Raw genomic sequence first — 72,089 nt, forward strand, 5'->3', positions numbered from 1 at the left:
CACGGTGATGCACAGGAACACAGCTACCACATTATTGGAGAGCAACCTGTAATGATATCTGATCATCTATCTTCATACCATACCCTGCTCTCTCCCTATCCCTTTAGTTTCCAGAAATCCATTTTTATATTCAGTGCCTTGGTTTCCACAGTCTGATCTGGGAGATAATTCCCCAGGTTCACCAGTCTCTGAGTGCAGACATTTATTCTCATCTCAATCCAGAGTGGTCTGTCTGTACCTAATAATGTGGCCCCTTGTTTTGATGTCCCAGCCAGGGGAATTGTTACTCCTGCTTCCAATCTGTCTTGTCCTGACAGAGTTTTATATATTTCACTGATATCTGCACTCATTTTCCTAAAGCCCATGGAATTCAGGCTCAGCTGCCCCAGATTATGCTCCCACAACAGCGATCAGTCTGGTCATCTTCGCTACTCTCCCTCAATGTCAGGTTTGTCCTTTATTAGGTAAGGAGACCAAAACTGTACGTAATACTGCACAGTGTTCGAGATGAGATCTCACCAACGCCCTGTACAGCTGCTGTAAAACACCCTTACTCCTGCAATCAAATCCCCCTGAAATGAAGGTGAATACACGATTTATCTGCCTATCTGCTTTCTGCTCCTGCAATATCGCTTTCAGTGACTGGTGTACAGGGAGATCCATACCCTTTTTCAGTGTTACGTCTCCCCACTTGTTGGGTCTGTGTACTCTGGTCACCGTGCCAATGCCATTACCAGTATTGACTTCATGATTCAGATCTCATTGCCCTACATTGTCCACGGAGGGCTGCACAGAAGAAACAAAAATTCAGCTTAAGTTCCTTTATAGATCAACATTTTTGAACCAATCCCTTTTCAAATGATCGGCTCCAGTTCTGTTTTTCCCATCAAAGGTCACAATATCACATATCCCCCGCCTCCCCTCCCCATTGCTCCTCATGTGCCATGTATTTTCCCAGACACTTCACTTGTCTCAATCACCTTGGAGCATATTGTATGCAGACGCTGTGTAAAATACAACATATTAATGTCACTACTCCTCCAAAGCTGCTTCAGAGCAAGGACATTGATTCGTCCTCCTGACCACACAACACCATATCCGAAAAAACTTGATCTCTAGTTTGGTTCAATACATATTCTTCACCACACCTGATATACATTTAGGGAATTTATTTTTCACAGCATGAGCAGTCACTTAGTTAACGCAGTTGAGATGCAACTTGAGACCATCAATAAGACTGCAGTATCCATGATATTTGCATGTCTAATTTTCAGAGCATATGACGCTCAGAATTTCTGCAACAATTTTAGTTTCGAAATATAATACACCAATGTTTGCTTCTCCTTGTTATTTGTAAGCTCCCCTTAAACTGAATCTGAGGGACATGGTCTGTGGCGTTATTGGTGATAGACTTGGACAAGACATTCCGGAAGGATCACCTTGACGCTGTGATACAGACCAAGCGTCAATAACCTTCTCCGCTCTGTCAGAATAAGGGTCACCATATTCCATCTGCTCCTTCACACTCCCTGTATACCTGTTATAGCACTGACCCCCGAACAAGGCTCACACTCTATTTCCAAATAAGGCTCAGGCATTCTAAACTCACTATTGAATTCAGTAACTTTCGTCCTCACTTTCTCTGTCACCTGCACAATACCCCCCACACTAATAATACTAAATTGATTTACAACTGTCGATTGACTCATTCTGGACCCCTCACCATTCCCCCCCGCCCCACATCCACCAGCACTAACAGCAGGGTTACACATTTCCACTCTCCCTCCCTCTCTCCCTTTCTCCTGTTCCAGGAGAAACGGTCTGGAATGGGACAGATAGGGCCAAGCTGGGTGGTGCTGTGCCTGATATCTATTCCCTCACACCCCCTTCTCCCGCCAAGTGGGGAGGAACCTGGCATGAGCCGGACAGAAACAAGATGGCTCATGTGGAGCTTCTGAAACATCCACTTCCCATCAACTGATTATTGAGCAACATTCAGTTCTCACTTTAAACCCACTGCCAGTCTCAAAGTCAGTCCATTCACTCCCAAACAAAAACAGATACCTCATTGCACAGAGATGCAGACACTGAAATACACAGATATATTGGTAAACACCCCAACATACTAACATGCACAACACATATAAGGAGATGGGCATACACACACATTGCAACACACAGAGACATATACAATTGCACACAAATAGATAGAAACACAGAGGCTGATACATAGGTACACAGATATAGACACACAAATACACAGAAAACAATCACACGGACACACACATACGGACACACACACACACACACACACACACACACACATATATATATATATATATATATATATATATACAGATACACACAGCGACACAAGCACTAGTGTCATTAAGACACAAATCGACACGTTTTTGGTTTAGGGTACAGGGAGTGTGATTGAGTTTGGGGTACATACAAGAAATTATTGAATGGCATATCAGACTTGATGTGCCGAATGGCCTCATTCTGTCCTTTTTCATGCTTATGTGGTATTATGCTGCCAAGTACTCACTTTCTGAGATTCCAGCAGAAGCTGGATTTGATACATATTTGACTGGAAAGAGTCAATGGGAATGAGGGACAGGTTTGGAGGGCAGAATGGTTTATGGTTATTCATAATTATTATATCCTTAAGTATGAGAAGAGGTGGTGATTTGATGTGAGGATCCCATATTTTTAACGTAATGGGTCCGACAATGAAATAAATATGTTCCTTTCCATTTAGTGCTGTGCGGTCTGTGGTATGCTCATCCTCAGGGAATAGGGAAGACTCTGTTATTGACGATATTCTCGGCTGAGCTCGACTGATCTTTGCTGGACAGGAGAGTCAATGTTTATCGGAAACAGACAGGAAAGGGATGATCAGAGACAATTGGACCAGTCATGAACATTCTGAATGTGTTGTTATCTCAATCCACCCTCGATGCTGTTACAGGGTAGGGAACCACCCCAATCCGTCAGACAGGATCGTTACAATGAGACAGGAGGAGACCATTCTGCCCCTGTAAGAAATTACACAGGAATATAGAATTAAGCAATTCAGATCGTTGAGTACATTACACAGACCAGGCCATTCAACCTGCCTGAGCGGCTACACAGGAACAGGGAATATGTCGCGAGCAGGAAATAGAGAGTAGAGAGAAATGTTTACTTTCAGGTTTACTTAGATTAGATTAGATTACTTACAGTGTGGAAACCAGCCCTTCTGCCCAACAAGTCCACACTGCCCCGCCGAAGCGCAACCCACCCATACCCCTACATCTACCTCTTATTTACACTACGGGCAATTTAGGATGGTCAATTCACCTGACCTGCACATCTTTGGACTGTGGGAGGAAACCGGAGTACCCGGAGGAAACCCACGCAGACACGGGGAGAACGTGCAAACTCCACACAGTCAGTCGCCTGAGGCGGGAATTGAACCCGGGTCTCTGGCGCTGTGAGGCAGCAGTGCTAACCAAAGCTCTAACCAAACCACTGCATACAGTGCAAAGCTCTAACTGATGGAGTGCCTCAGAGATCACTGTGGGGTCATCAATGACCAATAATCTGTATCAATGATCTGGAGGAAGGGGAGGGAATGGCTTGGAGCTCAATTAGCTCGGACACCAAGATGGTCATTCATTGTGTCGTCAAATTGAGATACTGAGTCTGCGATATGATTATAGACAGGGATGGTTAGTGTGCAAACCTTCAGTAGAAATAACATAAGGTACATTGTCTATTTTGGCATGAAGGATAAAATAATGGTAATCAATTTAAATGGATAGAGATTGCAGAACTGTGTGATACAGGCGGTTTTCATGTTCCTGGGACATGAATCATGTGAAGTCAGTCTGCAGATGCAGCAAGTGATTTGGAAGGTAAGTGGAATGATGCTGTTTTTGACAAAAGGTTAAGCTTTAATTGCAGGAATGTTTTAATGCATCTGTAGAGGGCATTGCTGAGACCACATCTGATGTACTGTGTACAGTTTTGATCCCCTAACAATAAAATAAAATGATATAATTATTTTTGAAATTTTCAAAGACGTTTCCCTTTTCTCATTCCTGAGATGCCGGCCTTTGGTTATGGGGGATAATCAGTTCCGATCTTAGCCTAGAAATAGTATTGAACCACCATGACTTTCAGAAAAATGCATCAGCTGGATCTCTTGTCAGGGAGACTAAAGCTAGAGAATATAGTTGAAGAAAAAGATGCATTGATATTAACACACGTAAAATGAAATTACACAGACACGTGGAAGCATTTCATCAAATTATAAAATGGGGACATTTTTTGAGATTGAATGGAATTGTGTCCAACAAGAGCAATGATGCCGCTGCATATAATCCATAATCAGGTTTCCCAGAGAATGTTCCAGGAGAGCACACATGGTCCAGTTTGGTGTTCAGTTGATATTATTGTATGTTTCAACACAGAGAGGGAGAAAGTTGTTCCCTGCCTGAGAAACAACAGCCAATTGATCCCTTTCTCTTACTTTGTTCCACCAGATAGCAAAGTGTCAGTCTATAAAATCCCTGAGTTATCTTTGCCACTTGTGATGGATTCCTGGTGAGGATTCATTTGAAACTCTCATATGCCCGAAACAAAGGGAATTCAGCTAAATCCAACTCTCCCAGAAAGAAATCCCACAACCAGTAGCTTATTTGAACAGAATAACTTCAAAGGCAGAATAACATTTGGAGCACTCTGTCATTTTACTATTTGAGATGAGTTCAACGTTCTGTGTCTTACATTTTTTTTCTAGAAAATGACCTACTCTGAGACCGATATCATTGGCCACATCATTAAACTGGTTACATTTCAGATTGGTGTAACCAGTGGAGGAGTGAGACGGAAAAAGAAACAGTGACCCTCCAACATTGGCTGGAACACAAATGAGAAATTTTCAAAGGGCTGTCCAAGTGGAAATTCCCTCCCCAGAAGTTTGTGGTGCCTAGATGTTTACATTTATTCAAAGTTGTATTTGTTGACATTTGACAGAAAAGTGAATGTAGAAAATGGTATACAGACAGAGAAGTGCTGGGGAGATCACAATCACATGACCCATAATCTTTGTGCATGGTGGAGCGGTGACAAAGTGTCTAATGGCACACTCCTGCTGCTCAGTCCTATGTTCCTATGTTCCATCCAACCACTCACAGCTCCTGCAAGGAGCAGTTGGAGGCCACTTGCTCCAAATACCTGATCCACAGTAACACAGCATCTCATTCAGTCCCTCAAGACTGTCACACACACACGGTTTAGTGTGGGTTGGAAAATGCTATTTGGAAATACAGGCTGGGTTCGAAAGACGCCTCTGATCTCTTTGCAGAGTGTCTCCTCACTGCAACTTGTGCTTTATTTGTTGGTCATAATACAGGCCCAGATTCACTGTGAATACAACCCTCATATCTCACGCAGAGATGACTCACAAAATACTTTGCTCTGTCTGATTGCAACGTTCAATAACAGAACGTTTAGGAAACTTACAACCATTAACTTTGTAATTACAGAATATGAGGACATAAGGAACCGGATCAGCTAATTCGGGACGATCAAGCCATTGTCTACCATCATGGCTGATCTACTATTGGCATTAACTCCTTTTTAATACCCAATTCTTCACATCCCTTAGCTGTCTGACAGGTCAAAAATCCATCTACCTCATCCTTAAATACTTTCAGTGATGTCGATCCCATAACTTGTTAGCCCAGATAATTCCTGACATTAATTACCCGCTGTGAGAGGAAAACATTCCCTACACATACATCGTCACCTCATTGATATGAACGAGAGCTGAACACAGGGGCTCAGCAAACAGTGAATGGCTTTGATATCAAGTGAGTATTTGACTGAGGATGGCATCAGGACCACCTACTTATTTCAGCTGAATGGAAATCAGGTATAACCTCCCACTTGTCTCGGTCTTTCAGAGCACAAAGAAAGATGCTTGTGGTCGGTGGCCAACAGTCCTAACAGTTCCGGGACATGTCTGCAGGAGATCCTCAGGTTAGCCTCCTCAGCACAAACATCTTCAACTGCTATATCTATATCTTTCCCCATCATAAGATCTGAAGTAAGGATGATGACTGAAGATCACACAATATTCAGAGAATTTGTGCCCCCTCAGCTCCTGAACCATCCTGTGTCCATGTGCAGTAAAGACCTGGACAGCATTCCGTTTGTACTGGTAAAGTGTCGGTAACATTCATGTAACAGCGCTGCCAGACACTGCACATTTCCACAGTTAATAGAGGTGCTCAATCAGCATCCCAGGCTGGTTGCACACTGATATGTGGAAGCCATTGAGCCCGTGGAAACTACTGAACAAGAAGAGGGACAGCCCATTCAATCCACCTGCCTCTTCCACAGGAATAAGAGGTGTCTGGTCAGTACATCGAGCTGTTAAACAGGAACAGGCAGAGCCCAATCAGACCCTTAAACCTGTTCCATGAGACCAGGAGGAGGCTATTCAGCCCCACGAGATAGTTATACAGAAAAAGGAGGGCGTCGTTGATACTCTAACATGACAAACCAATGAAACCGGGACTGCATTGATAGGGGGCTCCATGGTGTTAATCATGGTTCCATTGTTTGTAGAACGTGTGCTACCTTAACATGGTTGGCTGGCAGTGATAAGGGAAACCAAATATTTTGTGTAAAGTCTCAAGGAGGCATCTTCTACTTCCGAGAAGACACTCCGATGTGCTCTATGTAGGTCAGAATCTGCTGGAAAGAGTTAACTCTTTTATAATGAAGGTACTGTTGCTGCTGTCGGGATTATGCATGGCATGACGTTCATTGCAGGATCAAGCACCAATTGAACTGTATTTACGTTGGGAGAGTTTTTTTTTCAAAAGCCTGAACTTCTCTCTCTCTGTTTCTGAATCGAAATAGGGAGTGGGGCTGGTTGGGTGAAACGTTCTCAGAGGCTCTTAAACTATCGAGAATCATGTAACTCGAGTGAAAAAATAAGCCATGGAATTTATCACCGTAACAGTGTCTGTTTAGAACATCATAAGTGATTGTGCATCCCCCTTAATGTTCAATGCTATCACCTTATTCTCTCACTGAGCTTCACTCACTGTTAATGTTGCCATCATCCCAGGGATTAGTCTGGTCAGACTTGAGAGAAAGCCTATCCACAGTACCCCTAATACTGCCTCAAAACACTCAGGGATGATCACAATAACCCTTTTCTCTCACTTAGACAACGCCGTTTCCTTCCTGTGTTATGAAACGTCATTATTTATCTATGAATTACGACTGACATGGAATTTATAAGTTTCTTCTATCTGTACGTCAGCATCAATAAAGTCAGCACCAGAGTTGCCTATGGAGATGTGCATCACACTCGGGGAGCATTTCAATGAGATCGAATACACCTAAAAGATGTAATGATCACCGACCTGAATAGAAACGAGCTGTACAAATACGGGAAACAGGTAGAGGATGGGAGCTACCTTTACTTTTGTTCTTCTCTCACAGGATGTATGCAGCCCTGATCAGGGCAGCATGTTACACTAATCTTAAACTAATCTTAAACAGTTGTTACACAGGACAGTAAAGAGTAAAACACATTGCTGAGGGTTTGTAGTGTTACTATTCAGGATAAATTCTCCTGCTTAATTAAAACCAGCAACACAGAAAAGATTTATCCATTGCAGTAATGTGTGATATTTCTAGAGTCTAAGAACTATTTAAAGTAAAAATTAACAACTTTATTCCTTAAAGTTTTACAGAGAATAATAATCGAACGAATATTTACAACTTCTTCCTCTAACCTATCTTTGACCTCCCCCCTCCACAATACGAGTCAGATAAGATTCCTAATTAAGATTTACAAAATAAAACTTCTTATCTCAAAACCAGGAAGCTTTCGGTTCTTCTCCATAGTCCTGCCTTCTTTTCTTCTGGGGGATTCTGCTTCACTAGTTACTAATCAATGAATATACTTTTAAGGGAACTATTTTTCAGGCAGTCTTTGCATGCTGGTAGCTTAGCAGCTCTGCTCTCAACTGTTCAATTTTCCACGGTCTTGTACCTACAAACTGTTGGATTGTGTCATTGGCTTTTAAGATTATCAATCTATTACATTCAAACTTGATTGGAAGTGGGTCATTTGGGGTATAATTTAAACTGTTTGGCTGAATTTGTTTTTGTCTCAAGACAATGAGCTAATCGAGTTGTTCGATCAAATGTTAAATTATATCTATTTTTCAGAAGACTTGATGCTGTCAGGTAGTTTAAAGGTGCAGTACACCCACATGTTCATCACTGAAGTCACACGGAATCCTGATTAGGGAAGGTTAACACATTGACTTACCTAAAGGACTTCAGGCAAGCAGATGGACTTTTATAACAAATGATAATGGTTGCTTTTAAATTCCACCACTTTCCTTCAACAGACTATTATTCTGTGGCTCTAGATTATGAGTCAATGACTTGACTACCATAAACTGTCTTCCTGTACGTGCAGGGAACACGTCAAACATCCTCAAGAGCAATTATTTAGTGATGGACATGTGATTAGAAGGCACTTGAAACTGTTGCATCCAGATTGAACAAAGGCAAAAATCATAGTTCATTCAGAAGTTCCACTGAGCCTGCAGACGAGACTGAGATATCATGATAGTGGTTTTGGACAGGATTGGTGAGTGGGGAGGACATGGAGATGTAAAGCCGTGAAGTACAAAATGGATTATGGAGTTTGAGAACATTCTGTGTCCTTCTCGCTTATCAGTGAGTAATTTATAAATAGTAGTTAGATAGTTATAATTTATAAGGAAAGGATTTTTTGTTTCGAACTGAAGACATTGACTTGCACTTTCCAAAATTTGTGTATCATGAGCAGAAATTGAGTTCAACCCAGTTTAATGGATAAATATAATGACTGACCAGGAACACCAACTATCGCAAGGATGGGATAGTAACCACCTTGAATAATCCAAAGGATATACAGGATCCGTGATGCTAATGATATCCAAGGCCAAGAAAGCCAGTAAAGACCCGAGTACAAACTTCTTTCCATTGTTGGAATATTCCAGTCTAATGTTCTCAGATTCTGATACATTGCTGTACCATTCCAGTCAAATGTTCTCAGATTCTGATCCATTGTTGGAATATTCCAATCCATGGTCCTCAGATTATGAATCATTATTGTAACTTTCCTGTCTAATGTTCTCAGATTCAGATCTCTCCGCCCGCTCTCTCTCTCAAGCTGCTGATCCCTATTAGTGCTGTCAGTGATGCTCCTACTCACACTATGTGATCGCACATTGAACAGAGCCCATTTATATTTCAACCATGGAAACTCTCCACTGCCATAATTAGGATCCACTGAGATTGATATTAATCACAGTCACTGAACAAATTGCTCCAGTTAACCCCTTTGAATTCAATAATGATATGATTTTATTAAAATTCAAAAGAACTTTTAAAGTTTACACATTTGGTAGGGGATATGTATGGGGGGTGAACAGGAAGAAATATTTGAGATGGTAGATTGATTGTATGTAATCATTCAATCTGCCTTAGATATGACGGTAATGTCAAAAGATTGTCAGAATTTAAACAAGTTTCTCGGATTATAAATCGAAATATACAGTATGTAACTACTGATCAGTGATTATAATGTCAGTAAATTATATAGAGAACTTTTCTAGTCCATAATCAGACAGAAAATTGCTTATGACAACATGAGTGATAACAGACAAATGGCATGGATATGTTAACAGAGAATATGATGTGACACACAATTCAGATGGTTATTCAAGGATCAGAGAGTGCAGGTAAGGGTCCTGCTGTTAATGTTATCGATGTCAATCAACTGTATTGAAGTACATTTCACTGGAGTGAAATGCAGTGTGATTATGATATCTGGGTATGGCTGCTGAGAGTGGAGGGAGGGAACATGATTTTTCCCAGCCATCACTATTGGAATTTTATTCTTCATAAATCATATGAAGATCAAATTCAAGGGTACATGTCCAATGAGGAATGAGGAGAGCCAATATTAACTACACAACCAGAAGATATTGGAGCAGAAATTTGGCCATTAGGGCATTTGAGCCTGCTCCGCCATTCCATGATGGCTGTTAAGCTTCTCAACCCCATTCTCACACTTTCTACCTGTAAACCTTGATCCCCTTTACAGTCAAGAACCTATCTGTCTCACTCCTAAATATACCCACTGACCTGGACTCGATAGCCTTCTGTAGCAGTGAATTCCATAGATTCACCGCTGTCTGGCTGAAGAGGTTTCTCCTTATCTTTGTTCGAAAAGATCTTCTCTTTCCACTGTCCCCTCGGGTACTAGTCTCTCCTACACTGGATACATCTTCCCAAAATCCCCTCTCTCCCAGGTCATTTAGTATTCTGTAAGTTTCAATTAGACCCCCTAACATCCTTCTGAATTCTACCAAATACAGACCCAGAGCCCACAAATATTTTTTATATGCTAAGTTTTTATTTCCTGGCACCATTCTCGTGAATCTCTTTGGAAAACGCTCCAGGACCAATGCATCCTTCCTGAGATATGGGACGCAAAACTGCGCACAATAATCGAAATGTGGCATGACCAAAGCCTTGTAGAGCCTTAGAAGTACATCCCTCCTTTTATATTTAAGCCTTCTTGAAATAATTACCATAATTGTATTTACCTGCCTGACTACTGACAAACTGCAAGTGTACCTTTCAAGACTCCTGGACTAATGTCCCTAGTCTTTTTGCCCTTCAGACTTCTGAATTTGCTCGCTATTTCGAAAATAGTCCATGCCTCTATTCATCCTGGTAGAATGCTTTCCCACACTTTACCACATTGTACTCCATCTACCACTTCTTTGCTCACTCTCCAAACCTGTGAAAGTCCTTCAGCAGGTGAAAGTGAGGACGGCAGATGCTGGAGATCAGAGTCAAAAAGTGAGGTCATAGAAAAGCACAGCCTGTCAGGCAGCATCCGAGAAGCAGGTGATTCGAAGTTTCAGACATAAAGCCTTCATCAGGAATGTGGGGTGGGTGGAAGGGGTAGAGAGATAAATGGGGGGAGGGAGCTGGCGCTGGGAGGAAGGTAGCTTGGAAGGCGACAGACAGATGAAGGTGGGTGATGATAGTGATAGGTCAGAGTGGAAGGTGGATTTGATACATGGGAATGTAGATGGACAGGTCGGACAGTTCAAGAGGGCGGTGCTGAGTTGGAGGGTTAGATCTGGGATAAGGTGGATGGAGGGGAGATAAGGAAACTGGTGAAATTGTCCTTGATACCGTGTGTTTGGAGGGTCCCAAGGCAGAAGATGATGCGTTCTTCCTCCAGAAGTCAGGTGGCTAGAATTTGGCAGTGGAGGAGGCCAAAAGCTTGCAGGGCTTTGGCGGAGTGGGAGGGAGAGTTAAAGTATTCGGCCACAGGGAAGTGGGGTTGTTGGGTTTCCGTGTGTTCCCTGAACCATTCTGTAAGTTGACATCCTGCCTCGCCAATGTATAGGAGACAGGAGCAATGGACTGACTAGATTAGGTGTTTGGATGCACAGGATGTTCTCTGCCTGATGTGGTAGGATCCTTTGGGGCCTTGGTTGGAGGTGAGGAGGGAGGTGTTGGCACAGGTTTCATATCTCTTGCAGTGTAAAGGGATGGTGTTGGGAGTGGAAGGTGGCTTGGTGGGGGCGTGTGGACCTAACCAGGGAGTCGTGAGGAATGGTCTCAGCAGTATGATGATAGGGGTGGGGAGCGAAGTATATCTCTGGTATTGGGGTCTGACTGTTGGTGGCAGAAATGGTGGAGGATGATGCGTTGTATCCTGAGGTTAGTGGGATGGAAGGCGAGCACCAGAGAGGTTCTAACTTGTTGTCGTGAGAAGGGTGGAGTGCAAGGGCGGAGGTGTGGGAACTTGAGGAGATGTACGAGAGCACCCTCCTGCGGCCGAACCAACTCTTCAATGCTACCTGTCCATCTGTCTATCTTTGCACTGTTTGAAAGCTTAGCCAGAATGCCTTCAGTTCCTTCATATAGATAATGAATGCAAAAAGTAAAAAGTTGTGGTCCCAACACTGAGTTTTGTGGAACACAACTTGTCACTGGTTGCCATCCAGAGAAGAGCACTTTTATCCCCACTCTATGCGTTCTCTCAGGCAGCCAAACTTCTATCCATGACAGCACCTTGCCTCTAATACCATGGGCACATACCTTTCTCAATAGCCTCATGAATGGCACTTTGTCAAATGATTCTTGAGTGCAGATGGATAACATTTATTGGTTCTCCTTGATCTAATCTGTTCTTTACTCCCTCATTGTTTTCTAGCCGGTTTGGCAGGACTGATCTCCCCTTGATGAAACAATGCTGACTCTGTCCTATTTTACCAAACACCTCCAAGTATCAGAAATCCCATCCTTCACAATGGATTCCAGGATGTTTCCCACAACCAAGGTTAGGCAAATCAGTCTGCAGTTTTCCATCTTCTACCTAACTCCCTTATTAAACCGGGTGTCATGTTAGCAATTATACAGCCACTTTGCCGTTTCCAGATTTTAGTCATTCCTGAAAGATTACCACTTACGCTTGCACTAAGTCTTCAGCTATCTCCCTTACAAGGCTGCAGTGTAGTCCATCTGGTCCAGGTGAGCTTTCCACATTCAGGCCATTCCCTTTTCTATCATGCTCTTCTTGGTGATGACCACCATATTCAGGACTGCCCTCTCACTCTCGTCAATTCTTGAGAAATTACTCGTGTCTTCCACAGTGAAGACTGATACAAAGTTCCTCAGCCATTTCTTTGTTTCCCACTACCATCTCTCCAGCATCATTTTCCAGTGGTCCATGTTCACTTTTACCTCTCTTTTGCACTTTATATATCTTAAGAATCTCTTAAAGTTTCCTTTATATTAATGGTTAGAAGGGCTTTTGCCCGAAACGTCGATTTCGCTGCTCGTTGGATGCGGCCTGAACTGCTGTGCTCTTCCAGCACCACTAATCCAGTATCATCCTACCTGTACCATGCCTTTATTGCTCAGCATGTATCTCTGCAGTATCTCCTGAGTTAATCTTGGAATTTTCTGCCGTTCCGCTGTCTTTCCTGCTAGACCCCTGTCCCGGTCAATTCTACCCAGTTACTCCCTTGTGCTTCTCCAGTTACCTTTATTCAGCTGAAATATTGTTAACACAGATTCTACTTTCTCTCTCTCAAATTGCAGAATAAATTCAACCATGTTCTAATCACCGCTTCTGAAGTTTTCCTTCACCTTAAGCTCCCTTATCTAGCCTGCGTCATTAAACCTAGTGTCATCTGTTCCAGAGTGGGCTCCACCACATGATGCTCCAAAAAGCCATCCCGTAGATATTCCTCAAATTCCTTTTCTTGCGATCCACTCCCAACCTGGTTTCCCATTCCACTTGCATACTGAAATCCCCCTATGATCACTGTAACTTTGTCTTTCCTACAGATCTTTTCTATCTCCTGGTGTATCTTGTGCCCCAGCTCCTGACTACTCTTTGGAGTTCTGTGCAAGTTTCCCACTGTGGTTGTCTTATCTTTGTGATTCCTCAATTCTACCCACGCAGATGCTACACCATCTGACTTTACTTCCTTTCTTAATATTGATTTAATTTTATTTCTTAGTAATAATGTAAACCCACTCCCTCTGCTACCTATCTTTTCGATAGGATATATGTCCTTGAATATCCTGATCCCCTTGCAGCCACTTCTCTGTGATGCCCATCACGTCATACCTACCAATTTCAATCTGTGCCACAAGCTCATTTAATCTACTCCTAATACTGCTCGCATTCAGATATAACCCCTTCAATCTTGTATTAACGGTTCCTCTTCTCATTGTTATTTGTTTGTCCGGTGTGCTTGAAGTCTGATTGCTTACACTTTCCATACACTCTGGCGTATTTGCGTCTGTGCTGGAGATTTGAAAAACCTCTCCTGAGTTCTGTACATTTACCTCCTCTTTTCTAATTAAACCCTATAACGGACCCCCCACCCTGCCAACACAAACACTCTCCTAATCAGTTTAGACCTCTGTCTACAGCCTCAGTTATGATTCAATCGGACTCTGGTCCCAACACAAAATAAAGGGACAAAAAACAAGCTTTTCTGTACATACCAAAACATGAAAACTACAAAGATGCAAGATTGTTAAAATTCACTTACGATGTGGAGTAATATGAATTGAAATGTGAATTTAAAAACCAGGAACAGGTTTTCAACCTTTATCAGTCATTATTTGACCCACAGCTGAGATGCTGATCTCCCCCCTGTCAGTGATCCCCCTCATTGAGAATCTCTGTCCCTGTCTCTCACACCGTGTCTAGAGGGATTACAAGTTCCTGTTGGCCCAGAATATTTAAATTAATTCTCCTTCTCCCTGGAACTAATCTATTGTTCTTTTGGATCCTGTTCAGCGTCAGCAACCCGGTTCTGTGATATTATTGGCGATAAATGATCAGGGATGACAGCAAGGTGCTCACAGGGTACGGACCAGACAAAGGGCTTGCAGTCTGTGGCAGTTTCTAAATGAAATTTCTGTGTATTTCTCCTCATGCTGTCTTCTGATATAACTTCACACTCGTCTGACACCCCTTGTTATCACTCACTCTTCGCTCCATTTTCTCTCCATTCCTTTTATCCCTCTTCACTTCCTTTTTTCTCTTTTAATCTTTCTCTGTTTCACGCACACGCACACAGACACACACACATTCTGTTCTCTCTGTTGACAAATTGTGCTGTTGGAGAGGTCGTCGGTGTACAATGGGCTAAATGGCCTCCTTCAGTGCTCTATCAATTCTGAAGTTCTCTGACCCACAATAAAGACTTCAGGTGTCTGGAGCGACAAGCTGATACTGAGAAGGACACAGTGCAGAATCATCCTTTGTCTCTGCCTGTTGTCTGATATGCAGCGGCCTTGAAATATCAGTTCAAAAAAAAGATAGAAATTCGAGCAGTTGGGAGAACGTTCACGAGATGACTTTGCTGTCCGGATTTAACAAGCAGTTCCCTCTCACAAAATTGGATTTGCCTGATAGCAGCTCCTCCCAATTGACACGTCCTAGCTCTGTCTGATGCTGACGTAATTTGCCTTCCGCCAATTCAGTAGATTCCCACAAGGTTCTGACATATCCGTGTTCATAGCTATCTTAAATCTGAAGGAGCTGTGACCACTGTTTCTAACATTGTGTCCCACTGAAAGGTCATTCACCTGGCCAGGCTCATTAGCCAATACGAGGTCCAGTATGGTTCTTCCTCTCGTTGGACTATTCACATACAGCTGCAGTTAACAAATTCTGCCCCGTATAAGCCCCTTGCTCTAATGGACTTCCAGTTATTATTGGGGATATTAAAGTCACTCACGATGACCACTCTTTTTAAAATAAACCTTTCCTTAATCGACATACATATCTGTTCCTCAGTCCCTCCGTGGCTGTTGGAGAGATTATAGTAACGCAGTGCTTGTATCCATCTTATTTTTTAGCTTGACCCATATTGCTGCAGTGGATGGTCCCTCCTGTATGTCCTGTTCACGTGCAGATGTAGCATTCTCCCTGATCAGTAAAATAACTCGTCCACCTCTTTTAGCTTCTTCTCTATCTCGCCTAAACCAATGAAACCCTGGATACTTTGAACGGCCAGTCCTTTGCCTCTCTCAACCAAGTCTCTGTAAACCCGCAACATCATAGTCCCATGTATGGATTCAGGCTCCCAGTTCATTGTCCTTCCCCATAACAATTCTTGCATTGAAATAAATAAACTCCATCAGATCCTGACCTGATATTTGGTTTGAGTTTCCCTGATGTACATTCCTCCTCGTCTATTCTCTGGTAACAGGAGATTAAAAAGGACTGTCAGTAAAGCGGAAAATATTGTAAACAGACAATTTCAGTTTCCTCCCTTGTCCCTTCAATCTTTACATTTCATCACACACTGTCCAATTCCAATAAACTGATGGATAATTATTATGTTTCAAACAACCGTCTCCAGCCTCTTACGACACATTCTTCAACTCACTCTGGTCCCATTGGATTGATAGTTTTCTGATCCCTCTCTCAACCAAATCTCTGTAATATTTGTCTCATAGTTATATTTATTCATCTGTCTTGCCTGTCACACTGTTCACATTAAAATCAGCATACTTCAGACTTCCAGTCCCATTGTGTTCACTCCCCTCTGCCAGTTTGTTGTTGGTCTTAACTGTACTGGGATTAGTCTCCAACTACTCTTCAGTCACTGTGCTTGTTGACGTACTGCTCTGGTTCTCACCCCCACCCCCAACCCCACTTCCCCCCAGTGCCACACTAGTTTAAACCCTCCTGAGTGACAATAGCAAACCTGCCTGCCAGGAGATTGCTGCCAGTTCACATCCATCTCGTCCTTCTTGTGTATTTTATACTGACCCAGGATTCCCAATGGCCCACATATCTGAGATTGCTGCCAGTTCAGCTGCATCCCGTCCTTCTTGTGTCTATCCTACCGACCTGGGCATCCCAATGATCCACATATTGGAAGTGCTGCCAACCCTACCAGCTCTTTGGCCATGTTTTTAACTTTACTACCTTCCTATTCCTAACTTCACTGGCACGTGGCATAATCTAGTCTCCCCAACATTCAAATATGCTTTCAGCACAACTCCAGCAAGACCTTTACTTTAAAAATACTTTACTTGACCTTTACTTTACTTGACAATAAAAACTAAAGGGTGATCTCATTAACCAGGAACGTGGAGCCCAACGAATCAGTCGTAATGATCATAGGATCTGAAATGTGTCTCCTCCACCAAACCTGTGTGACAAGATATACTTATGGAGCATCTATTTGAAACATGGACGAGGATAAGCAGAAATTAGTCCAAAAGACCTGAAAATGTCATAACAAATGGGTGCCCGTCAGCCTGTTTACTCTGCTTTGCTGTTCAATTGGATTTTAGCTATTCTGTTCCTTTTAATGGCTGGGTCTTTACCCCGGATCCCTAGCGCGTCAGAAAGTGCCCAGTGTCTTTGTGCTCTCACTGCGTAAGGAGCATCCAGTGCCAGGCGATGGGGTGTGGGGAATCCCGGGATGGCTCAATGAAAGGCTGCATGCAGTGATGGATGGACTCAGGGACTGAGAGAGACAAAGTAGGTAATCAGGGACATGCACTCACATAAGTAGCTGGGCAAGATTCCCAAGCACTCAGGAAGCCTGAGGACCAGAGCCACTTTTACAATAAACCCGTCATATTTGCAGCAATTCTCCATCAAACACAAGCAAATATACTGTAGATGACAGAAACCTGAAACAAACACAGAAACATACTCTGCAGAGAGAGAAAAGAGGCAATTCTCCCAATGCAGAGATTGCAAGATCTCCAGAAAGACAGGGTCCAGAGATTGGAATTGAACCCGAGTCCCTGGCACTGTGAGGCAGCAGTGTTGTGTCACCACGCTATCCAATGATGGACAACAGGGTTCGGACAGTTACATTAGTATATTTTCGACAGTTAGTTAACAGGAATGCTCTCACGCAGCCTACCTAAGATTGGGAAGCCTTTATACAGCAGCAGAGGACAATTCAAGAACCAATAAAGTGATAAACACGAAACATGTAAGCTAGCTTGCTTTAGAAAAGAAGATTGCAGGAGTTTTGTTAAGATATATAAAAGGGGAGAGTGAATATTGGACAACCAGAAATTGAGGATGGCTGCAGAGAAATGGAAAACAAAGTATTGGAGGATGAATTTAATAGGTACTTTCCGTCAATCCTCACAATGGCAGATACTGTGAACATTCCAGAACTTAAAGCGAGTCAAGGGTGAGGAAAGGATGTCGTGATCAGCGCTGAGGAGAAGGTACTGGGGAAGCTGCAATGTTTGAAAATGGATAAATCACACAGACAGGAAGGATAACAACCAATGTTCTGAAGAAATTAGCGGAGGAGATTGTGAAACCATTGGTCGTGACTGTTCAGGAATAACTATCATCAGACAGAGTCCCAGAGAACTGGAAAATGGACAATTTAAAATCTCTGTGGAAGAAGGAAGAAAGGCAAAATACAGGAAATCATAGGGCAGTATAGCCTGGCATCGGCCGTTATTAGGGATTTAGAATGCATTGCTAGAATGAGATTGCAGAGTACTTGGAGGTGCATGGTAAAATAGGGCTGAGTCAGCATGGCTTCATCAAGGAGTGGTCCCGCTGACAAGTCTGTCAGAATTCTTTCAGAAGATAATAAGCAGGTTTGACAAAGGGAGGATGTGATCTCATTTGCTAATAGGCAGTGTGTTAACTTTGAATCTGTGTTAAATTGAATCATGTTAATTTATTGGTTACAACTTGCATAAGCAGATGTACATAAACAAATAAAATTGCAGAGGAGCAATTCAATAGTAGATAAATAATATAAGGATGGAAGGTCGGGTGATGTGTTGTTTCTACATGATGTGGGAGCGGTCGACCCCACTGTGGTTCCCAGTGACCATGTCTGGAGTAAATGTCGCATGCAAGAACAACTCTGGTTCTGAGTCGGTGAGCTGGAGTTTGAGCTTCAAACATTGCGAGGAATCAGGGAGGGGGAGAGTTCCCTGGATGCTGTGATTCAAGAGACAGTTACACTCCTTAGATCAACTGACTCAAATTCAGCCAGTAGTTAGAAAGCAGAGAGATTATCTCTGAGTGAGGCAGATAAAGGGATCCAGGACGTAGAATTGCTGGAGCCTCAGCCCCTGTCCATGTCTAACAGGTTCAAGAGTTTTGTTCCCTGGTGGATGGGATGGGGACTGCAGGGATGAGATGAGCTGATTAGCCACAGCACCGAGCTGAGGAAAGTTTTTAAGTGGGGCAAGAGAAGAGAAATGTTCATGTAACTGGGCCTAGTATAGTTAGTGGCATAGACACTGTTCTCTGTGACCTGGATTGAGAGTCCTGAATGCGGCGTTACCGACTGGTGTTTGGGTAAGGGATATCTCTTCTGGGCTGCAGGGGAACTTCGAGTGTGAGGGTAAAGTTCCATTGGTCATGGTCTGTGTAGGTACCAACGACAGAGATAAAACTAGGACAGAGGTTCTGCTAAGGGATACGAAGAGCTCGGAGCTAAATAGAAAACAGAATCAAAAAGGAAATATTCTCTGGATTACGGCCTGAGCCATCAGCTAATTAGCATTGGATCAGCAGGAAAATGCGTGGTTCAAAGTTTGGTGTGGGAGAAATGGGTTTGTATCATGGGACATTGACACCAGACACTGAGGAAGAAGCGCACTGTTCTGATCGGATGGTCTTCATCTAAACCGTGTTGGGACCAGAGTCCAAGCAAATCGCATAACTAGGGCTGTAGACTGGGCATTAAGCTAAATGGATGTGGGGTGGTATCAGTTATAGGGAAAATAATAAAACCCGAATTAAAGGAGCGGGTAAGTCTGTAGATCTCAAGAAGAAGGCGTTTGGTATGCTTTCCTTTGTTGGTCACAGTATTGAGTACAGGAGTTGGGAGGTCATGTTGCGGCTGTACAGGACATTGGTTCGGCCACTGTTGGAATATTGCATGCAATTCTGATCTCCTTCGTATCAGAAAGATGTTGTGAAACTTGAAAGGGTTCAGAAAAAAAATTACAAGAATGTTGCCATGTTTGGAGAATTTGAGCTAAAGGGAGAGGCTGAACAGGCTGAGGCTGCTTTCCCTGGAGCGTCGGAGGCTGAGGAGTGACCTTTTACAGCTTTACAAAATTATGAGTGGCATGGATATGATAAACAGACAAAGTCTTTTCCCTGGGGTCAGGGAGTCCAGAACTAGAAGGCACAGGTTTAGGGCGAGAGGGGAAAGATATAAAAGAGAACGAAGGGTCAACGTTTTCACGCAGAGGGTGGTACATGTATGGCACGAGCTGTCAGAGGATGTAGTGGATGGTAGTACAATTGCAACGTTTAAGAGGCATTTAGATGGGTATATGAAGAGGAAGGTTTTGGAGGTATATGGACCAGGTACTGGCAGGTGGGACTGGATTAGCGATATCTGATAACTGGACAGGTTGGACCGAACGGTCTGTTTCCATTCTGTACACCTCGAATGACTCTAAAACTCTAAGTTATTCAAATCTTCAGCACAGACGCAGAGTATGGAAAGTTAGCAATCAAACTTCAAACACTCAGGACAAACAAATGCCGATGAGAAGAGGGATGGTTACTACAGGGCTGAACTGTTTTATTGGAATGCAAGCAGTATAAGGAATAAGGTAAATAAGCTTATGGCTCATACACAAATTGGCAGATCGCCATCATGGAGACGTTGCTGCAAGAGGATCAGGATTGGGAGCTGAATATTCAAGGATATGCATCCTATCAAAAAGATAGGCAGTTGGGCAGAGGGGATGGGGCTGTCTTATTAGTAAGAAATGCAATTAAATCAATAATAAGAAATGATGTAAGGTAAAATGGTGTAGAATCTGTGTCGGTAGAATTGAGGAATCAAAAAGGTTAAAAACAAGTAGTTGGAGTTCTGTTCAGGCCTTCAAACAGTACTCAGGAGCTGGGGTGCAAGATACACCAGGAGCTAGAAAGATGTGTCGGAAATACAAAGTTACAGTGATCATGTGGGCTTTCATTACGGAAGTGGGCTGTGAATTCATATTGATGGTGGTTTGCAAGGAAAGGAATTTGTGGAATGTCTATGAGATGGCTTTTTGGAGCAGCATGTGCAGGCAGATTAGATGAGGGAGCTTAATGTGAAGAAAATCATAGGAGGCATTACCGTAATATGATTGAATTTACTCTGCAATTTCAGATGGACAAGTTATATTCAGAAGTTACGGTATTAAAGCTGAATAAAGGCAACTACAGAGACATGAGAGAGGAGCTTGGTAGAATTGACTGGTAGAAGGGCCCAGCAGGAGAGACAGTGGAGTAGCAATGGCAAGAGACTTTTCGAGTAATTCGGGATGCAGCAGAGATTTACCCCGAGTAAAATGAGTCAGAGTACATGGAGAATGAGGTAACCATGACTGATGAGGGAAGTCAGCTATAGCAGGGAGTAAGGAAAAATTACTTTTAAAACCGCAATGAATAGCTTAACCTCTGTCGTGGGTAAGATCCTGGAATCCATTGTGAAGGATGAGATTTCTGAATACTTGGAAGTGTTTGGTAAAATAGGGCAAAGTCAGCATGGTTCCATCAAGACGCCAAGAAGGCCTTTGACAAGGTGTCACACAGGAGATGATTGAGTATGATAAGGGTGTTAGAAGCAAGGTAGAGGCATGAATAGGAACTTGCCTGTCTGACAGAAAGCAGAGAGTGGGTATAAAATGGTCCTTCTCAGAATGGCAGCCGGTGGCAAGAGGTGATCCACAAGGCTCAGTGTTGGAATCGTAACTTTTTACTTGTTACGGAAACAATATAGAAGATCGAACTGAGGGCAGTCTGGCTAAGTTTGCAGACGATACAAAGATGGGCAGATGGACTGGTCGCATAGAGAAGCTGAAGAAGGAATTGACTCGGTAAAAGTGTTGGCAGATGGATTCCAACGTCACAAACTGTGAGGTCATGCACTTTGTCACGAAGAATCGAGGCATGGTCTATTTTCTAAATGGGGAGAAAATTCAGAACTGTGGAGTGCAAAGGGACTTGGGAGTTCTAGTGCAGGGTTCTGTTAAGGTAAGCTTGTCGGTTGAGGCAGTAGTTAAGAGGGCAATTGCATTTATTATTGATGGCATTTATTACGGGAGGAATTGAATATAAGAACAGGCTGTATATAGTTTTGGTCAGACTACATTTGGAGTGTTGAGTGCACTGTTGTGCCCCATAGCTCAGGAAAGGTATACTGACACTGGAGTGTGTTCAGAAGATTTTCACGGGAATAGTCATAGGAGTGATAAGTTTGTTGTATGGCGAATGTTTGAGTCTTTGGGTTTATACTTGATAAAGATTAGAAGGAAGAGAGGAAATGTAATTGAAACATGCAGAATACTGAATGACCTGAACAGAGTGGATGTGCATAAGATGTTTCCATTGGTAGGAGAGATGAGGACCCAAGGACACAGCCTAAGCTTAAAGGGAACATCTTTTCGAACGTTGCTAAGGAGAAACTTCTTTAACCAGGGAATGGTGAATCTTTGAAATTTATTTGCAGAGAAGACTGTGGGGCCAGGTTATTGAGTATATGTGAGACGGGGATAGCTTTTCAGATTATTCAGGGGATCAAGGGTGATGGGGAGAAGGTTGGAGAATGGGTTTGAGAAACTTATCAGCGATGACCAAATGGCGGAGCAGACTTGATGGGCTAACTGGCCTAGTTTCGGCCCCTATGTCTTATAGTATTATGGTTTAAACTTTAAGGAGTCTTTTTGCATCTCTGAGAATATGGATTCGTGTTCTTCATGAAGGTCAGAAGCTGATGGAAATAGACAATAGGCAATAGACAATAGACAATAGGTGCAGGAGTAAGTCATTCTGCACTTCGAGCCTGCACCACCATTCAATATGATCATGGCTGATCAGCCTCAATCAGTATCCTGTTCCTGCCCTATCTCCATAACCCTTGATTCCACAATCCTTGAGAGCTCTATCCAACTCTTTCTTAAATGAATCCAGAGACTGGGCCTCCGCTTCCTCTGGGGCAGAGCATTCCACACAGCCACTACTCTTTGGTTGAAGAAGTTTCTCCTCATCTCTGTCCTAAATAGTCTATCCCGTATTTTTAAGCTGTGTCCTCTCGTTCAGCACTCACCCATCAGTGGAAACATGCTACCTGCCGCCACAGTATCCAATCCTTTAATAATCTTATATGTCTCAATCAGATCCCCTCTCAGTCTTCTAAACTCAAGGGTATACAAGCCCAGTCGCTCCAGTCTTTCAGTGTAAGGTAACCCCGCCATTCCAGAATTGACATCGGGAACTTACGCTGCACTCCCTCAATATCTATAATGTCTTTCCTCAAATTTGGAGACCACAACTGCACACAGTACTCCAGGTGTGGTCTCACCAGGGCCAAAAATAGTTGACTGTTTTTGAATGAAGATATTTTGGCTGCTGTCAGGATGGTTGATAATATGACATTCAGTGCAGGATCACACACTAATTGTACTGTATTAATGTGGGGAGTGTTTATTTAAAACCTGGACCTCTCTGTCTCTGTCAATCGCGTGGGGAGTGGGGGTTGGGGTGGGTAGGCGTAATGTCCTCAGAGGCCTTTAAACTATCCCGAAGCATGCATCCTGAATGAATCAACAGTCACGGAATTTATCGCCTTCTCATTGACTGTTTCGAATATAAGGAGTGATTGTCCATTCCCCTCAAGGTTCAGTGCAATCACCTCTTAGTATCTCACAGCGCTACAGATCAACCTTTACTCACTCCTCATGGTGCCATCATCCCAGGGATTAATCCGGTGGGACTCTTGTTCATTCTCTCTGTGGTAAGGAGATCACTCCATATAAAGGAGATAAAATCTGTCCACATGGGAACCGAGACTGTAGCTTTAGGGTGCAGGACCTGGAGTGTAGGGAGGTTAGGAATATGGCATCAATCTTAAAGGAGGGTGCCTGTAAACAGAAGAGTGGCTTGAAGTGTGTATACTTTAATGCCAGAAGTATACGAAATAAGGTAGGTGAACTCGCAGCGTGGGTTGGTACCTGGGACTTCGATGTTGTGGCTATTACGGAGACGTGGCTAGATCAGGGACAGGATTGGCTGTTGCAGGTTCCAGGGTTTAAATGTTTTAGTAGGGTCAGAGGTGGGGGCAAAAGAGGGGGGTGTGTGGCTTTGCTTGTCAAAGATAGTATTACAGCGGTGGAAAGGAAGATGGACGAAGATTTGCCATCTGAGGTAGTTTGGGTTGAGGTTAGGAATAGGAGAGGTGAGGTCACCCTGTTAGGAGTCTTTTACAGGCCTCCTAATAGTCCTAGAATCGTTGAAGAAAGGATTGCGAAGATGATTCAGGAGAAGAGTGACAGTAATAGGGTGATTGTTATGGGAGACTTTAACTTTCCTGATATTGATTGGGAAAGCTATAGCTCAAGTTCGTTAGATGGGTCAGTGTTTGTGCAATGTGTGCAGGAGAGTTTCCTGACACAATATGTAGATAAGCCAACAAGAGGTGAGGCCATACTGGATTTGGTTCTGGGTAACGAACCAGGCCAGGTATTAGAACTAGAGGTAGGTGAGCACTTTGGGGACAGTGACCACAATTCGGTGATTTTTAGTCTAGTGATGGAGAGGGATAAGTGTGTACTACAGGGCAAGAGTTATAGCTGGGGGCAGGGAAATTATGATGCGTTGAGGCATGACTTAGGAGGTGTGGATTGGAAAAGTAGATTCCAAGGCAAGAGCGTAATTGATATGTGGAACTTGTTCAAGGAGCAACTATTGAGTGTCCTTGATAAATACGTACCTATCAGGCAGGGAGGAAAGGGTCGTGTGAGGGAGCCGTGGTTTAATAAGGAGTTGGAATCCCTTGTTAAATGGAAGAGGGCGGCCTTTGTAAAGATGAGGCGTGAAGGTTCAATAGGGGCAATTGAGAGTTATAAGGTAGCCCGGAAGGACCTGAAGAGAGAGCTAAGAGCAGCGAGGAGGGGACATGAAAGGTCCTTAGTTGGTAGGATTAGGGAAAACCCTAAGGCTTTCTATAGGTATGTTAGGAATAAAAGAATGACTAGGGAAGGAATAGGTCCAATCAAGGATAGTAATGGGAAGTTGCGTGTGGAGGCTGAAGAGATTGGGGAGGCGCTGAATGAATACTTTTCGTCAGTATTCACTCAGGAACAGGACATTGTTGTCGATATGAATACTGAGGCACGAATAAGTAGAATGGATGGCTTTGAGATATGTAGAGAAGAGGTGTTGGAAATTCTGGCAAGGGTGAAAATAGATAAGTCCCCTGGGCCTGATGGCATTTATCCTAGGATTCTCTGGGAAGCAAGGGAGGAGATTGCAGAGCCATTGGCCTTGATTTTTGTGTCCTCTTTGTCGACAGGAGTAGTGCCAGAGGACTGGAGGCTAGCAAACGTGGTTCCCTTGTTCAAGAAGCGGAGTAGGGATAATCCTAGTAACTATAGGCCAGTGAGTCTCACTTCTGTTGTGGGCAAAGTCTTAGAGAGAATTGTAAGGGATAGGATTTATGCACATCTGGATAAGAATGATGTGATCAAGGATAGTCAGCATGGTTTTGTGAAGGGCAGGTCGTGCCTCACAAACCTTATTGAATTCTTTGAGAAGGTGACTAAGGAGGTAGATGAGGGGAAAGCGGTAGATGTGGTATATATGGATTTTAGTAAGGCGTTTGATAAGGTCCCCCATGGTAGGCTACTGCAGAAAATACAGAGATATGGCATTGAGGGTGAGTTGGAGGTTTGGATTAGGAATTGGCTCTCTGGAAGAAGACAGAGGGTAGTAGTTGATGTCAAAGGTTCATCTTGGAGTGCTGTCACTAGCAGTGTTCCGCAAGGATCTGTTTTGGGACCATTGCTGTTTGTCATTTTTATAAATGACCTGGAGGAAGGGTTAGAAGGTTGGGTGAGCAAGTTTGCGGATGTTACGAAAGTCGGAGGAGTTGTAGACAGTGAGGAAGGATATGGCAGGTTACAGCGGGATATAGAGAAGCTGCAGAGCTGGGCAGAAAGGTGGCAAAAGGAGTTCAATGTAGCTAAGTGTGAAGTGATTCACTTTGGTAAGAGTAATAAAAAGATGGATTACTGGGCTAATGGTAGACTACTTGGTAGTGTGGAAGAGCAGAGCGATCTTGGTGTCCATGTACACAGATCTCTGAAAGTTGCCACCCAGGTAAATAGTGCAGTGAAGAAGGCATATGGCGTACTGGCTTTTATTGGTAGAGGAATTGAGTTCCGGAGTCCTGAGGTCATGCTGCAGTTGTATAAGACTCTGGTGCGGCCGCATCTGGAATATTGTGTGCAGTTTTGGTCGCCATACTATAGGAAGGATGTGGAGGCACTGGAACGGGTGCAGAGGAAGTTTACCAGGATGTTGCCTGGTATGGTAGGAAAATCCTATGAGGAAAGGCTGAGGCACTTGGGGTTGTTTTCATTGGAGAAAAGAAGGTTTAGGGGTGATTTGATAGAGGTGTACAAGATGATTAGGGGGTTAGATAGGGTTGACAGTGAGAACCTTTTTCCACCTATGGAGTCAGCTATTACAAGGGGGCATAGCTTTAAATTAAGGGGGGGTAGATATAGGACTAATGTTAGGGGTAGGGTCTTCACTCAGCGAGTCGTAAGTTCATGGAATGCCCTGCCAGTAGCAGTAGTGGACTCTCCCTCTTTATGGGTATTTAAGCGGGCATTGGATAGGTATATGGAGGATAGTGGGTTAGTGTAGGTTAGGTGGGCTTTGATCGGCGCAACATTGAGGGCTGAAGGGCCTGTACTGCGCTGTATTCTTCTATGTTCTATGTTCTAATACCCCAAACCCTGCCTCAACAACGCTCACAGTTGATCACAATAACTCATTTCCCTCACTTAGCTGGCTCCATTTCCTTCATTTGACACAGGATACCATTCATTTACAGTGAACAGCCACTGACGTGGAATTTAAACCATCCTTCCATCTGTAGGTCAGCATCAATAAAGCTAGCACCAGAGGTGCCTATCGAGATGGAAAACACTCTCGGAGACAGACTCAATCACAAAGAATACGTCTAAAAGTGTGAGTGACCACCTACCTGAATGTAATTCAGCTGCAGGAATATGGGATACAGACAGAGGAAGGGGGTTGTCTTTCCTTTTCATCTTCCCTCACGGGATGTATTCAGCCCTGGTCAGACCAGCATGTTATGTTGACCTTGAACTGAGTGGCTGGTTAGCTGTTCCACAGGACAGTAAGGATCAAAAAACAGTGCTGTAGGTTTGCAGTCACACAGAGACCTGACCAGAGAAGAATGTCCCATTGCCTTCACTAATGGGCAAGAAGCAAGCCGATATCAACAGATTATAATTTTGTGGCTGTAGATTATGAGCCAGTGACGTAACCACCATACACTGTCTTCCCATCTTTCTAATTCTGTGCAGAGAACAATGTAAACATTTCAAGTGCAATTATTTTGCAATGGACACATGGTAAGAATGGGCTTGAAACAGCTGTATGCGGAGATTAACAAAGGCACAAATGACAGTCTATTCAGGAATTGTACTGAGGCTGAGGAGGAGACTGGGATGTCATGTTGGTGGGACTGGACAGAAATGGTGAGTGGGGAGGATATGGAAATGTAAACTTGTGCAGGAGAAAATGAATCAAGGAAAATAGTTTGTTTCATCCTCACATATTGGTGTGTAATTTTTAAATAATCATTTGCTAGTTATAATATGTAAGCAATGGAATCTTTGATTGGAACTGAAAACATTGACTTGCAACTTTCCAAAATTTACAAATCATGGCCATCAATTCAGTTCAGACCGTTTCACTAGACATATAGAGTGATTTACCAGGAATACCAAATATCGCAAGGATAGCATAGTAACCAGCTTGAATAACCATCAGTACATCTTCAATCCGCGATGCTCATGATATCCCAGGCTGGGAAAGCCAGAAAAGACCCGAGGATAATCTTCTATCCATTGCTGGAAATTTCCATTTGAATGTTCTCAGATCTTGATCCACTGTTGGAACACTCCAGTGTACTCTTCCCAGATTCTGATCTCTCCTCCCTCTCTCCTTGAAGCTGCTGATCCCTGTTACTGGTGTGCTCCTGCTCATACTATGGGATTAAACATTGAACACATTCCATTATTGATAGAAGACTGAAACTCTCTGGGGACCCATAGGATCCATGCAGACTCATATAATCACAATCGCTGAACAAACAGCTCCAGCTAACCTCTCTCAATGTGATACTGTTTTAATAAATGCAAAATAACTTTGAACACATGCATTCTGGATGTGAGATGTGAGTGTGACTGAAGGAGGAATGTTGGAGATGACATACTATTTGTGTGTAATCATTCAGTCTGCCTTGGATATAGAGGTAATGCCAGAGGTTTAACTGAACATAAACATGCTTCTCTGCTCATAAATGGAGAAATAAATCTGATAATTACTCATTAGTCATTGCAAAATCACTAAATCGTTGAGAGGACATCTTCCATCCGAGATCTGATGGCAACATGTGCCGAAGACAATGTGAGTTTATAACAATCAAACAGCATGCATATGTTAACAGAGAATTGTACGTGACAACGACAATTCAGATTGTTATTTCAGAATCAGAGAGGGCAATCGTGGGTGTTGATGTTATCCATGTTAAGGAACTGTGATGAAGTATCATTTACTGACTTCAATTACATTGTGATTATGACATTGGGGAAAAGACAGAAGATGGAGAGGACTGGGGGACATGGGTGTTCAAACTGGGAAGAGGAACATTGCTGTTCCCTAGTTATCAGAATTGGAACGTTACACTTTATAACTCATATGATGAACAGCTTCAAGGATAAATGTATAATGAGAAATTAGCAGAGACAATATTAATGAAATGTATTTAAAAATGCAAAATGCAGGGACAAAATGATTTTCTATACAGACCAATATATGCAAAGTATAAACAGATACGTTTGTTAAAATGCACTCCTGATATTGAGTTATACAAATTGAAATGTGGATGTGAAAACTGGAAAGGTGATGTGCAAACTATCAATCATTATTTGATCCACAGCGGAGATGATGATTTCCTTTCTGTCAGTGATCCCCCTCACTGAGATTCTCTGGACCAGTCTGTCACACAGTATCTGGTGGTGGGGTGGGAGTGTTGGGTGGGGTTATCATTTCCTGCTGCTCATGGCACAGTTTATTTTTTTTTAAATCCACCTTCGCTATATAACTATTCTACAGTCTTTTGGGTTCTGTTCAGCTATCAGTAACATAGCTCTGTGATATTATTGGAAAACAATGATCTAGGACGACAGCCAGTATCAGCAGAGTGGTAACAGGGAATGGCACACAGACAAAGGGCTTGCAATTCAGAGGAATTTCTAAATAAAACTTCCAACTTCTGTCTGTCCGTATTTATCCACCCTCATAATGCCTTCTGATCTATCTGACTTCACTCTCATCTAACACCTCTTCCTCTGCCACTCAGTCAGTCGCTCCATTTTCTATCCTATCTCAGTTTATCTCCATTCACTTTCTGTTCCCCGGTTTATTTGTCACTCACGCCATCTATCTCCACACGCTCTCTCTGTCTCCAGTTGTGCAGTTGAAGAGCGTGTGACCCCACAATGGGTTGACTGACCTCCATCGGTGTTATAATAATTCGGCAGTTCTCTGATCCACAATAAATACTTCAGTGCCTGGTCAGATAAGCTGGTGCGGTGACAGGTACAGTGCACAATCACCCATTATCTCTTCCTGTTCTTCTCTGATGTACAGCTGCCTTGAAATGTCTGTGCAAACAAAATAGACTGAATGGAATTCGAGCGGTCCAGAAGACGTTCATGACGGTGGATTTCAATCAGGATTTAATGGAGGATGAGATTCTAGAATAACCTAAGCAATGAAAGAAAAACAGGGCAACACAAGAAATAACATATGAATACAACATGTGGCACCAAGTAGGCCTCATGGTATTATTGCTAGATTATCAATCCCGAAAATCAGCTCTTGTTCTGTGGACCCAGGTTCGAAACCCGCCACTGCAGAAGGTGGAAATTCAACTCAATATTTTTTTTTTAAAGCTGGAATTAAGAATCTACTGATGAGAATGAAATCTTTGCCGATCGTCAGAAAAGAAAAACCATTTGGCTTACTAATATCCTCCAATGAAGTAATCTTGCATCCTCACTCCAGACCCAAAGCAATGTGATGACTCTCAGTCGCGCTGTGAAATGGACTAGCGTGTTATACCAATCGCTACAAAATCTCAAAGAAATGAAACCAGATGGACCAACAGTTATCGATCTGACCACCGAAAACGTCAGTTGGAAACATCACTGTCGGACCTGCAAAGTCCTCCTTACTAACACCTGAGGACTAGTGCCGATATTGGAACAACTGCCTTTCAGACTAGTCAAGCAACAGCCTGACATAGTCATGCTCATGAAATTATAACTGACAGAAATACCCCAGAAACCACCATCACCATGACTGGATATGTCCTGGCCAAAGGTCAGGACCGATCCAGCAGAGGGGGCAGCTCAGTGCGATACATTCTGGAGGTAGTTGCTCTGCGAGTCCCCAAAATTAACACCAACCTCAATGAAGTCCCATGGCTTTAGATTAAACGTGGGCAAAGCAGCCTTACTGATTAACATGTAACGTCATTCCTCAGCTGGATCAGTACTCCTCCATGTTGAACAACACTTGGAGAAAGCACTGACTGTGAAAAGGGCACAAAGTTTATTCTCGCTGAGGAATTTCAAAGTCAACCACTAAAAGTGGTTTGGCACCAGGACTACCAATCACACTTGTCGGATCCTAAAGGATATATCTACTTGATTGGGTCTGCAGAAGGTAGTGAGGGAATGAACGAGAGGGGAACAAAAAACATACCTGACCTCATCCTTACCAATCTACCAACTGTAGATGCATCTGTCCATGACAGCATCGGTAAAACTGACCACCGCACTGTCGTTGAGGAGACACAGTCTCACAGTCACATTGAGAATAAACACTATCGTGTTGTGTGGCACTATCACCATGCTAAATGGCACAGACTTCAAACAGATCTAGCAACTCAAGACTGAGTATCCATAATTCGCTGTGGTCCAACAATAGCAGAAGAATAATATCCCAGCACAATCTGCAATCTCATGGCGCAGCATATAAACCACTCAATCATTACCATCAAACCAGAGGATTAACACTAGTGCAATAGAGAGTGAAACAATGAGAAAAAAAACTGCTCAAGTACGTTCTGTACATAAAACTTAGGATAAATTCAAACCAGCCAAATACCGCCTCATCAGTCTACTCTCCATCATCAATAAAGTGATGGAAGGACTCACCAACAGTTCTATCAAGCAGCACCTGCTCAGCAATAACCTGCTCATTGACGCCCAGTTTGGGTTCCACCGGGACACTCAGCTCCTGACCTCAACACAGTCTTTGTTCAAACATAGAAAAAGGAACTGAATTCCAGCACTTGAAAATCAAGGCTGCATTCTTTCAAATGTGGCATCAAGGAACCCAAGCAAAAAGGATATTTCGAGCAATTATTTCATTATTGGAGTTATACCTGACAGATAGGAAAACGGTTATTGTTGTTGGAGGTCAGTCATCACACTTCCAGAATATCTCTGCAGTAGTCCCTCAGGATAATGTGGACGTAGGTTTGCTCCATGAGTTGGAATGGTCATTTTCAGATGTTTCGTCACCATACTAGGCAATACCTTCAGTTGCCCTCCGGAAGAAACCTAGGTCTAAACACCTTCTGTTGCTTCATCAATGGCCTTCTCTCCATCATAAGGTCAGAAGTGGGGATATTTGACGATGACTGCACAATGTTCAGCACCATTTGCAAATGATCAGTTATGGAAGCAGTCCATGCCTAAAGGCAACAGGATCTGGACGATATCCAGGCTTGGGCTAATAAGTAACAAGTAACACTCGCACCACACAAATGCCAGACAATGACTATCACCAATAAGAAACAATATAACCGCTTGGTATTCAGCAGTATATTTGTCACTAAATTCTCCTCCCCACCACACTATCAATACACTTCGGGTTATCAATGACCAGAAACTCAACTGGACTCGCCACATAAATATAAGAGCAGATCAAAGGCTAGGAATATTGTGCGTTTAACTCACCTCTTGTCTTGCCAAAGCATGCTCACCATCTACAAGACACAAGTCAGGTGTGAGATGGAATACTCCCCAATTGCCTGAATGAGTGCAGCCACAACGACACTGAAGAAGCTTGACACCATCCAGGACAAAACAGCCCAATTGATTGGCACCACATCCACACGCATTCCCTCCATTCACCACCTATGCTCAGTAGCAGCAGTATGTACTATCTACAAGACAGCACCTTTCAATCCTACAATCACTTCCATCTTGAATGACAACGGCAGCAGGCTTTGGCGAACACCACCACCTTCAAACTCCCTTCCAAACCAGTTAACATCCTGAGTTGGAATAATATCACCATTCTGTCACTGTTGCTGGGTCAAAACCCTGGAATTCCCTCCCTTGTAGCATTATGGATCAACTCACAGCAGGTGGACTGCAGCGGTATAAGAAGGCAACTCAGCACCATCTTCTCTAGAGGACAACTAGGGATGGAAAAGAAATGGTGGGCCCATTCAGAGATTCCCATAACCACAAAAAAATGTTTTAAAAGTTCTAAGTTGAACACCTCAATGTAACAGGTTTTCTGATTTGAACATGAACAGCAAAGCAGTGTTTCTGATACTGAACATTTTAGACCATTCTGTAATTAGAAAGGTGTTCAGTGTTCCATGACATATTGTTGCTGAGTGCTGTGATAAATTGCACCTGTTTTATTAAATGCAAAATTAGTGGAACTGGATCGATCCTTTAAAAATACCAGATTGAAAATGACAATCATCGTCGAGACAATGTACTCCCGCCAGATGAGACTCACAGATAGCAGCTTATATTCAACATCTTACTGCGCTACTGCTTAACACTGAATCCTCCCACTGTCCATATTACAGGGGTTACCATTGACCAGAAGGTGAATTCAAATCAAAATACAGATTCAACGGTTACAAGAGCAGGTCAGAGATTTGCAATTCTGCACTGAATAATAGACTGTATGACAATACAGGCATGTTATATAGCAATAGATTTAGGCCATTCAGCTGATCTCTTCACTCTGAAACTGTCTAATTTTGTCATAGACTCTAAGACTTGTGGCAATATCGTCTATACTCAAACTGTATCAATCTTTGCATTAATCGCTCAGTTTCAATCAATTGCGCCCTCCCATTCTTCTAAATTCCATTGTGTACAGACACAGAGTCCTGAACTGCCGCTCATATGACAAGCCATCATTCCCAGGATAGATCATGTCCAACACCCGTAGATCCTTCCCCAGAACAGCTCACAATACTCCAAATCCCGTCTGTCCATAGCCCATTACATTCTCAGCAGTATGTCTCCGCCCTTGTATTCTCACTCTCTTGAAATAAATGCTAACATTGCATTTGCTTTCCTAACTGCCAACTGCACCTGCGCATTAACCGTAAGAGAGGACGATGACTCCAAACTCCTTTTGTGCTTCAGATTTCATGAAGCCTTTTAGAACATAGTGTCTGCCTGTATTCCGTCCACTGAAGTGCATAATCTCACATGTTCCCATATGGTGTTCCATCAGCCATGTGTTTTCCCAGTGTCCTAATCTGTCCAAGTCTTTCTGCAGCCTCCCCACTTCCTCAATATCAGCTGCCCATCCAATCATCATTGTATCATCTGCAAACCTAGTAAAACTGCCGTCAGGTCAGATGGTTCACGTAAATGGTACTTCTTGACTCCCTAAGGACTGTCCACCATTGGAAAGGCACAACACTCAAGATGCTTGACTCCATTTAGGTTAAAGCAGCATGACTGGAATTACACCTGCAATGCCTTCACTCCTTGCACCACTGGCACTGACATCCTGCTCACTATTTTATTATGAATTTACCACATTATGGTGACACAGAACTTGATGCCGCACAATCCCAGTCTATTAATGGCAATCTGTCTCAATGCTGACTGTGTGGTGCTCACACTAACGAATATCATTTTGTGTTGAAGACGACAGAGAGAGTTGGGGGGAGGTGATGTCGATCATAAATGACTGTGTGACTGTCACTGAGTGCTGACACAGGCCGCCAAAGCCGCAGATGCAGCTATGTCTGTTGTCACCGCTGCAGGCAAGGTCAGCTTTTCAATGAGTCAAATCAAAGAAAGTGATGTACCTGGAGAGTGTTCCTGGCTGAGCACTCAGATTCTGTTTGTACCAACTAGCAGAGGTATTCACATACAACTTCAGCCTCTCCCTCCAGAAGCCGAAGTCCCAATCTGATTCAAGAAGGCTATCATCATCCTCATGAGAAATCACATGGAACATGCCCTTATAGATGACCATCCAGTGGCTCTGACCTCAATAATCATGAAGTGCTCTGAGAGACTGGTTATGGCCTACACCAACTCCAGTCTCCCAGCCTCACCTGCTGCACTATAATTTGCCGACTGATGTAACGGGTGCACAACAGATGCCATATCCTAGCCGGCATGCATCACTGGAAGATCTAGACCACAAGAACACTTACACCAGACTCCTGCTCATTGACTAAAGCTCCACATTCAAAATCTTTATCCCCTACAGACTAATCCCAAAATTCCATGAACTTGGTCTCGGTTCCATCCTCTGCAACTGGCTCCTCAGATTTCTGACCCACAATCGTGAACATATGTTAAAACCACCTCCTCCACAATAACAATGAAAACTAAAGCTGCTGAAGGATGTGTTCTCAACACCCGACAATACTCCCTGAACACCCACGGCTGTACCCTCAGCCCACTACTGTCCTCCCTATACACCCATGACTGTGCCCTCAACACCTTACTGTACACCCTGTACACCCACAGATGTGCCCTCAAACCACTATTGTATTCCCTGTACACCCACGGCTGTGTCCTCAGCCCTCCACTGTCTTCCATGCACACCCAAGTCTGTGCCCTCAGCCCCTTACTGTATTCCATGTACTCCCACGTCTGTGCCCTCAGCCCCTTATGGTACTCCAGGTACACCCACGGCTGTGTCCTCAGCCCCCCACTATACACCCTGTACACCCACGGATGTGACCTCAGCCCCTTAGTGTGTTCCCTGTTCACTCACGGCTGTGCCCTAAACCAACTATTGTACTCTTTGTAAACCCACGGTTGTTTCTGCAGCCCCCTAATTTCCTCTTTGTACAACCACGGCTGTGCCCTTAGCCCCCTACATAATCTCTGTACAGCCACGGCTGAGTTTCCAAATTCCAAACAATGCCAGCTACAGGTTCGATGATGCCATCACTATAGCTGTATGGATATTTAACAATAACGCGTCAGAATCTAGAAAGGCGATAGAGAGTTTGGTGGCATGGTGTATTGATAATGACCTCTCTCTCTAATCCGGCAAATGTAAAGAACTGATCACTGACTTTATGAAGAAAGGAGGGGAACACATCCCATCTACATCAACCGTTTGAGGGAGGGCAGAGCATCAAGTCCCTCAGAGTGATGATAACTCACAACATTTCCATAACGTCTCACATAGGTCCGACGGTCGGAAAGGTTCAACAATGCCTCTCCTTCCTGAGGTGATACAGGAAAATCAGCATGCACTACTTCTACAGATGGACCATTGAGAGCGTATTGTCCCGGTGGATAACAGCCTGGTATGGCAACTGCTCTACTCAGGATTGTTAGAAACTACAGAAGGTTGGGTGCTCAGCTCTGACAAACACGGACTCTAACATCCCAACCATTGATTCCATTTACATGTCTCGTTGCCGCAGAAAGGCTGCCAACATCTACCCCAGATTACTGAGGGAAGGGAGACTGGAAATATCTGGGGCATTAACAGATATCTTTGTAGCATCCTTGAACACGGCCGAGGTCGTGGAAGACTGGAAAATTGTTCAACCCCTTGTTTAAGAAAGGTAGTAGGGATAATCCAGTCAATTATAGACCGGTGAGACTGATGTCAGGGTTAGGGAATCTGCCAGAGAAGATACTGAGGGATAGGATCTACTCTCATTTGGATGAAAATAGTCTTATCAGTGAAGGACAACATGGTTTTGTGCAGAGAAGGTCATGTCTTAACAACTCAATAGAATTCTTTGAGGAAGTGACAATGTTGATTGATGAGGGAGAGACTGTAGATGTCATGTACATGGACTTCAGGAAGGCGTTTGGTATGTTTCCCCTCGGTCGGGTTATGGAGAAAGTGAAAGTCACATGGTGCACTAGCTACGTGGAGAAAGAACTGACTGGGCAACAGGAGGCAGAGTATAGTAGGGGGAGGGAGTTTCTCAAAATGGAGAACTGTGACCAGTGGTTCCATTTAAGATGTTTCTGGAAAGATACATGAATGGGCAGGGAACAAAGGGATACAGATCCTGAGAAAATAGGCGACAGGTTTAGATAGAGGATTTGGATCGGCACAGGCTCGGACCACCGAATGGCCTGTTTCTGTGCTGGAATGTTTTGTTCTAACATTATCAAAGACCCATCACACCGCAGTAATGGTCTCCCACAACCTCTTCCATCAGGCTAAAAGATATGGAAGCTTGAAAACACTGAGCAGCTGGCTCATTAAAAGTTTCTTCTTGACTGTTATTGGACGGATGAATGTATTCTCTAATCTCAGATAATCCTGATCTTGTTCATGTTGATCTCGCCTCGCGCACGCTGTGTGCAGCATAACCTACATGCCTCTCAGACATGTTTTACAGTAATTGTTCTGCACATCCTTGCTTACTGTGATCAGCATGTACACCTTGGTACAGGTCAAAGTAAATCCTCATCTCCCTCCCCCCAGCTTACTCCGAGGTCTCTCTGATCCTCACCCCCAGCACCTCCCCTTCCCCATCCCCAGCTCCCTGTGTGCTTTGCATCTCACTGTTTCTCTCACACTGCCTGTTTCCTTGTATTTTCTTTTTCTCTGTCTTCTGTTTCTTTCCCTGAACTTACTATCTCCCCTTCTCCCTGTCCATATGACTGTTTGTTTCTTGTTTTGTTTCCTTTCTCTATTTTACTGACTGTGATTCTGTTTCCCTCGCTGTGTTCTCTCTCTCCTTATACGTGTCTGTCTAGTTTCTCCCGGTTGTGATGGTGATGGCTTCTCTATTGTTTTGAAGCATGTGATGGCTCTTTGCTTGGATGTTGGCAATATTGGTTAAACTTCAATTGTTGTCAAAACAGCAACCAGAACTTGGATATCCATTTAATAGCCAATTGCTACGTCTAAATATTTTGGAACTGCCTTCTCTGAGTGCTCTGCATACTGGCAACTGAAAGCATGCTATTCATGTGCATAATAGTGTGACGGTAACAGCTCTTCCCAGGACCAGAAGAAACTACAGACGGTTGTGTGCACAGCCCAGATTATCATGGAAGTCAACCTTACATCCATTTATACTTCTCTATGTGAGCGAAAGGGGGTCAACATCAAATATCTCTCTAAAACCGGGAATGATCTCCTATAACCTCTTCCAAAAGGGAGAAGATACAGAGGCTTGAAAACATGAACCAGCATGCTCAGGAACACCTTCTTCCTTACCTTAATTACACTGACGAATTGACATCTCTAATTTTTTCAAATAAAATTAATCTTGCAAACGTCGACCTTGCTTTGCACACCTCCTGTGCAGCTGTCACCTTGAGTGCCTCACTCTGTGTAAGTGCCATTGAGGCTCAAGATCTTCTGAAGGGCAATCAAATGAGTGAACTAATGCTGGCCCAGACAGCAATACCTATTTCGCATTAATAAATTTAAGAAGATGACGACACTCAGTGAAGACAGACACGTGGGATCAAATCGCTTTAAACGTGATCTTAGATATATACAGCTTTCCCTCGGTTTCTGAAGGTAGAGTGTTCCTACAAAACCTTTCATAAGCAGATATGGCGTAAAGCAAAGTAGCATTAATGTATGTGGGAAAAAAAAACATCTTTCTTGGTAAAAGTGAAAATCGTCTTCGGATTTCTTTTGGTTATCGATAACAGGACGTAATGGACGTTTTTCAGAAAGGGAAGTGGCCAAAAGCGAATTTTTGAAAAGCAGGGTATACATGTACATACATGGGCATGATAGTCAGGAAGATGGGAAAAGTTAAAAATAAATGAGGTGAATCACACATTTTATTTCCATCCCAGATGATTATCATTCCATTTGTTTGTTCTTTTTCTTCTATCTCTTTATTTCTCTATCGATTTAACTCCCTCCTCCTCCCCTTCAAAGCAGACTTCCCTGTAACTAGCATTACTCACGCTATTTTCCTAGTGTTTTCAGTTCAGAAAAGCTCCCTCGCAATTTCTGTTCTTTGCTTTGCATTTCTCATGCAATATGAGATCTCCAGCATCTTCTTTTATTAAGTTTAATCTTCAAATTTGTTATTCCATGGGAAGTCGGCATCTCTGCCAGGGCAGCATTTGTTAATCATCACTAATTGTCCTGATTGTGAGGCCATTCCACAAGCCAATATAAAGTCAAGCACATTGATATGGGTCTGAAGTCACACTTAACCCAGACCGGGGAGTAACATTAGATTTCTTTACCGAAGGTCATCAGTGAAACATCAAGATTTTCAGATAAAATGTGGGTTTTTCGGTTGTTTTTCGTGAAATTCACTTTTATTCCAATTCTTATCATTTTTATTGAAGTTCTGCCATCAGCTGTGGTAGGGCTTGAAACAAATCGCTTGAAACAATGTCTTACGTTTAATAAGCTTTGCTCCTGAATTATATCCAGCGACATTCCTACTCTGACACATTGTCCTAATCATGAAGTAATGTCTGAGACAAGAAGAATTTTGCGATTGAAATACTTGTAACTGGAAAAGTGACCAGAAGAGAGCTTGAAAATAAAGTCTGAATTTTACCAATGTGCAGACAATGGATTGTTCAGCCACTGACGCAGAGATGGAGACTGGGGATTTTATGAGCTTGTAGTGGACAGGGTACGTAACAGAGTAATCATGAGACATAAATCAGTCAGGGCAAAAAGGGATCTCGAGGTTGCCCATAGTTTTGTTCTCAGATGTTAGTAAGAGAGAGGTCTGCAATTCAGATGAATGGAGACAGCAAGTTGAATTGAAGATAATAGTTTATTCCTTTGAAAAATATAGTTAACAGAAATTGCAATGAAGTTCAAAATTGCTTATGGGATTAATGACTGGACAGAGGTAGAGAACACCAACAATAGTGACAACAGGTTAGTAACACACTTTCCACCCCGTCCAAAATAATGATCAGTACCGCTAATATCCGATATGGTAGAAATTCCCAGAAGAGGGAAATGTTGAAAAGTCCCATGGAAAGCCTCCTCTCCATTGGTTTAAATATCCAGTCCATTATTCTCAGATTCAGATCTGTCCTCTCCACGTCTGTGCAGCTGCTGATCTTTGTTATTGTTGGAGCTGATACATCTGCTCCTGCACTGGGATAGTGCACTGAGTGAAGCCCCTCACCAATAGGAGAGAGAAACCCTCCAGTGACACAGTTACAATGCATGGAGACTGACATCAATCACAGTCACTGAGGAAACAGTTCTAGCTTTCAATACAGCACATTCAGTTCACAATATAACTGGACTGGACTGGATGCTGACATCGCTGGCTATTGGTCGCATCTCCCATCAACAATTCCTTTCATGAAATCAGTTGTGAGGGAGAACGATGGATGTTTTCTTATCACAGGCTAGATGACTCTGCACTGTTGTACGTTTGCAATGCTGTAACTATCTTATCCCGAATTTCCGCCCCTCCACTAAAAAAAGAAACACAGTCAGGATGTTGTTACTGTGCTGATCTCTCCCTCACGAGAGCAAACCAGCCAACACACTGTCACTGGGCACAGTTGCTCTGCACACAGACAGGAAGTATGGACTTCTCTGAATGTTCCTCTCCCTGCTATAATACAGAAACGTTGGACCTTCCATTCATAATATGCTTCAGTAATTAATTTATACAAATTAAAAACATCTTAATGCAGTTTTATTTGCTGTAAAACAGTATTTTTTTCCCTCAGCCCAAAAAAAAATTGGAAGTGAATTAATGAGTCAGGTTTAGCTAGGAGATCGGGTGGAATGGGAGCAGTGGCTGAGGAGACCGCATGTGGAGTACAATGATATTCCCCAGTCATTATCACTTTTAACGTCAGATAGAATTGAATATAGTTCACAACAAGGAATGAGTCAACGTTTCTGACATGCAATGCCGAATGACAATGTGAGCTGAACAGTATAATAGTAAATGTGATCAAGTGAACTATATTTTATATACACGCCATTTAATCATTGGGAACACAGATTGAGTAGGGTCACCGCACCTGAAGCATTAACTTTGATTTCTCTTCACAGATACAGCCAGAACTGCTGAACTTCCCCTCCAACGTCTGTTTTTGTTTGAGATTGATCATATTGTTCATATCTGGCAGAAAGTTTACAATTACAAGCAGATGCTAATAACAAAATGTACACGGGTATGGGGACAATAAAGCTGAGGAATAGTAGAAATATTCGCTCAATCCAAACTGGGAGAGTCAATGGGCTGAGTGTTCACTACCTTTGCTTTAATAATTCTATATTATGCATTGAAATCTTTTGGAGATTGGGGAGACAAGCTAGTTCAATGAAGGACACAGAGTGTTCCATCATCAAAAATCTATCCCTATTATTTCATGAAGTTCAGCTGCCTCTAAAATGTATTTTCAAACAAAATAGATTTCCAGAGATTTACATGATGTTCAGAATGTGTTTGTACTTTCTATCTTAAAGAAGAAACAGATTTCGTCTGTCATTCAGGTGTGACAGACACACCAACTGTAATAGAAACAAGAAAGTAACACATTGTCCAAATATTACCAAGGTCAACATGTAGACCTGTCAAGAAACATGAACGAAAGAGATAATGGAAACATGAAAAACAAACAGAAAATTCTGGAGAAATGAAAACGATGAGAAAGTGTCTGCAGAGAGCAACAGAATTAACATATGTAATACGATGTGACACTGTTCTGAAAAGTCATATTAGAATGAAAGGTTAATTTTTTTGCATCTCTGGTCAGATGTTGCCAGATCTACTGAGTTTCGCTCCAGCTCTTTTGATTGTTTCTTCTTTCTGAACTGTGACAAAGTGTCTGATCTGAATGATAACAGCAAAGCTGTTATCTCAGTTGAAACTCAAGTAATTTGTTATGGACATTAAATGAGAAATTACAAAGTTCGTATTTATGACAGGGCTCTAAATATCGATGACGTATTGCATTGTGAGAACTTGCGATGAGAATGTTGAAACAAAACAGAAGTTGCTGTAAATGCTCAGCAGGTCTGGCATCATCTGTGCAAAGAAATCAGAGTTAACGTTTCAGGTCGAGTGCCCCTTCCTCATAACTGATGGTAACATGGAAAATGTTGGTTTCTATGCAGACGAGACTGGATAGCTCTTAATGGAGACTGTTAGTAGCTAACAATAGCATATGAGTAATAGAAGGCTATGTGACAACTCGGCCTGGAGTCTGGGTTTGGGGCTAGGACATTGGGGAATTCAGACCCGAAAATTATTGAACTGGATTATAAGTCTAAAGGGCTGCAGGGTCAGCTCATGGGAAATGAGATGTTCTTTCAGCTTGCGCTGAACTTGCCTGGAACACTGCAGCAAGCCTGGCACAGAGATATTGGTCAGGGAACAGAATGGGCTCTTAAACTGGCAGGCAACTTAAAGCTCAGAGTCATTTGCAACGGTCACCCAGTCCACTCTTCATTTCCCCGTATAGAGGAGATCACATTGTTCGCAGCACATGTAGTAGACCGGATTCTGAGAAATGTTGGTAAGGTGCTGCTTCAACTGGAGGGCATAGTTGGGCCCTTGGATAGTGATGAAGAGGGACGGAAATGGGAAAGTGTTACACCTCCGGCAGGGGAAGTGAAGTGGACCTGTGTTGGGAATTAATAAAGAGTAGACCAGTGTGTCCTGGAGGGAATGATCCCTCTAGAAGGTGGACAAGGGGGGAGAGGTGTATATGTGCAGATGGGGGCATCTCGCTGGAGGTGGGGAAAATCGGGCTGATGATCCTCTGCATGTGAATGCTGTTGTGATAGTAGGTAAGGACAAGGGAAACTCCGTTGCTAGAGGGAAGGTGAGGGGCAGGCTTGAAGTGCAGGAGATGGGTCAGACTCGTTTGAGGACCGTGTTGACAATAATGATGGGGAATCCCTTGATTGAGGAACAAGGTGGACATTTCAAAGTCTTCCTTGTTGAATCCAGTATCATCAGAAGCAATGTGGTGGAGATGGAGGAACTGGGCGAATGGCATTTAGTCTATGCAGGAAACCAGGTGTGAGGACGTATACTCGAGGAAGCTGTGGGAGTCGGTGGGATAATACAGGATAACAGTGGCTTGTCTATCCCCAGAAATGGAAACAGAGATGTTGAGGAAAGGAAGTAAGGAGTCACAGATAGACCAGATGAAAGTGATGGAGGGTTTAAAATTCCAAGCGAAATCGGTGAACTTTTCCAATTCCGGACAAGAGAGAGATGCAGCCGCGATGACATCATCTGTGTATCGGACAAAGACATGTGGATGGGTGCTGAAATAGAACTGGAAGGGAATGGTCGACGTACCCCAAGAAGAAACATGCATACCTGTGTGTCCATGCACTTCTTCTGTGTGGCAGGAGCAGGCTGAAACAATGGGTCAGCCCAGGCAGTTCAGTTTGTGAATCTTTGGGGGGAGATAGAAGCGAGCACTGCTATCAGAGGACCATCAAATTGGGGGCAGTTAGAGGGGGGAGGGGTCTTTGGGGCAGGAATCTCACGATGAAATATGGTCAGTTAACATAGTTGATACAATGGCATGATGTGCCAAGGTAGGGTCATAGTTCAGGGGGAGATTAGAGGAGGTATCTGAGAGTGGGCGTTCAACATCTGCAATTTCGAAATCAGATCACCAGACTTATTGGGACAGGCTGAGTAACACAGTCAGGGTTGGATATAAGCACATGGAGTGCAGGCTGTTCAGTCAGTGACAGGTTGGATTTGGTGAGAGGAGTGCAGAGAAATTAAGACAACCAATGTCATGTGGAGATTTCTCAAATAAAGACCAGAGCGAGGGGTCCAGGTGGATGGAGAGTGTTGCAGCTGGGTAACGGTGTATATGGGACAGGGAGAGGAATCTTGCCGAAAGAAATGGGCACTGAGGCGAAGACAGCAGAAGATCTCAACTTAATGTCATTCCTAAAATTCTTTAAAGTGGGGGCACAGAGAGGTAAAGTTCAGATATTTGCTAAGTGCAGAACATTCAGCATCAGAGAGTGGCAGTTCAGGAGGGATGGTGAATAAACGACAGGAGGTGGAGTTGGTGGAGGGCATGGAGTCAGAGGGCATGATATGGGAGGGGAGGAAGTTTCCAGTGGGTCAAGAGCATCGCCACGTTGTTGCAAATTGTGTGTCCAGGACATCTGGTTAGCACAACGAATAAGCCGGTGAATAAATTAGAATTGTGGATTGGTAAAGCCTTGAGACAATATGATGCGATGCTGCTGCACAGAGAAAATGTTGATCTCAGTGGTACTGATATCGCACGATCAATGCTCAGAAAGTAACTGATTGAAAATAATTGGGAAGAAAATCTTATTGTAACGTCCTTATTTCACTGGAGTGACATTCAAGCAGCAAGGACTTACTTTTTGTAGACTTTAGACCAATCTGAAAACACTATATATATTGATGTTATTAACAGGGCAAATTGATCCATGGTTTATGAATGCACTAGCAAGGGCAGAGTTTATTTGCCATTCTCAATAGCTCTGGCGAAAGTGTCATTGTTCGGTGAGGAAATTACCAGTGCAGAATTTCCTGCGATTCCCATTGACCACAGTTTACTCAGGATCCCGAACGTCACATGAGTCAAATACTACTTTGATGCAATGCAGGTTACTCTGACCTCACCTCAACTGACATTGGAAAATCAGTTAAATGAATAGAGAACAAAAGGCCTGCTTACAATGTTTAAGGAAAATCTGATGCATGGATTTCTGATTCTCAGGAGAGGTTTGTCCTATTTGTGATGAGGCTGTTTGGTTAAATGTTGTGACAGAGAGACAGAAAAACACTCCACTCTGTACCATGAGGAACAAAACCAGCCTTTCAAGGTGCATCCGACAATAACAGAAACCTACTATTGTCTGTTCCTTTTGGACATTCATCATCTCAATTTCATCATTGACTGATGACAAATAGCAGCACAGACGTTAGCGGCTCCCATCATCCCAGTAGGAAAGCAAAAAGGGGAAGGGATTGCCAGAGAAAGTGGGAGTAACTGAGGAATTGGTGTATCTTACAGTGGGAGTGGCAGAAGAAAAGTGTGAAGGGAGATCATAAGTGGAAGAGAATGTAGCAGCAGGAGGGGTAGTGCAAGGGAAGTGTAAGAAAAGAGTAGGACGGAGGAGGAAGAATGGCAGATGAAGTTTTAGTGACAGGGAAAATCTTGTTTTTGAGGAAGTGAGATTGGATGTGAAAACATCTCTGTACAAGAAAATCGGGATCTGGATTCCATTCAAAATTAAGAAAGGATTTCTTGTACTTTCTCTTCTATCATTTGATTTTTGTTCAGGTTGTACATGTGCTATATATTTCTAAATCTCCATCAAGTGCAGACGACATGTTTCTTTCTCCCCTATGGTGGTGTTTCAAAATTTTTGATTTTATTTGCAGTATATATTTGGTTCCAATTCAAGGTGGATATGAGACTATGATTTGATCTTCTGTAGTTTGCCCATAACATAGAATCTAATTGAATATTTATCCTCATCACACTCGCTGATTTAAACAAGCAATGAATGAGTCCATGTCCAACCTGCACATGAAAAATTTCTTCAGCTCTACCATTTGCAAGGAATGTTACAAAAAACAGTGCCACGCCAAGTGCTAATGTTCCAATGCAAGGTGCCAAACCCTAGTTTAGCCTAAATTATTTACAAGGTTTATAAATAAAACATGTAGAGGGGCAGAGTGTAAAAGGTGAATTCAACTCTGTGTCGAAAATGCTATTTGTGGCTCCCTCGTAAAATGTGTTAACTATATCACTTATAAATTCACCAAAATAGGAAAAGCAAGTGACTGGAATTGTCAATCATCCTCTGAATAACATCGGGAGAACAGGAAGGAAATCACGGCTTGTTTGTGATATTCAGAAATGACGATTGTGAGAATGTGGAGGTGGGGAGCAGTGGAATGATGACCAATGTTATGGATGACACAAAGATGAGCTGAGTGGATCACAGTCAGGAGGGAAGTGTTAGGCTACAGGAGGATAGAAACCGATTATTCAAACAGTCAGATCAATGGCCTGATTAAATTTAACACCGATAAATTGGGAAGATTCAAGTCAGAAGTAACAAGACAAGTGAGTATTCAAAAGTGAGTATGAAAGAGGAGGGCTACATTTGCTCGTTTTTCTTTGCAGCAGGGAAGGTTGAGGAGGGAACGTGGCACAGGTGGACAAGAGCGTAAGGGGTATGGAGAGGATGAACAGACAACAGCTGTTTTCCTTAGTCAAAGAATCAAAAACAATGGGACACACTTTTAAAGTGAAAGGCAGGAGATTTAGAGAGGATTTATTGAATGGAATATGGAATATGAACTGAGAGGGTGGTATGAATCTGGAATGCGTTGTCTAGGAGGGTGTTTGAGGCAGGTAACCACAAAAACCTTTAATAAGCCTTTGGATGTGCACTTGCTGGCAAAGACCTGATCAGACTGCTTTTCATTGCATGATTCTTTGCAGTGGCAGCCAAGAATACTCTGATATATTCTGAAACAATAAGCAATGGCAGTTGCTGCTTTGTTCCTTTGACTGTACTCAATAAGTGGCTTTATTACAAACCAGCATCATCTCATGGAGCTTCAGCACTTACTCAACCAAACTCAGCCCAGCCATCTCTGGGAACATCCAGTGTAATTCACATGCTCTGTGTAAGCATTGTCCAACAACAGCACTGATAATATTCTAACTGTTTGCCACCATTATTATAATCACAGCCATAACTTGAACACAGCTTTTCCTCCATTATAATACAGATCTTTAGCAATGAGGATGTTATTTCTCTGAAGAATAATAAATTAATTCCCAGGTATTCGCTTTGACAAACAGCAAGTTTTCCTGTTTTTTTTGCCAGTTGTTTGTCTCAGAATTCACCACCCCAAACTTTTCCCACGTTAACATTTTCTTGTGCACTGACTCCCTGATCTCACACACCTGACTCCCTCACATCCCCCACACTCTCCATCCTTATTGATGAATCTCTGAAAAACCTGCGCCTCGTCTCAATAATTTATTCCAACTCGCAACTCACGTTTTGGACTGATTTGATTCCTTCTCTCGGCATGGTCATTAAACTGGCCGTGTCTGATGTCGTCTTCAGCTCGACCTTCTACTCAGTTCCTGATCTGCTGATTTGGTTCTCACTCTCCTGGTTTATTCAAATCCATATGACTCGCACTAGCAAACCTCCCCACAAGGATGTTGGTGCTCATCCACATAAGATACAGCCTGTCTTTTTTGTACGGGTCCCCACCTGTTTTGGAAGAGATCCCAATGATACAACAATCTGAAACACTCACCACAGAAGGAGCATGTTAACAACATGTTAAGCTATACTGTCTTCCTCATCCTTCCCTCTTTTCCACATGGCACGGGGAGTAATCCAGACATTACATAGGATTGGTTTCTCTCTTTCTCTCTCCCTCTCTCTCTCTCTCTCTCTCGCACCACCACCCCCCCCCCCCCCCCAACACACACACATTCAGAAGAAAGACAGACGGACAGACACCACATTACTTTGCAGAAGAATACAAATAACCCTAAAATAATCGGAATGATAACGGGAATGAAGGGTTTAGTTTAAGGGAGGATGAGAGAAATTGCGCTCCTTCTGGATGTCAGTTTGCTCGCTGAGCTGGAGAGTTCATTTTCAGATGGTTCACCACTGTACTAGGGAACATTATCAGTGAGCCTCTGGTGAAGTGTTAGTGTTATGTCCCACTTGCTGTTTATGTTTTTAGGTTTCCTTGTTTCAGTGATGTAATTTCCAGTATTGGTGATTTTATGTCCTATTCTTTTTCTCAGAGAGCGTTCGATTGAATCAAAATCGATGTGTTTTTTGATCGAGTTGATGGAATGCTATGCTTCTAGGAACTATCGTGCGTGTCTCTGTTTGGCTCGTCCTAAGGCTGGAACAGGATACTGATTAGGAATGATCAGCCATGATCATATTGAATGGCGGTGCAGGCTCGAAGGGCAGAATGGCCTACTCCTGCATCTATTGTCTATTGTCTATTGTCTAGATGGATGTGCAGACGCAGTCAAAATGGTGTACTTTCTCATCTGTATGTAAGGATACTAGTGATAGTGGGTTATGTCTTTTTTTCTGGCTCGTTGTTGTTCATGTATCCAGGTGGCTAGTTTTCTGCCTGTTTGTCCGATGTAGTGTTTGTTACAGTTCTTGCAAGGCTTATTCTTCCTGAAGCAGAACAGACAAATATGTGAACTTATTGCGGTGCTCAAAAGTATGAAAAGATGTAAAACAGGAGTACTCAGTTTCCGTTAGTTGGCATTACAGCATCAAGGAGTTCTAATTTCAAGATTATCAGCAAAAGAGCCAGGAGTGAGATAAGGAAAATCTTCTTTATTGAGAGAGTTGGTCGGATTTGGAATGGAACTGCCTGGGAGAGTTGTGGATGAGCCAGACCTGTGTGGTGGGCAAGTTATTGGAGGGAATCCTGAGGGACAGGATGTACATGTATTTGAAAGACAAGGACTGATGCGAGATATTCAACTTGGCTTTGTGCGTGGGAAATCATGTCTCACGGACTTGATTGAGTTTTTTGCAGAAGTAACAAAGAAGGTTGATGAGGGCAGAGCAGTGGATGTGATCTATATAGATTTCAGTAAGGCGTTCGACAAGGATCCCCGTGGTAGACTGATTAGCAAGGTTGTATTTCATGGAATACGGGGAGAAGTAGCCATTTGGATACAGAACTGGCTCAAAGGTAGAAGACAGTGGGTGGTGGTGGAGGGTTGTTTTTCAGAATGGAGAACTCGGACCAGTGGAGAGCCACAAGGATCGATGCTGGGCCATCTACTTTTTGTCATTTACATAAGTGATTTGGATGTGAGCATACGAGGTACAGATAGTTTGCTGATGACACCAAAATTGGAGGTGGAGTGGACAGCGAAGAGGGTTACCTCAGATTACAACAGGATCTGAGCAAGATAGGCCAATGGGCTGTGAGGTGGCAGATGGAGATTAATTCAGATAAATGCGAGGTGTTGCATTTTTGGAAAGCAAATCTTAGCAGGACTTCTACATTTAATGGTGAGGTCCTAGGGTGTGTTGCTGAACTTTGATACCTTGGAGTGCAGTTTCATGGCTCCTTGAAAGTGGAGTCGCTGGTAGATAGGATAGTGAAGAAGGCGTTTTGGTTTACTTTCCTTTATTGGTCAGAGTACCGAGTACAGGAGTTAGGAGGTCATGTTGCAGCTGTACTGAATATTGGTGAGGTCACTCTTAGAATATTGCGTGCAATCTGGTCTCCTTCCTATCAGAAATATGTTGTAAAACTTGAAAGGGTTCAAAAAAGATTTACAAGGATATTGCCAGGGTTGGAGCATCTGGGCTACAGGGAGAGGCTGAAGAGGCTGGGGCTGTTTTCTCTGGACCGTCGGAGGCTGAGGGGTAACCTTATAGAGATTTACAAAATTAAGAGGGGCATGGATAGGATAAATAGACAAAGTGTTTTCCCTGGGGTCAGGGAGTCCAGAACTAGGGGACATAGGTTTAGGGTGAGTGGGGAAAGATATAAAAGAGACCTAAGGGGCAACTTTCTCACACAGATGGTGGTACTTGAATGGAATGTGCTGCCAGAAGATGTGGTGGAGGCTGGTACAATTGCAATATTTAAGAGGCATTTTGATGGGTATATGAATTGAACGTGTTTGGATATATATGGACCGGTTGCTGGCAGGTGGGACTAGATTGGGTTGGGATAACTTGTCGGCATGGACAGTTTGGACCAAAGGGTCTGTTTCCATGCTGTACATCTCTAGGACTCTAACTGGGTACGTATTTGGAAATGTGAATTTAACAGGCTGCAGAAATAGGGCTGGCAAATGAGAGGGGCTTGGGAGACATTCCTGGAGCTGATGCACACACAGTGGCCAATGGCCTCCTCCTATACTTAAAAGTTTTGCACTCTATCATGTGTCTAATGTGAATAAAAGTCAGTATCCGATTATTTCCCATTGTAAATGCTCGCGAATATCTGATTATTTAGTGCAGCATAAGCATTTAAAATTCAAGTATTGCAAGGCCAGCATCATTATATAGTTTAATTATTGGTCAGAAATTGAATATTTTAAATGTTCAAAGTTTGTGAGACGATTTGCAGCTCGGCTGCTCGTCGTTGTGGTTCTGTTCGCTGAGCTGGGAATTTGTGTTGCAGACGTTTTGTCCCCTGTTTAGGTGACATCCTCAGTGCTTGGGAGCCTCCTCTGAAGTGCTTCTGTGATGTTTCCTCGGGCATTTATAGTGTCCTGTCTCTGCCGCTTCCCGTTGTCAGTTCCAGCTTTCCGTTGCAATGGTCGGTATATTGGGTCCAGGTCGATGTGCTTATTGATTGAATCTGTGGATGAGTGCCAGGCCTCTAGGAATTCCCTGGCTGTTCTCTGTTTGGCTTGTCCCAGTCGAACTCATGTTGCATGTTATCTGCATGTGTGGCTACTAAGGATAGCTGGTCGTGTCATTTTCTGGCTAGTTGGCGTTCATGGATGCGGATCGTTAGCTGTCTTCCTGTTTGTATTGTCTCCCTCTAAAACTAAATGTGGAGTGGTCTATTGACGTGCTGTTAGTTGCAGAGTAGGAAGTAATACTTTGGTTCCAGAGGCTTCAGTGTGAAGCAGCTCAGCAAAAGTTGCAGGTAAGCTCAAGTAAAGTATTTTTAATGCTAGTCTGCCAGCAGTTGAGGTGGCAGTTAGCGCAGTTGCATGTTCCTCCTGCGGGATGTGGGAGCTCAGGGAGATTTTCACCGTCCCTGATGACTACACATGTGGGCAGTGCAACCAACTGCAGCTCCTGGGAGATCGTGGTCAGGAGCTGCACCTGGCTGGTCTCCTGATCATCCAAGATACTGAGAACTTCATAGAGAAGAGCTTTAGTGAGGTGGTAATGCCCATGTCCCCCCTTAGCCATGTTTCTGTAAAGACTATAATATCCCAGTCCCATGTAAAGATCCACGCCCTGAGTTCATATACATTACCTGTCAGCCCTGTTGCATTTAAATAAACGGAATTTAATCCAACAGGCGTTCCTTGCTTACAGCCATGTTCCAGGCAGAGAGTAGCTGAGCGACCACCAGGAATGGCAAAGGGAATAGGCAGAGAGTGCAGGAATCCCCTGTGGTCATTCCTCTCGAAAACAAGTATACCATTTTGGTTACTGATTGTGTGTGTTGGGAGATGGGGGATGGGTGTCAGGCAATGACCGTTCAGGGGAAAGTAGCAGTAGCCAGATTGGTTGCACTGCAACTGGCTCTGGGGAGCAGCAGGATAGGATAAGGATAAACAGCGTCTTAGAGATAGGAGATTCGATTGTTAGGGAGACACAAACGGGAACCCAGGATGGGGTGTGGCCTCTCAGGTGTCAGGGTCCAGCATGTCTCTGAGTGGCTGCTGAACGTTCTCGGGGAGCGGGGGTATTTGAGCTGCTTGAAGTAATTATGCACGTTGATACAAATGACACAGGTAGACATAGGAATGTGGTCCTACAGAGTGATTACTGAGAGCTAGGAGAAAAGTTAAAAACCAGAGCCTTTACAGTGGTAATCTCCTGATTACTTCCAGTGTCATGAGGTAGTGAAGATAAGAATATGAGGATATGGCAGATAAATATGTGACTAAAGAATTGGTGCAGGGGGAGGGATTCATATTTTTAGATCATTGGAAGCTTTTCTGTGACAGTTTTGACCTGTTCAAGGGGGACTGGTGGCACATGCACTGGAGGGAGTGGGGGGAACCAATATCTTCGCAGCCAGTTTTGCTCATGCTGCAAGGGAGTGTTTAAACGAGATTGGCAGCAGGTGGTATCCTCAAGAGCTGGGCAGCAAATTTGAGGTTGGAAGTAGATACAGTATTCAGAATAGTACGTTGAAGAGATTCATCAGGCAGGAATACCATAGGGAGCAAGAAATGCCTATGGATTAAATTGCAGTTATTTCAATGCAAAAGGACTAAAAGTTAAGGCCGATGAATTTAGGATGTGGATCGGTAATCGGCGCTGGATAGAGTAGCTATTTCAGAAACATGGATGAGGGATGGATAGGACTGACAGCTTAATGTATCAGGGTAAAGTGTATTAGGAGGTACAGAGATGGTGGAAAGAGGGGCTTGCATTTCTGATTTAGAGGAGTACCACAGCAGTGATCAGAGATAAAATAACTGATGAATCATCCAGTGAGGCATTGTGGGTGGAACTAAGAAAGAAGAAGGGGATGGTGACATTAATGGGGTTGTACTCTAGGCCCCAAGTAGTCAACAGGAATTACAGGAACAAAAATATACACAGACACTGGTAAGACGTGCAGAAACAATCGGGTTGTCATAACAGGGGTTTTAGTTTTTATAACACAGACGAGAACTGCCAGAGCATTAAGCCATTCGATGGGATAGAATCAAGTAAGTGCGTCAGGAAAGTTTCCTCAGCAGTATATAGAGGGTCCTAATCGGGAAGTGGCAAAATTTGACCTAAAAATAGGTCAGGACAGGTGAGTGAGGTGACAGTAGGTGTGCACTTTGGAACCAGTGACCAAAGTTCTATTAATTTTAAAATAGTTATGGAGAGGGGAAAATAATTGGTCCACAGATTCAAGTTCTAAATTGGAACAAGGTTAATTTTGATGGACTTAGACAGGAGTTTGCAGGGGTTGATTAGAGTAGACTGCTTGCAAGCAAAGGGAGCTCCAACAAGTGGGAGTTTAAGATCTATGTGTTCCTGTGGGGGTGAAAGGAAAGTTGACAGTAATGAGGAACCCTGAATTACAAGAGATGTTTAGGTTTTGACAAAACAAAATGTGGAGGCGTGGGTCAGGTAGAGACAGCTGGAATCAAGAAAATCCCTGGAGTTGTGCAGGGGATACAGGAATTTACTGAAGAAGGAAATCAGGAGGGCGAATAGGGGGTAAGAGGTAACCTGGCCTGAGAAGATCAGGGTGACTCCAAAGAGGCTGTTTAAATATATTAAAGGAAAAACATTAACTAGAGAGAGAATAGGACCCCTCAAAGACCAAAGTGGACATGTATGTGTAGCACCATAAGAGATAGGCAATGTCCTCACCAAATATTTCTCCTCTATATTTACAGTGGGGATACTTGGGAAGTTGGGGAAATTAGTGATGATGTCTTGGGGACAGTCCATATCACAATCGAGGAGGTACTGGATGTACTAGAATGTTTGAAGTTGGAGAAATCTCATGGTCCTTACCAGATATATCCAAGAACACTGCAATGCGCTAGAGAAGAATTTGCGGGGACCTTGGCTGATAATTTTGATCATCAGTTACCACAGGTGAGATCCCAGTAGACTGAATGATAGCAACTGTTGTGTCCTTATTCAAGAAGGACTGAAAAATAAAGCCTGGGAAATACACACCAGTAAGCTTAACATCTGTGGTAGGTAAATAACTTGAGAAGATTCTGAGGGATAAGAGGTGCATGTATTCGGAAAACAGGGTTTGATTACGAATAGTAGGCAAAGCGTTTTGAGTGGAAGTTCATGCCTGACGAATTTCCTAAAACTCTTTGCTGACGTGACCAGGAAGGTCGAGTAGGGCAGGCCGGTAAACGTCCAAACGTGTGGTGCTGGAAAAGCACAGCAGGTAAGCCAGTATTCGACGGGCAGGAGAATCGACATTTCCGGCATAATTCCATCATAAGGAATGTACAAAACATCGATACTCCTGCCTGACCTGCTGGGCTTTTCCAGTGCCACACTTCTCGACTCTGATCTCCAGCATCTGCTGTCGTTGAAGGAAATGTATTCCAGTTATACCAGAACAGGATGAAGCTTTTCAGCCCCTGGAGCATGTTATACAGTTACAGGAGGAGACCAATCAGCCCCTTGAGTCGATAGAACTGGACCCAGTTTAGATCATGCTGCAACTATATCCGACTATTCAGCTACTTGAAGTCAGTAACACAGGAATTAGAAGAGGCAACAAAGTGACGGGACTATGGGGTATACTGGAATAACACCAGGCTATATCGCCCCTCAAGCCTGCCCTTCCCTCCAGTAAGATCAGGGCTGATCTCTCTCAACCGCAATTTCTCTTTCATGTCCAATTCTTTGTAGCCCTCAACTCCCTGATGGGCCAAAATCCATTAACATCTCCCTGTGCCCCAAATCATTTCAGAGGTGTAGCTGTCTGGGATAGAGAAGCCCCAACAGTCGCTACCCTCTGAGCGAAGGAAAGAGTCCCCACACATATACCTTGGCCTATTGACATGATCAAAAGTTATGGACATAGCGTCCAGCAGTCAACTGGATTCATTCCTACCATTGAACAACTCGGTGGTATCCTTTACCTGTGTTCTCAACCTCACCATGCCGCCTCCTCCTACTCCCCCACCTCGCCTCTTTATCTGTACAAGCACCCCTGGTCCTGAAGAAAGGTTATAGAAGAAGAAGAAAAATGGTGTGGACTTCTTCTCCTGATGCTGCCTAGTTTGTTGTGTTCTTTTAGCTTTCTGCATTCCAACATCTGAATTTTAAACCAAAATATCTTCTTGTGGCATAGTTCAGGGAGAGTGAACGAGCTGTGCCTCTTTTATCCAATAGCTGCGATGGGCTGAATGGCGTTCTCATGTTTCCGTGAAACCAGCTTTAGATGCCGAATGAGCTCCTTGTTTTTCGTCCTGTGGAAATGTTCAGGTTCCAGTTGTACTGTTACATGTTCACAGCACGAGCTTGAATGTTGTCTAGGTTTTGATGTTTTATGCGATCTTTTCTGAGCATCCTCACTTCTGATCGAACTATGGAGGGTCAGACGTTGCTGAAGCAGCGGAAGGTGTTTGTGCCGAGGAAGCTACCTGGAAGATCGCCCAAAGAGATATCCTGGGACTAAGAGGATTGATCTCCATCAGCCACATGATGTTCTGAATGGCCCAACCAGTGGGAGTTTACAACTGATTCCCACTAGGTTCAATTTTATTCAATCTCCTTGACACCTTGTTCAGTCATGGGGTAAAAACAAAGTCTGCAGATGCTGGAAACCAGAGTCTAGATTAGAGTGGTGTTGAAAAAGCACGGAAGGTCAGGCAGCATCCGAGGAGCAGGAAAATCGACGTTTCGAGCAAAAGCCCTCCATCAGGAACAGAGGCAGGGTCCCTGCAGAGTGCAGAGATAAATGAGAGGGGGGTGGAGGTGGGGAGAAAGTAACATACAGAACAATAGGTAAATGAGTTGAGGATGGAAGTGATAGGTCAGGGAGGAGAGTGGGAGAAGGTAGCAAAGAGTCCAATGGGTGAATGGGGGTGGGGATGAAGGTGCTAGGTCAGAGGAGAGGGTGGACTGAGTAGGTGGAAAGGATGATAGGCAGGTAGGACATGTTATGGGGACGGTAATGAGCTGGAAGGTTGTCACTGGTGTGAGGTAGGGGAAAGGGGAAATGAGGAAACTAGTGAAGTTCAAATTGAAACCCTGGGGTTGAAGTGTTCTGAGGCAGAAGATGAGGCATTCCTCCTCCAGGCATCTGGGGGTGAGGGAGCGGCGGTGGGGGACGACCAGGACCTGCATTTCCTCGGAAGAGTAGGAGGGGGAGTTGAAATGTTGGGCCATAGGACGGTGTGGTTGATTGGTGCAGGTGTCCCGGAGATGTTCCCTAAAGCGCTGTGCTAGGAGGCGTCCAGACTCACCAATGTAGAGGGGACCGCTTCGGGAGCAACGGATACAAGAAATGATATATGTGGATGTGCAGATAAAACTTTGATGGATATGCAAGGTTCCTTTAGGGCCTTGGCTGGAAATGAGAGAGGAGATGTAGGCGCAGTTGGCTGGGGAGGGTGCCAGGAAGGGAGAGTGGGTTGTTGGGGGATGTAGACCTGACCAGGTTGTCATGGAGGGAATGGTCTTTGCGGAAAGTGTAAATGGCTGAGGAGGGAAATATATCCCCGGTGGTGGGGTCCGTTTATAAGTGGCGGAAATGTCGTCGGATGATTTGGTGTACGCGAAGGTTGGTAGGGTGGAAGGTGAGCACCAGGGGGGGTTCTGTCCTTGGTTAGAGGGATGGAGTTTGAGGGTGGAGGTGCGGGATGTGGATGGGATGCGTATGAGGGCATCATTAACAACGTGGGAAGGAAAATTGCAGTGTCTAATGAAGGAGGCCATCTGGTGTGTTCTGTGGTGGAACTGGTCCTCCTGGTAGCAGATACGGTGGAGGTAGAGGAATTGGGAATGCGGGATGAAATTTTTGAAGCAGGTGGGTCTATGGGACTCGGTTGGATTGGGAAATGCAGTCCTGTGGAAATGTTCAGGTAGCTATGGAATTCGTTAAAAATGTCATTGCTAAGTCAGTCATCAGTAATGGAGATGGAGGGTTCCAGGAAGGGGAGGGAGGTGTCAGAGATGGTCCCGGTAAATTAAAGCTCGGTGTGGAATGCGTTGGTTAAGTTGATGAATTGATCAACCTCCTCGCGGGAGCACGAGGTGGCACCAATGCAGTCATCAATGTAGTGGAGGAAGAAGTGGGGAGTGGTGCCGGTGTAATTACGGAAGATGGACTGTACTACGTAGCTAACAAAGACACAGACATATCTGGGGCCATACGGGTACCCATAGTTACCCCTTTGGTCTGGAGGAAGTGGGAGGATTCGAAGGAGAAATTGTTAAGGATGAGGACCAGTTCAGCCAAACGAATAAGAGTGTCGGTGGAAGGGTAGTGTTGGGGACGTCGGGAGAAGAAAGAACGGAGGGCTTGGAGGACTTGGTCATGGTGGATGGAGGTGTACAGTGATTGGATATCCATGGTGAATATGAGGAGTTGGGGGCCGGGGAAATGGAAGTCTGGGAGGAGGTGGAGAGTGTGGGTGGTGTCTCGAACATATGTGGGGAGTTTCTGGACTAGGGAGGATAGGACAGTGTTGAAGCAGGTAGAGATGAGTTCAGTGGGGTAGGAGCATGTTGAGACAATGGGTTGGCCAGGGTGATAAGGCCTGTGGATCTTGGGAAGGAGGTAGAATCGGGAGGTGCGGGGTTCCCGGACTATGAGTTTGGAAGCTGTGGGTGGTAGATCCCGTCCTGAGGTGATGAGATTCTGTATGGTCTGGGAGATGATGGTTTGTTTTTGGGGGGTGCGGGCATGGTCGAGGGGGAGGTAGGAGGAGGTGTCTTCAAGTTAGCGTCTGACTTCAGCAGTGTAAAGACCAGTGCACCAAACTACCACAGCACCCCCTTTTATCTGCTGGCTTGATGCTGAGTGTAGCAACTTTACACTATCTCATTGTGGCAAGGATATCATTCCTTAAAAAGGAGAGAAAATCTGTTCACAGTGCCCCAAATACTGTCTCAACATCACTCTACAACTTCAATAAAGTGTCTTCACTCTATTACTTCCATCATTTTTTCAAAGAAGGACAGCACACATGTACTGTGCTGATTCCGTACTGCTCCGTATGAATTCTGTCAGTGGCTCATAACCAAGGATATCCAGCTCCTTTTCACTTAGAGCACTTCCCAATATCTCGCCTTCTCATAAATACAAAATAAGAAGGATGGTATGTTTCATTGCCTTGCAAAGCGCTATGCTTTCAGCACAACACTATTGCCATGTAGATGGTTAAAGATGCTGAGGAGGTGATGGCCTAGCTGTGTTATCTCTGGAATATTAACCCAGGGACACAGGTGATGACCCAGACCTCGCATTTGAATCTCTCCATGGCAAATGTTGGAATTTGAATGCTATAAAATATCAGGAATTGAGAATCAAATGAAACAATGAAACCACTCTGTTTGTTCACCTGCACACTCATGCCCTTCAGGGACGAAAATCTACCACCTTCACCTGATTGGTCTTACATGTGACTCCAGATCCACAGCATTGTGTTTAACACACAATTGCAATTTGAAATGGCCAAGCCAGCCACTCTGTTAGATCAAAGTCTACAAAGAAATAAAACCGAGCAGATCTCAGCACTGACTACTTACAGCCCATGGACTGCAGTGCATCAGGAAGGCAGCTCCCCAATACCTTCTCAGGACAACGAGGAAAGTAAATTAATTAATAGCCCAGCATCCTATTAATGAATAAAGGAAGATAATCACACTCATGGAAGGGAGACAAAGGGACATAACTCACTTCAAACCGGGATTTTGATGTACACCTTGCACGGGCATGAATTTCAATAATATGGGAACAGGAGAAAAATAAATAAGATTAATCTGGATTTTTATTTCCATTCCAACTGATCATCAACAATCCCTTTGTTTGTTTCTTCCTCTCTATCTCACTCTTTCTCTATCTATTCAACTCCCTCCTTCTCCCCGTCACAGCAGACATCCCTGTTACCAACATCAGTCACACTATTTCCTAGTTGCGTTCAGTTTTGATGTATGGTCGTTGGACTCGAAATGTCACTTCTATTTTTCTCTCGACCTGAGGCTGTCAAATCTCTTCAGTTTCTCTGGCACTTGCTCGTTCTTTTTGTTTCTGATCTCTAGCATCATTGTTTGTTTTTTTTCAACCTTTCATATTCTTATTACATGGGATGTCTGCATCACTGGCAAGGGCAGCACTTGTTGACCTCACTAAATGCATTTTACTGTGAGGCCATTCCTAAAGGCAGTTGGTCTGACGTCAGTCTTAATCCAGACCAGATAAAAATGCTGGATATCTTTAACAAAGGACAATAGTAAAATAGATTAACTTATTGACAAAGTACTGGTGGGATTATATTAGTAAAATTCGTTTTTATTTCCTGTTCCTGTCATTTGAATTTAAGTTCTGTCATTCTCTGAAACAGGATTTGAAACATTGTCTTGAGTGTAGTACCCTGGGCCACTGAATTACGTGAACAGCGACATTACTACTCTGACACAGTGTCCCTGTCATGAATTTTCTTTACAGACAAGAACAAGATTGTGATGGAAACATTTTGTGATGGAAAGAGTGATTAGAAGAGAACTGGAACCATAAAGTCTGAATTTTACCAAGGTATAGATAATTGTTTATTTCGCACCCGCACTGACGTCAAGATGGGTCTGGGGATATCATGGAGCTGGTCGTGGGTAGCTTTGGTGATGGAGAGAATACCAAGACATACATCAATTCATGGCAAATAGGTACTTCGGGATTGTGAACAGTCTTGTTCTCAGATGTTTGTGAGGGCGGTGGTGTGGGGGGTTCTGAAATTTGTGGAGAACGAATGGATTTGCATTTGAAACTAAAGACAAAAGGTGCGATCTTTACTAAATATTGATAACAGAAATATCACTGAAGTTCGCCATGGCTCGTGGGATTAATAAATCGATAGAGATGAGGAGACTTACCAGGAACGCCAACAATAACAAGCATGGGATAGTAACCAGCCTGAATAATTAGCAGTACACCATATATCCGTAATGATAATTTGTGCCAATACCGGGAAACAAGGTAAAGACCCCAGGATAAACTCCTGTCCATTGTTCCACCATTCCATTCTATTTTTCTTAGATTCTGAACCGCTGGTGCGACATTCCAGTCTACTGTTCTCAGATTCTGATCTATTGTTGGAACATTCCACTCTGTTGTTCTCAGATGATGATCCATTGTTGGAACATTCCAGTCTATGTTTCTCGGATTCTGATCTCTCCTCTCCCTGTCTCTGCTACAGCTGATCCCTGTTAGTGTTGGAGGTGATGCATCCGCAGCTATAATGGGATAAAGCATTGCCAGAAGCCTTTTACATATAGAAGAGGAAAGCCATCCAGTGATATAATTAGGATCCATGGAGACTGACATCAATCACAGTCACAGAACAAACAGATCCAGTTAACTCCTTTCAGTATGCTACCTTCACTTCACAAGAACAAATGGATTGAATAGAATGTTGACATCGCTGGATAATGGTGGATAATCCCATCAGCAATTACTGTCGTGAACTTAGTTGTGAGGGAAAATGATGGATGCTTTCTTGTCGCAGGCTCGATGCTTCTGCTGTGTTGTCCATTTGCAATACTGTAACTGCCTGAACGCTCCACCATGATAACCCAAAATAACCGCAATCTAGATATTGTTAACATGCTGATTTCGTCTCGACTAGAACGGGTGCCTAGCAACAGGTTTTCAGTGGGCATATTTGCCCTGAACATGCACAGGAAATGCGGATCTGCCTGGACATTCCTCTCATTGCTCTAATAAGACAATGTTGAATCTTCAACACACAATACGATTAAGCACTGTTTTCTGTAAACTCACGAACACCTTAATACACTTTATTGACTTCAAAGCAGTAAGATTTACGTTTTTGGAATTCAGTCCAAAGCCAAATGTGGAAAGTTTGTCCCAAAACCAGTCCTTGATTGTCCTTGATTTCTTTAAATAGGCTCTAAATGACCCAAGATTCTAATATGTCAGAATTTTGAAAGGTTCGTTGGTACCCTTTTGTTTATACCTAACAGATAATGCCTCATCCAGAAGCCTTTCATGTCTTTAAAAAGAAACCTGTAAAGTCAAGAGGACGTGGCCAGCTCCCTAGCTGGACAGGTTGAATCAGTTCTGGGATTAGTTGAGTCAGGGTCACTGGACGCTCTCTACCTCCTTCTGCGCTTCTGACCTTGTAACCTGTCAGCAGTTGTGTCAGTTTTACACTTGATGCTAAGGGGTTTGTTTATTGGGATTGTTGCAAATATTCTGGAAAAGCATCATTAAGTCAGAATAGCCTGCTGGTTTCAGATATGATGCGTTATTCAGGAATTCTATTTTCGGTTCCTTATGTTTCATTTGGTAAATTGGTAAATAAATGTTATGTATTTAAAATTCGGCGGTCTCACCAGCTAATTCTGGGAATATCAGCTACACAGTAACCTTCAACAAGCAGCAAAGTTATGGTCTGGGCTACCTGCTTAAAATGTTTTGAGGGATTGGTTTTGGCCCATAACAGACTGGGGGCCCTTTCCAGTATTTAGATAGCGAGTGGCAGGTGTTAGTGACTCTTATTTCGTGCATTGATTGGCGAGTAAACAGAGCTTCAGATGGCGATGGTTCTTGCAGGAACCAAGCTTATTTTGGAGGTGCAAAAAGTGAGCCTGGGGGTTTTACAAAATGCACATTAGTCCAAGCAGCGAGAATTAGTAGACGAAGGGAATTGAAGCTACCTCATAATGTGAGGAAAGATGAGATGATTGCAGCAGTAGCTGAGCATTCCGATTTGCTGGAAACTCCATCAGTATCTGTAGAGATGACTAAACTTCAATTGCAATTGAAGCAGCTTGAGTTAGAAACAGAAATGAATCAGTGTGTGCTACGACTAACATTAGAAGAGGAAGAAAGAGAACAAATAGGTTTAGCGGAGGAAAGAGAAAAAAATAACAACTAGCTTTCGCAGGAGAGAAAGGAAAAGGGAGAGCATTTGAGCTTCAGAGATGGGCACTTAGAGAAAATGGCTAATCATTTTTAGTGGCCAGTGACCAAGTGGGCTTTGTTGACCCAAACAAAACTTGTAGGTAGAGCTAGTGAAGTATTCACAACACTATCAGAGGAGGGATCTGGGGTGAATGAGGAGGGGACATGTGCATATGAGCTTGTGCCAGAAGCCTACAGACAATGTTTCAGGAATCTAAGGAGGGATCCTGGTCATATTCATGTTGAGTTTGAAAGGATCAAACAAAGTAATTTTGATAGATGGATAAGAGGTTTATAAAGAGAGCAAACCTACGATGCTCTTTGAGAAACAATTAAATTGGAAGAGTTCAAAAATTCACTATGTGACATGATGCAAATTCAATTGGAAGACTGGCCGCTGAAGTGGCTAATGATTATGACTAGTGATTAATGATTATAAAACTTGTTTTGGCTTCCAGAATCAATTTCAGTCCATGATGGATAGAAACTGGGGCAAAGAGAAATCCCCACGTAGATAGGGAAAGGTAGATCTCGGTGAAGATCGAAATGATAACTTTCCACAGGGTAAAAAGGAAATACTTGAAGGGGACAAAGAAGTTAACGAGCTCTGGTGTTTTCATTGCAACAAATTAGGACACATGAAATCACTGTGTTGGTGGGTTCAGGAGAGAAAAAAAACAGACGCAGGAAAACGGGATAAGCCTGTGAGTTTTGTAGGAGTGGTAACAGAAAACATAGTGGAAGCTAGAAATCTGCATCAGAGTGTACAAACTGATCACAGGTTTGTTAAGAAGGAAGTGACAGATTAGATTAGATTAGATTACTTACAGTGTGGAAACAAGCCCTTCAGCCCAACATGTCCACACCGCCCCGCCGAAGCGCAACCCACCCTTACCCCTACATCTACCCCTTACCTAATATTATGGGCAATTTAGCATGGCCAATTCACCTGACCTGCACACCTTTGGAGTGTGGGAGGAAACCGGAGCACCCGGAGGAAACCCACGTAGACACGGGGAGAATGTGTAAACTCCACACAGAGAGTCGCCTGAGATCTGCTCAGAAAAATATACCTGCAAAGGGAAAGTCTATTCACATAGGGCAGGTAAAGAGGATGCAATATGAAGGGACACCGTATCCTCTCATTCTATGCTTCTGAAAGATGAGGAGATATGTACTCCTGAAGAACTGTTTCCAGAAAATGTACTGCTAAAGGGAATTCATCTTGAGACAAAAAGTGCAACATTTTGTAAAGCGAGGATAACATATTCAGAAAAATGTGGAGCAATTGTTGGAGGGGTATTGGACAAACTCTCAGCTCCAGGAATGTAATTTATCCTTGCAGAAAATATAGCTGATTCACCGGTAGGAGTTCTGCCTACTCTGGTTGAAAAGCCAGTGGAGACGCGGGCAACTGAAGCATTGCAGGAGTCTTATCCTGGAAACTTTCCAGATTGTGGGTTAACAAGTTCCCAGTGTCACCACTTGAAACAGGAAACATCAAAAATGTAAAGATAAAGAAGCTTAAGTGGCATTAACGGAGAATTTGTTCCATCAGATAGCTGATACAAAACAGGAGCAAGTAGAGTATCATGCATGTATTTTGAGTTCAGCTAAACTAATTGAGACACAGCAGAAAGATAAAAGATTAAACCAGTTGCATCAAAACGCATATACGTTAGGAATTTTGAATGCATCCCTGAGTGTCATTACCTAAAATGATGTCCAGATAAGGAAATGGAGACAATCATATAGTCAAAGAGATGGGAAATGGATAGAGATTCATCAAATCATTTTGCCAATCGTGTATAGAAAGGAGGTGATGCGAAAAGTGCATGAGCTACCAACTAGAAGACATTTAGGAGTGACAAACACACAGGGTGAAGTACAGAGACATTTTACTGGCCTGGACTGCAACAGGATGTAGTTGAATTTTACGTGTCATACAAGTCAGGTAATTGGAAAAACACAGGCGATAATAAAACCTGCACCTTTCTTAACTATTCTGGCATTTGAGGCACCTTTTCCAAGAGTCTTAATTGTTGGGTTGGGCCCCCAAAACACAAAATAAAGTGGGCACTAGTGTTTGGAAACAATAATGGATGCATAGACACGATTTCCAGAGGCAACCCCAAGATGCAATATCACAGCTAAAAGAATTGCAGAGGAATTATTCCTTTTTAAAATAGATAAGAACCACCAATAGAGCTACAGTGAGATTTAGGGTTCAAAGAACATATATAAATTATTCACGATAATGTCTTCGGGATAAAGCAATACAAATCTACTGCGTACCATCCAAAATTACAGAGAGCACGATAAAGGCAACATTAAACATTATAGATCATGTTGAGGGCTTATGATCAGGATTATCCAGATGATTCGGTTAAGGAAGTTCCATTTGCCCTTTTTCTGATCAGGGATACACCAAATTAATAGGGCAAATTCAATTCATTTGAATTAGTGTTTGAGCCATTAATATTGATTAAGGAGAAAGTAGTAAATCAGAATTGAATGGTCACACTTTGGGACTATGTTTCTATTTATTTGGGAAGGATTAATAGCGCTGGGGAATTGGCTGGACAGGATTTAAAAGTATTGCAGCATGCATTAAAACAAGAAGCGGACAGGAAATTTAAAATTTGCAATTTTGCTATCGGGGATAAGTTCTTACTGTTGCTTACAGTGATAGGTGAACATTGAAAAGCAAGGTTTAGTGGATCTTGTAAAATAAAAAGGATATTGAGTGGGGTAATTATTTGATAAGGACTCCAGACAATAAGCCATCTCGCAGCGTATGTCATGTGAATATGCTGAAAAGGTATTTTGACAGGGTAGAAAGGAAAGCAAGGGGAGAAGCGGTTAATGATTATGGCATTCCTTAAATAAAGTGGACAATGAGGTAGTTGTCTAAAACTTGGATAAATTATTGTATTACTTTTCTGAGAAAAATTGTAATGACTAGAAAGAGTTATTACTATTACACGGGAAGATAAGCAGAAATTAACTTGGAAGTACTAACCCAATTGAGCATAATGTAACTATAGGTGATGCTGTTATGAGTAAGCAACATCCTTACGGGCATAATCCTCTAAAGTTGGCACAGGTTCAGAAGGAGATTGAATGCATGCTCTAAGATGACATAATCAACGTGCGTTACAGTGACTGGAACTCACCCATAGTCATGCTGCCAAAGCCAAAAGGTACCCAACGGTTATGTGTGGACTATTGTAAAGTCAATGCAGTTAAAAGGATTGATCTGTGCCCTGTTCCGCAATTGGAAGACTGTGTTGAAAATGTGGGACAAGCACCTTACATTTCGTATGAAAAACGTGCCAGCCACATTTCAGGGGCTAACCAATAAATTACCAGATTATCCAATGTGTGATGGCATTGATGACCTGGTGAATTTTAATCAGTCATGGAAGGAAAATTTACAGCATTTATTGGATTTGATTATTTGGCTTCGGAAGGCAGGCTTGGTGGTAAACCTGGCAAAAATTGAATTTGCCAAAGCACAAATCACCTTCCTGGGCCATGCTATTGGACATAGATAAACGGTGTTATGGGATGTAAAAGTGAAGGCAATTGGGGAATTTCCCATACCGTTGACAAAAGGAGCAGTACTCTGGTTCCTGTAATTGTGTAGATTTTATCGAAGAATTGTGCCTCATTTTCGCAATGTGACTGCTCCACTCACTGCATTGTTGAAGAAAGACGAGATGTTTCAGTGGACAGAGGACTGTCAAAAGGCATTTGATGGCATGAAATATGTATTAACCACTGCCCCACTATCAGCCACACCTTATTATGCTCAACTAATCAAGGTGGCTTTAAATGTGAGTGATGTGGGTGTCGGTGCTGGGCTCCTGCAGGAAAACGACGAGAAGACAGAAAGACCTAATAAGTATTTCTCCGAGAAGTTGAATGTTCAATGGTAGAAATATTCAACAGTTGTGAAATGACTGTGAGCTTTGTGTTAGCACTACAACGTTTCAGCATTTATATTAGCAGCAACACATCTGAGACAACCATTTACATTGATCATAAACTATTGACGTTTTTGGAGAAATTTAAGTACAAAAATGCGAGACTGTTTTGCTGGAGCCTGTTGGTGCAGTCATTCAATAAGAAAATTGTGCATGTGGGAGGTCTTGAAAACATGAATGTTGATGCATTGTCAATACTTGAATGACAGATTGAGGCACTCAGTGATGGGAATACCACACACTGAATCCGGATGTAGTTGTGCATTTTTGCATGTTTATAGTTAATGTACGTACATCCGTATTTTAACCACAATTTCTTTTGGGGGGGGGGGGGGTGAGGTGGGGGTGTGTGTGTTGAAACCTGAAGACATCTTTGGGTATTGATGATTCAGTTATATATCAGGGGAGTCGTCACAAAGGTAGCCACTTTACAAAGTTATGTTGTTCTTGAACTGTTTTCAGAGATTTTCTAACCATCCCAACGTTCCAACATGTCTCAATTTTGAATGCTTCATTAGGGTGCTTTAGTTTTTAACAAACAAATAATGTCTTGTGCAGAAGGCTTTCAAGTCTCCAACAAAATACTGGTGTAATCAAGGGGATGTGGCCAGCTCTCCAGCTGCACAGGTCAGTACAGTTCGAGGGTTAGTTGAGTCAGGATCATGGTTGAATCTAGACGCTCTCCTCCTCCTTCTGCCCCCTGACTTTGTAACCTTTGTAAGCTTTTTCTGTGTAATTTTTACTTTTTGTGCTCAGGGGTTTGTTTACTGTGATTATTGCAAGTAATCTGGAACAACATCATTAAGTTGTGTCAGCCTGTCAAGTTCGGATCGGATGAATTAATCAGGTACTGGATTTTAAGTTCGTTATGTTTCATTCCATACTTTTGTAATTAAATTCTGTTTGTTTAAACGTCGGCAGTCGGACCAGCTCATCCAGTCTGGGAATATCCACCATACACATACTTTCAACAAATAACAATATTGCAGTCTGGGCTATTTGCTTAAAAATGTTTTGAGGCGTCGGGCCTGCTCCATAACAAGGTACCAAAGCTTTGTTCATTAAATGCCATGAATTAATGTGTATGGGAAGGAATGAATATTATATTGGCTATGAGACAGAAAGGACTGGGGCCAGAGGATTGAGATAGTCAGTGTGTAGATGATATATCCACTAGTCATAGAGACTATGACAAAATGGCACAGTTTCGCAGAGAAAAAGTGGGCTGAATGGCCTCAATCTATAGCAATATCTCATGCTCTTATGGTCATGTGGTCTATTATTCTTTGCAGAATTGTAAGTCTCTGAGCAGCTCTTGTAACACTTTTATTTGTATGTTGATTTGACTTCACGTTCTGTTCACTAGTAACCCCTGTGATTTGGACGATGGGAGGATTCAGTGTCGGCCAGTAGTCTATTAAACTTTGAATATACACAGCTATGTGTGAGTCTTATCTGGCGGGAGTACACTGTCTCTCAAATGATTGCCATTTTCAGACTGGTATTTTCGAATGATCGATCCTGTTATGCCAGTATTGTTGAAATTAACAAAACAGATGCGATTTAACACAGCACACAGCAACAATAAGTTATCGAACACTGAACACCCTTCTAATAACAGAAACGTTGATAACGTTCTGCATAAGAAACATTGCTTTCCTGTTCATGCTGAAATCAGATAACCTGTCCTATCGAGAAGCTCAACTTGGAACTATTTTTTAAAAATCTTTTTTTGGATGCGGGCATCGCTGGATGGGCCCACCATTTCTTGTCCGCCCCTCATTGCCCCGTTGAGAATGTGGTGTTGAGCTGCCTTCTTGAACCGCTGCAGTCCACCTGCGGTGTGTAGACTCTCAATGCTATGACGGAGGGAATTCCAGGGTTTTTACCAGTAACAGTGAAGGAATGGCGATATATTTCCACATAAGGATGCTGATTGGTTTGGAAGGGAATTTATACGTGGTGGCATTCCCATAAGTATGCTGGCCTTGTCATTCTAATGTAAGTGTTCATGGGATCGGAAGATGCTGTCTGAGGATCTTTGGGGAATTTCTGCATTGTGTCTTGTAGATAGTGCATACTTCTGCTCGTGAGCGCCGGTGGTGAAGGGAGTGAATGCTTGTGGATGTGATGCCAAACAAATGGACTGTTTTGTCCTGGATGTTTTTAAGCTTCTTTTGTCTTGTTGTGTCTGCACTCATTCAGGCAATGGGAGAATTCCATCTCATTCCTGACTTGTGCCTTTTAGATGATTGACAGGCTTTAGGAAGTCAGGAGGTGAGTTACTCACGCAGTATTCCTAGCCTCAGGTCTGCTCTTACATTTATGTGGTGAGTCAATTTGAGTTTCTAATCAATTATAACCCCCAGGATATTGATCGTGGGGAACAGAGTGATGATAATGCTGCAAATACTAAGTTGTTATATTGTTTCTTATTGGTGATGGTCATTGTCTGGCATCTGTGTGGTGCAAATGTTTCTTGCCACTTGTCAGGCCAAGCATGGAGAGGGACAGATCTTGTTGCATTTTAGCATGGAATGCTTCCGTATCTGAGCATTTGTGAATGGTGCTGAACATTGTGCAGTCATTGTCGAATATCCCCACGCCTGACATTATGATGGAGGGAAGGTCATTGATGAAGCAGCTGAAGATGCTTTGATCTAGGATTAATCCAGAGAGTCGTTGAAGGCGTTGTCTTGTGTGTTGATGAAATATCTGATAATGAAACTTCCAGTTCAGCGAGCTAACCAACATCCATATTATCCTGACGGGCTACTGCAGAGACGTTCTGGAGCTGAGATGACTGACTTCCGACAGCAATGTCCATCTTCCTATCTATCAGATATGACTCCAATAATGGAGTATTTTCCCGCAATACAATTTTTGCTCGGGTTTCGTGAAGCCACGTTTGAAAGAATGTAGCCTTGATGTCAAGGCCAGGAATTCAGCTCTTTCTTCTATGTTTGAACCAAGGCTGTAATGAGGTCAGGAGTTGAGTGTCACTGGCGGAACCCAAACTGGATGTCCCTGAGCAGGTATTGCTGAACAGGTGCTGGCTTGATAGCACTGTTGATGTCCCCTTACATCACTTTCCTGACAATGGAGAGTAGACTGATGAGGTGGTATTTGGCCGGGTTGAATTTGTCCCGCTTTATATGTACTGAACACACTTGAGCAGTTTATTTTCCGCATTGTTGGTTTGTAACCAGACTAGAACAGCTCGGCTCAGGGTGCGGGAAGTTCTGGAGCACAAGCCTTCAGAACTATTGTCAGCATATTATCAGGGCCCATAGCCTTTGCAGTATCCAGTGCCTTCAATCGTTTCTTGATATCAGTCAATTGAATTTGGTGAAGACTGCTATCTGTAATGATGGGGACCACGGGAGGAGTCCGAAGTAGATCATCCACTCGAAACTTCTGAGTGAAGAATTCTGTGAAATCTTCAGCCTTATCTTTTGTGTTGCTGTGCTGAGCTCCTCCATCATTGAGGTTGGGGATATTTGTGGAGCCTCCTACTCCGGTGAGTTGTTGAATCGTCCACCACCATCCACGATCAGATTGGCAGCTTAGAACTGATGTGTTGGTTCTGGGATCGCTTAGCTCTGTCAGTCCCTTACATTTTATGCTATTTGGCATGCAAATAGTTCTGTTTGGAAGTTTCAGCAGATTAACATTTTATCTTTATGTATGCCTGGTTCTGCTCCTGGCTTGCCCTCCTGCACTCTCTTTTGAACCAGGTTTAATCCTCCTGCTTGATGGTAATTGTTGAGTGCGTGATATACTGGGTATATGAGGTTAAAGGTCGCAGGTTCTCCCAGAGCATGGACCGTCTGACTCTATCGTACTGAGCTGCCTCCTGTACCGGATCGGTCCTGCCTTTGGGACAGGATATATCCAGGGATGGTTATGGTGCTGTCTGGGTTATATCTGTAAGGTAAAATTCCGTGAGTATGCCTATGTCAGGCTGTTACTTGATTGGTCTGTCAAACAGTTGTCCAAATTTTGGCACGATTCCTCACTGTTAGTAAGGAGGACTTTGCAGGTTCGATAATGATGTTTCTAACGTTCACCGTTCCGGTTACCAGGTCAATACATCCGGTTTCATTTCTTTGAGATTTTGTCGCACATCGACTGACTCTCTAAACCATTTCAGAGGGCGATTGAGAGTCAATCACATTGCTTTGCGTCTGGAGTCAACGGTCGGCCAGTCCAGATGAGGAATGGAAGATTCCTTCACTGAAGGATATCAGTGACCCAGATGGATTTTTCTGACAATCGGCAACGATTTAATTCTCATAGGTAGATTCTTAATTCCAGGAATATTTTAAAATTATTGAATTGAATTTTCACCATCTGTAGTGACGGGATTCGAACCTTGGTCCACAGAACAGGAGCTGATTTGCTGGATGGATAATCTTGCAGTAATACCATGAAGCCGATTTGGAACCACAGGTTGTAGTCAACTGTTATTCGTTGTGTTGTCCTGTTTTTCTATCATTGTTATGTTATTGTGGAACCTCATCCTTCATTAAATCCTGATTGAAATGCACGGTGATGAAAGTCATCCCGAATACTCGAATTCCATTTCGTCTGTTTTGTTTGAATAAACATGTCAAGGCAGCTGCACATCAGAGAAGAACATAAAGAGATAATGGTAATTGTGCACTGTAGCTTTCACCGAACCAGTGTGTCTGTCCAGACACCGAAAGTATTTATTGTGGGTCAGAGAACCGCGGAATTATTATAGCACAAATGGGAGTCAGTCAGCCCATCGTGGGGTCACAAGCTTGTCAACAGCACAATTGGAGCTAGAGAGAGTATGTGGAGATAACTTTTGTGAGAAAGAAATTAACAGAGAGAAAGAAAGCGAAGAGAGATAAACTGAGAGAGAATAGAAAGGGGAGCGACTAATTGAGTGAGAGATGAAGAGATGTTAGATGAGGGTGAAGTTAAATAGATCAAAAGACAGCATGAATGAGGATAGATATGGACAGACAGAAGTTACAAGTTATATTTAGAAATACCTCTGTACTGCAAGCCCTTTGTCTCGGTATCATGCACTGTGAGCAATGTGCTGATACTGGCTTAAGCCCAGATCACTTGTTCCCAATAATATTACAGAGCTAGGTTACTAACAGCGAAACAAAGTCAATTCGGCCAATAGATTAGTATCATAGAGAAGGTGGATTTTTTAAAAATAGACTATTCCAAGACCAGCAGGGAATGATGACAACCCCCACTGTGTGAGAGACTGGTCCAGGGAATCTCAGTCAGTTGGATAACTGACTGTCATGGAAATTAAAGTGACTGGACTCAGATGCGAACAAGAGCAAAGAAAAAGCTTTATTTTTACCCACTGCAGTAGGCCAATACACTTGGCAAAAACGCCTTGTGTAAGGGCACTGAACATAATTAATGTATTCCTTTTATGCTCTTCTTATCACACGCTCAAGGACAATGGCTGGAAAACATTCGAGTTCTTGTTTTCTCATCCCCTTGCTGTGGACATAACAGCCTTTATGTTTTCCTTAGCTTTTTCTGCTGAATTCGACTGCTCGCCAGGCCAAGTTGAATGTTTCAAAAGTTCAGCAAAGACAAGCTGTCTCTTCGATTGCAGAATTCAGCAAAGTGCAACATTCGGAAAAGTTTTAAATTTAGCACAGCATTTGCTTTCAGATTTCCCAGTAAATGTTAATTTGGTTAATTCCCTCTTACAATTCCCTTTTTTTTTGTCATTTTATAGCAATAAGGACAAAGAAAACAGAGCCAGAATTAAAAAAGAAATGTCCAAAACAACATTTAAAAAAAATACAGAGCCAGATATCTGCACATCGGCGATCATAACAGCTGCCGTGTTGCCAGGAGCACTAGAAACGGTCCCAGTCACCTGTTCGCCTTCTAGCTTTTCCTCCTGAGGTTTTTCACCACTATCCAGTCTCCAGATCGTGCAACTTCCCCTCTGCTAATTGGGTTAGTGTTGCTTTCACTTTATTCGATGCTTGACACAAAAGTGTAGAGAGTTTTACACAGTAACACAGCATCTCATCCTCACAGTGGTCTGTTATCTGTCTTACCTTAGGTCATGGGCTCATTCCTGTAATTGGTGGCCTACTAAACAAAATATCAAACCGGCTAAGATTAGCTCTTCCTCTCCTCCTAGATCTCATATACGTTAGCAAAACTTTGTCCATATCAACCCTAGTTCCTCACAACATTTCGTCAATTTATATGTTTTAGGGTAGCATTTTCTCTTTCTACAGCCCCACCGCTCGCTGGGTGGTAGTCACAGTGTTGTCTCATGTTTATTCCCAAATAATCACGGATCTGCTGCATGGCATTATTGACAAATGGGGTCCCATTGTCACGACAAAGGCCTTATTTCAGTTAGAAAATCCAAGGCACTGGCATCCTGTTTTGACATGGGGAACACTTCCAACCATTTGAAAAGCATATCAACTATAATCAGACAATATATGTTTCCTCCGCTGGGAGTTAGTTCAAAGAAATCCATCAGTAAATGCTCAAAGTGTCTTTGGGATTGGGGGTGTGCTGCTTGTCTCGTCTGTAATCCCCTCCCCACATTATTAGTCGCACAGATAACACATCGTTCACAATATTTCTGGGATAAATGCGTAAATCCCTTAGTGTATCAATGTGCTGAAATACTGTCGTGCATCCCCCATTTTGACACATGTTCCTGACTGTGTGTCAGTTTTGCATACAATGGAAATAATGATTGTGGTAGACAGGCTTTATCATTAGGGCCACAGCACACCCCTTCATTCATGCTGCACACTGTCCTTGTCTATTCACGCTTCTCCTCCAGCGTTGCCTGTGACTGTAATTCCCGTACGTCTGGTGTTGGGGTGCAAATCTTTGTCATACACATGTCAAACTGATCACTTCGCGGCTGCTCGGCTGCCGACCTTGCTGCTGTGTCTGCCTTCGCATTGCCTTAATAAATAGAATCGTTTTTTTGTGGGAGCTTCACATTTACATACAGAAATTAATTTGGGCAGTAGGACCACTTCCAGGAGGTCAGAAATCAGACCACAGTGTGTGATGGGCTTTCCGGTGGAGGTGAAGAAGGCCCTGTGTTTCCATCGGGTTCCAACGTCATGTACAACCCCGAATGCATATCTGCTGTCGGCGTAAATTATCACCGGCCTTCCCTCAGCCAATTTACATGCCTCAGTCAAGGCAAATGGTGAGAAACGAATGATCCCACTTTGACTACCACGTGGGTCGTCATTACAGCAGATGCAACACATTTCTGGCCTGTCTCCTTGCTCCTGAATTTTGGCCCATCCACAAAAGTCTCCATATCCGGATTCTGAAGTGGAGAATCCTGCAAGGCTGGTCTAGGGCTGCAAATTTCATTCGTTACAACAACACACTCATGTGGGTTTCTGTCTCCTTCAGTGGGTAGAAGGCTGACAGGGTAAAGGACGTTGCATCACTTTATTGCAATGTCAGGCGTCTCCAATAATACAGTGTTATATCTGAGCCAACGTGCTGACGACATGTGTGCTGTCTTTTACTCGGAAAACAGTAAGGATACTGCATGTGGGACCAATAGGATTAATTCACCATTGCTGACTACATCCCTGGATGCTACACAGCCTTTTCAGATGCGGCCATGGTTTGCAAGCATTTAGGCAATGTTGCCGCTATGGGGTCTAGTTTAACTGAAAAATAAGCTCCTGGTCTTAATCGCTCCCCTATAAGCCTGCAACAGGGCAGATGTCATGCAGCCACACTTCTCATCTACCGTTTGTCAAAAAGGCTTGTTTGGATTCGGAATCACCACTGTAGGTGT

Source organism: Chiloscyllium punctatum, chromosome 4 (genome assembly GCF_047496795.1).
Source record: "Chiloscyllium punctatum isolate Juve2018m chromosome 4, sChiPun1.3, whole genome shotgun sequence".
NCBI lineage: Eukaryota > Metazoa > Chordata > Chondrichthyes > Orectolobiformes > Hemiscylliidae > Chiloscyllium > Chiloscyllium punctatum.